Raw genomic sequence first — 72,089 nt, 5'->3', positions numbered from 1 at the left:
GAACTAACTATCATGGTAAAGACTTATTTTGACAAGTCTTCCTAAACTTGTCATAATAACTTTTAAACATAATTTCAATTTTTCCATTATGTCCATCTTACTATCACAAGTAGATTTCACTTGTCATAATAAGTTTTTCCTTTTCACTTACTACGATAGTTCATATTTTATCTGTTATAATAAGTGATAGTTTTATTATGAAAATGTCACAGTTCACCTTATTATGACATGTCTCCTTTTACTAGTCATAATAATGGTTATTTTTATTACGAAAATATCACTAATTAACTTACTATGACACGTGAATTTCATCTGTCATGATAAGTCATTAAAGAATCCAATTTTTTCACTAATGTTTTTAAGAATCTTATAAATGATAAAATAATTTTTCAAAAATATTTTGGTAATGTAATGGATTTTTGTCACAAGTATTTTCGTGAGGATATTTTTGTTTAAGAAAAATATTTTTGCTAAAAAATATATAAATAAATCAAATATTTTTTTTCAAGAGAGATTTTTCATGTGATACACATCTTGTTCAAAAGAAATGATGTCATAAATTGAGTTTGGTTTCAACTTAATTTTCATTTAAACACAACATTTCTTGAGTCAAGTTAGGTTCCTTCGCTCTCAAGTAAGAAAATAACATAAATTTACTTCTTTTTTTTATCTTAATGTTTTTTCTCATTTAGACCATCTAGCTCAAATGACAATTTAACATGTTGATCTAAATGTTTTTCTCATTTTTCAATTTAATGATTTTATGAATTTGATTGTTCGTGGTTATGTTGTAATGGACGAACCTCACATCTAATAAAAAGAGGCCACCATGTATTTCATTTTTCTCCATATCTTTTTAACCCTTGTTACTTAAATTTTATTCCATATTCACAAGTAAAATATCAAGAGTCATAGAAAAATAGTATGAAAAATTGAAGTGCGTGAATGAATGAATTTAGTTCTTGCCCAATAAACATAGTTTTCGGTCTAAAAGTAAAGAAAATTTGCTTGAAAATAAACATGTTCAAATTAAAAAAATGAATAAAAGTGAAAAGAAATAGAAACACTTTCCACTTCTTCTTACGATGGAGAAAGAATCAATAGAAAGAAACAGAAAACAAAATGTATTATTATATTAATTGATGTTATAAACATAACTGATTACCAATAATTTGTTGGATTTACAATGATAAATTTTCTTGACAGGTAAATCGATTATGACTTCGGCACTGAAACAAATAAATGATTATCAATTAAGTTTAATCATAATTAATTTATTAGGTTTTATTGCAATAGATCATAAGCTATTTAATTTTCACGTTACAACAAAAGCATAATCGTTTAACTTCTAATCATTATCTATCTAATCACACGAAGCTATCCTTGCATACAGAGCATAGCAGATCCTTTTAGTGCAAATTAATGAAAGGTTTAATAGGACCTCCAATTTTATTTGTAGGTTGCAAAGTTTTATTTGAAGGATACTTCAACATACCACATGTTTAAAACGTTAATGCCGTCCATTGCATTTAACGGAAAGGGTATTATTGACTCAATTTTGTTAAATTAGGGACCAAATTGATCACTTTCAAAATTGGAGGACCCAATTGAAACGAACCCACAAATATAGGGACCTCCGAACCTATTAAACCTTAATGAAATTAGGTTTTCTGTCATGGCGATTATATTCCATGCACCACTTCATTCATGTAAGAACGTTGGTCCACTCCCAAAAAGGAAAAAGAGTTAACATAAAATTTCAGAAAAAAGAAAAGAAATTGAGAACTATTTATTCAATAATTAAGAATTATTGAAACACGTTATTGTATTTATTTATTTGATTTATTATTTACTACATTTTACGTGGCAAATTCAAACACGTTATTGTTGACAATCTAAATCATATTAAAAACAATCTTATAATTAAAATTTTTCACATGGCAGATATAACTATTAAGAAAAATAAACCTTTCACATTTTAACGTTTGTGAAATGGTCAAAAATATATTAGGATAAAGAAAAAAATATATAAAAGAAAATAAAAAGGAAGTGTAATGATTAACGACAGGCGGCGCCATTTGTCGTCTGTGCATTACTCTGCATGTTTGTTGGAGGGTCCAAAACGACTGCGTTGCTGTCTCGTTTTGGTTTCAGCACGCACGCAATACACCCTTAACTTGCAGCCATGTCCTTTTCAGTGTCGCCCAAACCCCAGACATGCTACACTCTTTTGTCTTTTCTTTTTTAAACAACAACAACCAAAAATATAAATTCCACTCTCAAATATTTCAAAGGGAGTGGTGGAAAACTTCTAAATCACTGTGGATTCAAACATTCACCACCCAAAATCATTTTTTTTATCAGAATTAACTTCCACCATCTGATAATCATCTTCGTAATAATATTATTAAGGAAAAAGGTAAGAATATTATTGATTGCCTTTAAAATGGAATGGAATACATGAGAATGTCAGAAGATATTTCTAGCTTCTCTTTTGATTATGTTATTGTTTGTAATGATAACTAATTAATAATACAGTAGGATTAACTTTTTATTATTGTTTTAATTGTTTAAAATATTTTTATTGTTCAATAAAACAAAAGTTTATAATAAAAATGGATTGAGATTATGCTGTACTTAAAGACTAATTATAAAGTTTATTGTAAAAAAGTAAAATAAATATTTTTGTTGTATTGATAAATCTTGAATTTAACACTTTGTTCAAGGATAATTTAAAGTGAAAATAATAATTATTAATTGACGCATGAGTGTGACGTATTAGGGTTATGGGTAGAAGCAACGAAGCATTGGTTGATGGTAGTAAAGTAACAGATAATGGAATAGATTTGTTTATTTTCGATTAAAGCCGAAATTTAAGGCATTCTGAGATTTTGTCTGAAACGTTGGTTCATTGCGGAATGTGAAAGCAATATACGTATGAACGAACAAGGCCACAGAGGTTTTGCTTTTTGTTGTGTTGGGTCCTTGTCCACTGCAAATTCTACAATGCCATTGCTCAAATTCTATTGCTAATACGACTTTAATAACTTCCTTCATTCCACGTTTCGGTCATCAAATTTATTTATGTCAAAAGAATCACAGTTATAAAAACAAAAAATATGTTAGAAATCATTTGTTTAGTTTATAATTGATAAGAAAACTAATTAACTAAAATTAATAAATGAATATAATAATATGTATACAAATAAAAGAGACAATAATAGAAAAAGTGAAAATGAAAAAAAATGTCAAATCCCAAAAATATAGCTTAAAACCATATCATACAATATTCACACTTAACAATAATATAGTTCAGTTATGAGAGAAAAGGGTATATTTATGGCCGAACGGCCTTACAACAATACTTCAGAATTTAAACTTTACAAAACGAAGAACTAGACCGAACAGTTCCAAAACTATGCTTACACCGAACGGTTATACAAAAAAAAACTAGTTCTAACGATCGAACGGTCTTAAGGTTCAGCTTTAACTTCCACTTCTTCCAAAGCCTCTTCCAGCAAACACTCGTCCCCTTCTGCTCACATCCACAGGATGATCATTACAACAGGAAGAATAACCGGACGAACAACATGACAAGACAGGAAAGTAGGGTAAACTTATGTAATTTAATTAATTTAGTAAAACATATAATTCACATAAATCTGATATAAATCAATAGGTCAATCATGCAATAACCAATCATACATTTCCAACCATAACCATACAGCAATGCATGCAATGACCGACCACTTTACTTTGACTGTCCGGACTGTATGAATTATGTGTAGCTACGACGTTTTCGCACCCGCGTGATGTAGTAGCTGGGATGCCCTCAACAACTGCCACCCGAGGTTAGTCCGTTATACCTCGCCCAAGTTCACCTTATGGACTAGGACCTCCTGCCATTCTCACACATGATTTACTCCTCTCTACTTGAGAATGAGTAATCACAGAATATCAGGATAAACGCCAGCTAAGCATAACCACATTCATATTTTACCATTCATTAACCAATCCTGAGATATTTCTCCCTGGAATACTCCTTCATATCCATACTATTCCATTCATATCACATTTTAAATACCATCATACTTCATCATCAATACAGTAAAACCAAACTAATAAAAACCAAATCTCATTGTAGAACAAAACTGAAAGAGATATCATCATTCTTAAAAGAAAGACCGAACGAGAGGATACTTTTTAGACTAATATAACCGAACGTTCTACCCATGTTACACACTTTAGTGAACCGAATACTTATTGTAATACTGAACGTTTGCTCGCTACTCAACTGCTATGACCGAACACTATTGAACTGGGCCGAACACTCTTAGTTTCAAATATAAGTACATAATTGAGTATTGTGACGAGACCCAGCGCTTGGTTCAAGATCGAGCACTACTGAGACCGAACGCTTGGTTCAAGACCGAGTACTACTGAGACCGAATGCTTGGTTCAAGACCGAGTACTATTGAGATCGAACACTTGGTTCAAGACCGAGTACTACTGAGACTGAGCGCTTGGTTCAAGACCGAGCACTACTGAGCTTATACAAAATGAATAAATATATTCTAAATACAATTACCTAACACTTATTTTCAACAGAGGATAAATATAATATCTAAGACTTTAAGTATTATTGAATACCTTAACTAGACTGACTATGAAGTATAAATAGGGAACTATATGTAAACAAAACGCTTATTTACAAGTATACTAATAGAAAACCGATCGGTCATTAACTGAAATTCTCTACAAAGAAGAATTCAGTCCAGACCGAATGCCCAATGTAAAACCGAACGGTCAAGAAGGACTATCAGCGACAATTACATAATTTCGCAGAATACTGCAGATTTAGAATCAAAGCATATTCCTACCCAGTTCATACCATTTGTAAATCATCAACACATACAGTCGAACATGCAATAACACAAATATTTCATATCCATCAAAAATCAAACAAAGTATCATTCAAACATACAACCATTCAAAACAGATAATCATAATTAAATTATACAAGCTTCCCTTACCTCTAAACTCAGCCAAACGCTCACGGTTGCAGTATCTGGTTCACCACTACTAATCTTATACACTTAGAGTTTCCCGATTTATGAAACTAAACCAAATAAAAGACCAGAATTGCTATCAGAATTTCATAGAAGAAGATGATAATCTCATGCAACCAGAATCTTGGTTTGCATGTGACAGAAAACAATCGTGCTAAGAGAATAATGAACTTACCAGTTCAAACCAACAACTTGATCGATGCAAAGTGAAACCCTTAACACCAGGAAGACTCAGGCGATGCATGAATGATGATCCGAAGAAGAAAATGGTAAGATTTTGTAGAGAGAAGAAGAAGATTGTAGAAAGAATGAGGAGAAAATGAAAAACTCAGAAGGTTGAAGATGAAGGGTGCATACAGAAAAGTGGCACGAAAATTTGAAAACTTGACTTATTTACTACTGTCAAAACCGACCGTCCACTCTGCAGTCCACACATGTCTTCGACTTTCTGAATTTCAGAAACCCTTGCACCTACACCTGTCTTCCACTAACATGGGATTTTAAGGATCCTGACAAAAAAGAGTCTGTTGATATAATATTTTCTCCCTTTCACAATTCATATATTTTTTCCCTTTCACAAATAACATTTGGGTCATATGTAGAAAGAACAAATCAAAGAGAAAAAAAATGTATCAATGGTGGTCTATTTTAAAAACTCACTAGGTAAGGAAAACTAATCATTTAAGTTGATTTTTTTTATTAATGTTGAATTGCAAAAAATGAAAATGTAGGGGAAGAACAATTGTAATATATTTTTAAGGTTTTATACACGGTTAAAATTTTAGGTGCAGAAGAATTTTGTTTGTTGAGGTGCCATATGTTAAATAAAATTTTAAAATTTGTTAGTTTGTGTAATTATGTTTACAAGAGTTTCAACAGAGATTGTGTTTTATAAACTATTTTATGAATCATAAATAACAAATCAATGTAGAATAAATATGATGTTGAGAGGATTAGAACTTTCATACATTAACAAACATAACTTAAAACAATCACCATCTTAAATTGTGGAATGTAAAAAAAACTATATAGTAATTTATAAAGCATTTTTAGAAAGAAATTTTTTCACAGAATTACCGCCTGACACCAAATAGTTCAGTGTCACAAAGTCAAAAGCTCATGATCATGTTGATGTTACTTAAACACCACCCAACATTATTTAAGATGTTTTTATCTAACTTTTTAGATATTTATTATTCTCATATAACAATTAACAACAATTTACATAAGTTATAGAACAATATCTTTAAGTAAATTCTCCTAGTGTGAAATTCAAGTCTTACCTGTTGATAACATTCAACATAATAACTATTAAAATAATACCATGTTTCCATAACTTATATATTCAATCAAACTACACGTACATTCAACATTCTATTATTCATAAACTATGTCACATTCATTATTACATCATCCAATTGATTCTTCCATCTTTATTCTTACATACCAGACTTAATAGTTCAACCAGGTCCCTAAATAACATCAATCTAACATGTTTCAAATCATAAATTCGAATCTTATAATCCATACCAAAATGGTACCAAGATTTTAGCCCAAAATGTCAACCCCGTACCATATCTGTTCTACATTAACTTGTTGTTTATGGTTCATAAAACACAATCTCTATTAAAACTCTTCAAAACAAAATTATATAAACTAACAAATTTTAAAATTTTATTTACCACGCAACACCTCAACAAATAAAATTCTTCTACACCTAAAATTTTAACACAGTGTATAAAACCTCAAAATACATTGCAAGTGCTCTTTCCCTACATTTTCCATTTTCTTCAATTTAACATTAATACCAAAAAAAGAACTTAAATGATAAGCTTCTTTTATCTTAATGTGGGTTCATAAAACATGTCACCATCTACACAATTTTTCCTATTTTTGCTCTTTCTACATATAATAGGACCCAAACAAAATCTTAATATGATTCTAAGATTGCAAGTTACAATCTTAATATTTTTGCTCTTTCTACATATAATTAGTCTTTTATAACACGTTACAATAATTATAAAAATATAAACTAGTAGATGAGTCATATTGAAAGTTACCGTTTATGTTGAATGCAATGTAGATTTATGTTCAAGACTTCATTTGAGAAATCAATATGTGACTAGTATGCCGAGATAAGTAATTGGATAAGGAAACATAAAGCAAGGTTGAATTGTTTATTCAATCATAATTTTTAGTATTCTTTCAATGAATATACATTTCATTTAAATCATGTATTTGTTCTTCAATATTTACATTATTTTCCATTCGTATTCAAAAATAAGCTTTCAATAATAAATTTTCAATTAGACTTGCATAAAAATGTAAAATTCTCCATAACGGTTTCATCATTAAATATTATTAGATAACTTTTTAAATTACACTCTTTGATGTGATGTAACATAATGAATTATACTATATTATATATATATATATATATATATATATATATATATATATATATATATTTCTTTACTTTTTTTAAAAAATATTATGAGAATTGATATTTTAATTTTAAAATTAATTGTTTTAATTAATTATTTAATTTTAATTTTAAAAAAATTCTTCAAATTTTTATAAAAGTTTAAGAAAATCGATTTCTAACCTGCTTTCTGCCGTGGAAAAGAAGAGGTCTAAGATTCAGATTTTTGAAAACCAAAATTTGATCTTAAACAACAAATAAATCATGTTAGGCTGGTAAATAGTTTTTATTGACATGTCTTCCAACAGTAAAAAAGAGTATCTAAAATAAATGTTTGAGAAATTATAAATGTTTGCGTCCACCTTTTCATTGCTTATCTAGAAGATTTCATCTTTATCTGGACCTTTAATCGGTATACTGTACATTTTTAATTTTATTTTAAATCTATACATTTTAATGTATATTTCTTTTCATTTTTATCTTTTAAATAATTATTTTTTAAAACTAAAATAAATATTTTATTTTTCAAATGACTTTTTAAAATTTATATTTTTTTATTTAGATTTTTATATTTAATTATTTTTAAAATTAAAATAATTATGTATAATAAAATTATAAAAATTATTTAAATTTACTTCTATAATTATAATAATAAATAATTTTATTATTTTTTGTTATCACAACAAAAATTCACTGCTAATATTAAAAGCTTTATTTTGTCCTAATGTGCTGGGAAAATTTATTAGTCTGTGCCTAAGGCATAAATAAGTTTAATAAATGTAAATCAAAATACAGCAAAGATTGGAAAGTGATTATTATAATGTTTGTCTCCTATCTAGATAAGTACAAGTTCTAAGTTCTTGAATGTTTAGTTTCCTTTTGCAATAATCTGACAACTTTCTCATAGCCAAGCTAACCAAGTCATTGATCCAAACTTCCTTCCTCTAAGCACCTGCAAGTCTTTCTTTTTCCATGGCTATGCATAAGATCCTGCAAAGGGGTCGTCCATTCTTCAATTCTCCTCTTAAACTTGCCTCTTCACCTTCTTCAGCTTCTCACACATTTCCCTCTTCTTTTGATGAATCTCTTCATGTTCGGTAATTTTCCTGGTAACCCATTTGCTTATATTCTCTATTATGTATGCGGAAATTGTTTCACGAATGATCCTCTCACATTAAGGTTCAAATTTTGGGTCTTGATATAATTGCTCGGATTTCGGGTTTTCTTGAATAGGAGTGAGTTTGCTCTTTCTGGGTTTATTGTGTTAGTGTTGAAAAGGAAACCATTGTTTGATTATTGCTTTCTGTTTAATTGAATTCTTATTGAGTTCGACTTGAATATTGTTTGGATGGTGAATGCAAGCAAGTTCAGAAGCCCCTCAGGAAATTTTAGTCCATCTCAGTCTATAGAAACTCATATGTTGTAATTTGAAGACATTTTGGCTAGAATTAGGATAGGTTGGTTGTTTTGTGCCTTTTCGCTTGGATTGGAGCATTATGAACTTGATAAAAACTGGACCATAAACTCTATATTTCTTTCAATTGAACCAAATTTCACAATACATTCACTGACACTTCGAGGGTCCAGCAACCTCCCACAACAAAACTATTTCTATCCCCTTTCCCCATTCCGAAAACACCTATTTATACATAACCTCCCATCAACCCACAACTATAACTACTAAAAGATTTTTACAGCTGTTTTAATTTATACAAACAGCTGTATTTTCCTTTTTTCTTGTTTCTTCTTTAATAGACCTTTGTAATAAGAGGTGATCTCCTAACAGTACCCGGTCCATCAAGATTCACCTTGTCCTCAAGGTGGAATTGGGAAAAGTTCATCAATTACAGAAACTTCATCCATTTCTGTGCTCTTCTTCTTCCTCATGCCCTTCTATTAACATCATGGCGTGGAGTTGTTTGTTCTTGCAAACATGATTCACACTATATTTTTCTTCACAGAGAAAACATTCTCCTTTTCTGATCCTTTCTTGAAGTTGTGATTGTGTCAACCTTTTAAAGGTGTCTCTGCTGTGGCCATTGTTATTAGCCTTTTCCTCGTTACTGTCCTTGCTGGTAACAAATTGAGAAAAAGTATTTGCTTCCACCGATGATCCGGGTAGTGCTGCATCAGCTGCTGCCATTGATCTTGGAGGTGCCGTTGTCAATTCCTTTGTTCCTCTTTGAACAGCGTGAGCTTTTTTCATTATTTCCGAAAGATTTATTGTTTTATACAATTTCAATTGTGCTCTAATCTCCTCCCGCAACCCCTTCTAAAAAATCTTCATCAAATACTGTTCATCCAATCCCTTAATAACTCCAGCAAATCTTTCAAATTGAGTGATGAATTCACTCACTGATTTCTCCTGCTTAAGAGCCAGTAACGACTCAAAAAAGGATCTCCCATCAAGACTCGTTGAAACCTCTGGATAAGTGTGTTCTTGAAACGAACCCAAGACTGGTTTGGGTTGCACGTTTCCCACCACTGAAACTAAGATAGCGCATTACTTTCCTTTGCCACCTTAACAACTTCCATCTTTTCCTATTCTTGTACCCCTCTCTGCCGAAAATAGCGCTAAACTTTTCCTATCCAACCCATAGCATCCTCTCCCTCAAAAAAAGGAATACCCAGCTGCATCCATTTATCAGAATTCTTGTTTCCCAAGAATGCTGTCTCCTCGTAGTCTTCTTGGGCACCTTATCAATTGCTCTCTAATTCCCAGAATTTGCTGCACTTGCATTCTTCCCACCTCCCTCTTGAACAAATCTTTCCACAAGCCTCTCCAACCGAGCTATGCAAGAATCTTGTTGTAAGAATCTGGCTTCTAAATCAGCATACCTTTGGGATAATCTTGCATGCAATCTTTCTTCAAAACCTTCCAGTAGCTGAAATGCCGTGACTAAGGTTTTCTCCAAAGCCTCCATTCTTGATTCCATCATTCTTGTAGTCACCATATGTAATAACCCACAGAGCCCGAATCAAGCTCTGATACTAGTTGATAGAAACTGGATCAGAAACTCTTACAAAAGGAATTCTCAAATGGAAAAAAATGAAAGTTCTGTTTATTTCTTTCAATTGCACCAAATGGTCACAGTACATCCACTGGCACTTCAGGGTCCAGCAACCTCCCACAACAAAACTATTTCTATCCCCCTTTTCCCAGACCAAAAACACCTATTTATACATAACCTTCCTTCAACCCACGACTATAACTACTAACAGATTTTACAGCTGTTTTAATTAAAACAAATAGCTGTATTTTCCTTTTTCCTTGTTTCTTATTTAATAGACTTCTGTAATAAGAGATCGTGTCCTAACAGAACTGTATGTGTGAGTTGTGATCATCATGTTCTTCTGCATGTTTGTGGATTGTGAGTATTATGAATATTGATATATGTGTCTTGTTTGGTCACTGGGTAACGGAAATTGATGGTTAGATGATGACAAGTTGTAGCTTTATTCATGAATCATGTTTGGGGATGATAAAGGTCTAATAAAATATATACTGCAGAAGGAAGTGTTAATGTTGATAAATTATTAATGTTCGGGACAAATGTAAAATATGTGTGGACACACTGCAGAAAGTCTATAGTATTATTATGTATTGTTTGGTTTTATTCCTTGCTAATTTAATCATGTTAATTTATTAATTTTTTAAGGAAATAATGGTCATTACATTAGACAATGTTCTTTACTTTCCCAATTTTGAATGCACTAGGGAAATCACAAACACAAGAGAAGTTAGGAATGAATTTGGCAAATACCATATAAAAGATTCATCTCAATGCCTCAACTGGACTTCAAGGCCATATTACTGTAGTCATGGCTATGTGGTAAATCGTCATTTTGCATCTGATCACAACGATATATGTACAAAGGGGTTCTCAAGTAAGGTGCAGTTGATCTTGTATACTATTTTTCCTGTTTGTTATGTATTTTAACTTAAATATGTTAAACAAGGAAGATAGCACATACTTACCTTAATGCATAATTATAGCTGTCATGTTGAACCTATATTTTCTTTTTCATGAAAAGTGCAAGTCCGTTATTTGAAATTTTGATTTCATACATTCAACTTTGAGTAATATGATGTTTTGGTAGTTATATCTAATTAAGCATTTCCTTTGTTCTTAAACGTTTTTTTTTTGTTATGATTGTCTTGTTGTTGGAGAGTATATGACTGACACTACAATGCTTCAGCTTCTTAAAACTATTCCATACCATGTAAAGATAGTGGAGGTTGGTGCAAGGGATGGATTGCAAAACGAGAAGGCTATTATTCCTACTAATATAAAAGTTGAGTTAATACAACTACTGGTTTCTTCTGGGTTGTCTGTTGTTGAAGCAACAAGTTTTGTCTCACCAAAATGGGTACCCCAGGTGAGAGAATCTATTATAGAAACAATCATTTGTAGCCCCTTAATATTGTCATAATCTTTAATATTACTCATCTTTACTTTTTTTTTTTGTTTTGGGGACTTTTTTTAACCATATTTACATTATATTTATTACATCGATCTGTTGTTTGTCAATTTAATATATCCAGAGGTCTCTGATTAATCTTTCTGCATTTCTCTGATAATTTTTGTTTCTGGGGTATAATGAATAATGGTTCAGCCTTTTCTTTGCTTGATATATGACCTGGTGTTATTATTCTTTGTATAGATGTACCTCATCTTTAAAATTGTTCTGAAACCATACAACCATTTGTTTGAAATGGGTGATCACGATGGTCCTGAGTTTGTAGCTTATATCAAATTAGGGAGGGCAGTTTTATGTTTTTTAATATATGAATATAAAGTAGGGGAAAATGTGTCTCTCCTTTGTCAATCAGTGATGTCCATCTACTGGATATTTGTTAATGAATGATATTGCAATTAAAATGTGTTTTTTTTTAGTTTCTGTCAGCTAAAAGTTCATTTTTGAGCACTATTTTTTCAACGTCTCTAAGCACGTGAGTAATAATGACCTTTTAGATACAATAAGCTATTGATTTGCTGGTTCATTAATAAGGAAAATGGACACTTGTAGATAGTGAGACATGATTTGGACAATATGGCTTGCTTGCCTTATTTTGAAAAAAAAAAAAAACCATAATTGGTGCTTGATGTTGGCATGAACTCTCTCTCTCTCTCTCTCTCTCTCTCTCTCTCTCTCTCTCCATGTGTTTATCTGGAAGAGTAGACCATCTAGCTGGGTAGATGGTTTGGTGGCAAATAATAATCTATTATTGTTGTTTTTTAGTTAGGTTTTTATTTTCAGTTCTAACTAACTATATACCCTTAAGCCTTACTTGTATAGGGGTGACCTGTATACAGTAGAGGGTGACGGTGACATAATGATCATATTGATTGTATCACTAGAATGTGTGTCTGTTTTTTTGTTTTTCTTTCTTTCTCTTTGCTTCATTGTTGGTTTCAATCAATTGCATAACAATTGGGTATCGGTGTCAATTTTATAAATATATGCATCTGTAGGACATGTGTGTGTAACATGTATGTTCATGTTTGAACTGCTAGCAAATATTATTGTTTGTTGAAAGCTCGGAGAAATCATCATTTTTTCTTCAAAAAATATTTACTAACTGCATATTCATTCAAATAATGATTAACTTGACTAAGTTTATGACAAGGAAAAACGTTTTGTCTTCAAGCCTTTTTTTCATTCATATAGTTGACCATTCAATTTGCACAAAAATTGACAAGCTAGCATTTCTTATCAGTATCATGTTTGATTTAGGGGGTACATGCATGAATTGGTACAATTTAATATCACCATTATGAATTGCATGATTTAGTAATCTGTCTTTTTCTTTCTTGCTTTTCTTTCACCAGTTCTCATAAGAAATGGACACCTTTAGATAAGTTTACATGGTTAAAATGGAAAGGAACTAAAGGAGCACTAAACCACACTATTTATTCATTACATAGCTCTGTTTTTTCATTCTTCTGAAATAGGGATTCACTTAGTCACTCTCATGACTCTGCAACCTTTTTGGTTGTTCCATTGCTTTATTTTCATTCTTTTTGAAAAAGAGGCTTCTCATGATCACACACTTACTCTATCTGCACCTCACTTGGAAGACACATTGCTTTGTGACTAATGATTTCATTTGGCTATGTGATATGGTATTTTTATCTCTTAGCTTCCGGACAAATTGTGACTTAGTTGTGAATTATTATTTGTTTTGAGATGTATTGTTCTATTGAGATTTTCCAGACAAATTGTGTATTGGCTCATTGTGTTTTTTAGTGTCTTGGTCCTAATATCTGTGGTTCACAATTCATTGTGTTTATGCAATTTTTCATTGTGTTTTTTATTGCCTTGGTTCTATAAAATTTATGATTTTCAATTAAAAAATTAGTGTGGCAAATTGATGATTTGAATTGCATTTTGATAACTTATTCCTCATTTCAATTCTTCACATGGTCTGTGGCTGAAGGTTGGAGTGTAAGTTATGATATTTGTCGTGCTTTCAATTTTTTTTATTAATAAACATCTTTTTTTTAAAATATTTAATGAATAATGGGATCTCCTGAACAACTAATTTCTCAAATTTTTAATTGAATTCAGTTGGCAGATGCAAAGGATGTGTTGGCAGCAATTCAAAATGTTGAAGGTGCCAGGTTTCCTGTCTTGACTCCAAACATTAAAGTAAGAGTTATATTGAATGGTAAAATATAAAACTTAAAGAAGTCGTGGATGGACATGGTTATCTGAACCCCTCTCATCCAGGGTTTTGAGGCAGCTGTTGCTGCTGGAGCTAAAGAAGTGGCTGTTTTTCCTGCAGCTTCTGAGTCATTCTCAAAAGCAAATCTAAATTGTGGCATTGAAGATAATCTTGCCCGTTGCCGTGATATTGCTTCAGCTGCTGGAAGTCTCTCGATCCCAGTCCGCGGGTATACTTTTCAATTGATACTTGTCAATCTCTACTGTAAACAATGGACAAGTTTTTCCATTTTCTGAAACTTCACGTGTATACATTTTCTTATAGTTTAAGCAGAAAGGATCTTTTGAAATATACGGTCAATTTCTTTTATTTCAAATGTTTCCACTTTGACCATGGTTCCCTAATGGTTTGGTAATTTACATCTGTTAGTGGGAAAAATAATTCTTGGGCTGAAAAACTACTGCCATGTTGACAGATTCATTTAGCTGTAGGATTTAATTGATTTAGTGGCATCAGATAAAATAATAGGTTTTGATTTCTATTATATTTGAAATTGAAATACATGCTGATTTGTTTTGTTGATGACACTATTTGGTGGTATTCTCTATCAGATTGTTGTCCCATAATATCTCCATATTGAACTTGACATAGGATTTAGATTATACAGAAATGGTTTTTGCTGTTAGTAGAATGTGTCCTGGTCTCCTACTTGGCCTTATAATCTACTATTTTTTCCTTTAAATGATTTGAATAATCTTGAAGCAGTCTAATCTTAATCTTCAAGTTAAAATTAACATTCGTCATATTAAATTTTATCACCAGTCATGCGACCCAATGTGTATTTCAGATATATATCATGTGTTGTGGGATGTCCCCTGGAAGGAAGTATTGCTCCAGAGAAAGTAGCATATGTGGCAAAATCACTGTATGAGATGGGTTGCGCAGAGATTTCACTGGGTGATACAATTGGTGTTGGCACACCTGGTAATGTCTCTTTCATTGCTGTCTCTTATGTTGTGTAGCAAGTTTAGCTTCGGTTTCAGTGCTGGCTGGTGTATGTATCTGACTTGTTAAAAAACCATGGATCTTTTTTATCTGACTTGACTCTTATATTGTTATGTTGTCTCAACTGTTTAGATGATGGATTGCACATAGATGATCCTCATAATTAAAAATTTTTATAGTTCCATGAAGTCGCTGTAGATATTTTCTGGAAATAGTTTCGTTTTTTCTTATTAGTCTCGAGGAGGAATTTATTGAAATGCGGTATTTTTGAATTGATATAATTAGATATCTAGGGAGATTGAGATCTTTGATGTGAGAAAAAGGACATCTCTCTCTTCAAAGGCCAATTATCCTAGTTAAATCTCTAGAAAAGCCATTATCTCTAGAAGTTAATGGTACAGGGAAGTTTCCTATTTGCTATAGTTATAAATAAACAACGCATCAAGAAGATTAACTGATTGTCTTTTGTCAAAACATTGTTGGGAATCCAAGTGTGAGTCCAAGTCCCACATTGGATAGAAATGAGAAAGTAGAACAGTATATAAAGGTGAAAGACCCATTAACCCATTGCCTTAAGGTTTTGGGTAAAGAGTGGTGTCAATTCCTTATATAGTTGGCTCCAATGTTAGTGGTGTTTGTATGACCCCGAGGGAACGTCCTCCTCGATAGACCCAACAATTATAGATGTTTTAGTTATAGAAATATGGAGTTGATCCTGTATAACCAGAAATATCTAGATTATATGTGATTATTAGGAACATTTTTATTTATTGCCGTATCATTTTTGTTATTATAGGATATTAAATCTCTTATATCTATTCTATTGATTCCTTTCTCTCAATATACATAAAGCACCTATGTTGTTTAGAAAACACACGGTTTTAGCATAATGTTTTTCTCTTTCTAGAGTTTAACAATACACACCAAAGCAGTCTTGAATTAGTTCTTGCGTATTATAATATTTTTTGAATTTGACTTAGTTTTACTCTTCCTTACAGGTACTGTAATTCCGATGCTTGAAGCTGTACTTGACGTTGTTCCAACTGACATGCTTGCTGTCCATTTTCACGATACTTACGGTCAGGCACTTTCAAATATTTTAATTTCACTTCAGGTAAGCTACATGTTGGGATGCTGGCATGTTAGTGGAACAGTCTGTAGGATTTTGTATGTCTTTACATTTGACCCTCCCCAATCACCGCAGCAAAATCAACAATTTGGACAATTTTTGGTTTAGCTCCTCTAAAAAGATGGTTAACCTGAACTGCACGCATGTCCCTTGTTATAAAAATTTGTCACGTTCACTCAGTTTAATAAATTGGATTAACAACCATGATTAAACCCTGGTCCTTTCTTCAGCCAAGCAAGATACTATTTGTTTCTGCAGCCTAAGAAATAACTGTTCATGCTTAAACATGGAGATGCATACACGTACAAGTATCTTATTACAGCCTGGCAGAAAGAAGCATAACGTTAGATTCACAACTTCTGTTTATCTTCCAAACCAACACCTAATTGGTTAAATCTGGTCTGGTCATTTATTTTACAGATGGGTATCAGCACAGTGGATTCATCTGTTGCTGGTCTTGGAGGTTGTCCATATGCCAAGGGTGCAACTGGGAATGTAGCCACTGAGGATGTCGTTTACATGCTGAATGGACTTGGAGTGAAAACAAATGTGGACCTTGGAAGGCTTATGCTAGCTGGGGATTTCATTTGCAAGCATTTAGGACGTGCATCTGGTTCCAAAGCAGCTACTGCTTTGAGTAAAGTTACTAGTCATGCCTCCAAACTATGAGTAACTAAAGCTAGTCATGCACCTGCATGATAGGTACATTGTTTGCCCACTGTTGCGTATGCATTATGTTGGAGTTTCCTGTCCAGTGGGCCCTGCCATTAGAAAGAGAGAGCCAGCAAAACACAAATGTAAATGAAATGCTGTTCACTTCTGCTTGTGTTCTGAGCCCGTTGAGTCGCTTTGATTGTTGAGAGAGACATCACATGTTGAGCATAGCAAATAATAAAAAGCATAGAATATCCAAGTTCAGCCATTGTCATCTTTCACACATTTTTCCCAATAAAGTAGTTGAAATCAGTATTTCTTCTGGTTGGACATTTTTTTTCTTGCAATTCTTTTTGGAATTCATTCCAAGGTCTGTCATCCTAATTTTGTTTTCATGCATCCTTGATTTGGAAGCTTCTAATGAAGCTTAGGTGGCACTTATCACTGTCTGTGATGCCCAGATACAATGCACAGTGATAAGATTGTGATCAAAATATATTGAACATGATACATGCAGATACATGTTTGTATTAAAAATACAATGCATAGTGACAAGGTTGTGATCAAAATATATTGAACATGATACATGCAGATACATGTCTGTATAACGTGTAATTTTGTAAATCCAAATTAAGAAAGAACGTTCTTTTTGGACATTACTAAAACAAAAATCATAAAATGATGTAATAAAAAATTACTTTTTTATCACTTATAAATAGGGATTATACTGTCTATCTCATGTCTCTTTTGAAATTATCTTTAGTTCATGCATGAATAGACAGTGCTTCCATGCTTCTGCACTATACACGTTGATGTGTTTAGCTACATTGATTTTTCACGATCTTTTTCATAAGTTTTGGATATTAATCCTATACTTATCCAAAAATATTGGTATGGATTTCATATTTGGTGCAGATATGCAAAGCATATTGAAATGTTTGATATGTTATAATGAGTTTGAAGTGAACTTCATACTATCACCACATGAGATCACATCAAGTGCATGTTCCAAATTTTGGTAGTTGGTGATGGCACGTGGAAGCAAAGAATTATCAGTATCCTGTGTTACTGTGAGACTAAGTAAAATTTTTCTTCTTTTCTGTGCATCTGCTTTTACTATTGTGTATATTGTGTTTTTGCAAAAGATATATTGATGTCATCTGTACACCTTACTTCTGGTGCACATAAAGAATCTCATTAACAGGAGTAGCTACTCTCACAAGTAAAGTACTAAATTAGTAAGTAACAAACTAGAAAGCTGAATATCCCATATCCCATGTCTGTCCCAAAAAATCTTAGCCCTCACCCTGCTTTTAAGCAATCCTTTTACAACTGACACAGTAATATCCATTTAAGAGAGATGTTCTGTGTTGTCTGCTTCCTCCCTTGATTTTCTCCCAAACAAAGGATCTCTGTACTGTGACAGCTGAAAAATTATTAGTAGTTGAGAGTTGTTGATGACATAAGTCAGGCACTTATTATTGCACTTTTTCATTAACTTCAATTCAATCTATGCTCTTTCATTAAAACCACCTTTAATGCACTGAGGACTTTGTCTCCTTAGTATGTTTGACTAGCTTACACCTCACCCTCACTAACACAGATATAGTACATGGTGAAAATTTATCTGCTGAACCAAATACCCAATCCAACTACAAAAAGAGAATTGCTATGGTACTACATCTTTTTTTGGTACAATAGTTCAATGACTTTGAACAAGGAAAGAAAGAGAGAATGAAGGAAACAAATTTCTCAACAACTGTACCAAATTTCTTTAATTTTTTTAGGGTTTCATAGAATTAAAACAAAAAGCTCACAGGAAAAGTAAAAGAACTTTGCCTAAAATACATATTTCTTCCCTTTTCAATTTCTGATATTTGATTTCATTCCCCTATTCTTTTATGATTTTACTTGTTACGTGTTAAAAAAATTGTAATTCTAGAAAAAAATTCAATTTTACATATATCTATGTTTTGTTTTAATTAATGGAATATTTTTTACGGTACCTTAAATAAATATATTAAATATAGGTTTAACTGAACCATATACATATATATATATATATATATATATATATATATATATATAAAATATTGATGCTCAGATTAAAATTATGTTTTTTTTAAGTATGAAAACTAAAACATGAAGTAAAAAAAAATCATCAAAATAATAAAAAAATTAAGAAAAACCAAAAGTACAATTAATCAACATCATTAATGTTACTTTTTCTGTTATGCCTTAGTATTTGGTTTATATTACATGTCAAAAGCTGTTCTAAGAGAATGGGAGGATTAAATTCCAGATAATTTGATAGAGTGAACTCTAATAGCATTTCATGAATCAATAATCTGAAATATATATATATATATATATATATATATATATATATATATATATTTATACATGTGTGTGCATTGATAGACAGATATGTTATATCATTCAATACACATTTAAAAATCAAACTAAATCGGGTAAAATTGTTTTATTTAAAATTAATTAATAGCTAACAAATGTACATAACTACATTTTTTCATGTTATTTTATGGTTTATTGCATTTTATTATTATATATTTATATTTATTAGAATAAGATAACCATCTATATGGTAATTTTTTACTATAAAATCATACAGTTTGTTTATTAATGAAAAAAAACAGGTTGAATTTATGTCGTAATAATCTTGCAAAAATACTTTACACCAAGTCTTCAAAATTTTATATTGAATTTAAATTGAATTAAACGAAACCATGTTTAACTTTAATCAGAATGAGAAAACTAGAAAAAAGTTTTAAAAGGTTGAACGCAGTGTATAAACACTGTTAATATTTTTACCAAAACACAAGAGGTTAACTCTTATATTGCAATTCCAATTCACAAGTAGGCAATCCTTTCGTTTGAAAAATTTATCCGAAACTCACATAGACAGCACTCACATGATTAAAATTATTCTCTGTTTTGGACAAAATACCATTATTCTAATGTAATAGCGAATGAGCAGCATGTCAGCATCAAACTGTTTGTACTATTTCTTTTTAAATGGTCAGAACTGAGGGATCCAATCTTAGGAAAAATAGACCCTTATCTGAATGAAATTCTTTTTTTGTTAACTTTAATTTCACCAACAGGTGAATACCATTCAATTCATTAAACCATGATATCAGAAATTAAGTAGCTGCAGATTTTGTTGAATGCAGCTTGTAAGGAATAAATTTCTTCTGCATAATGTGCATCAAAGTACTTTCCTGTCCCCAGTTACAAATCCATCATGCAAATGCTATAAGGAGAAATTTAAGATCTCATTACCATTTTTGTGATATAGAGCTGGACCCTTCTCTCTTTTCCTCTGGGGCACTGCATTGGGTAAAAGGGTAGTCCAATTTCCCCATCCAAGTTCCACTGCTACAACCATTGCAAAAATCTTTGTTCTTGTATGTCCTACTTCTCCTAAAACATGAGCTACTTTACCCAACTAGTCCTTGAAAATGAGAGTGAAATTCAACTCTAGATTCAAATGAAATGGAAAATCTCTTTTCTGCTTCATTTCATTAAAGATACTCAAATGAGTTCCTCTTAACGTGAAACCTTACTTTAAATGCCAGCCTTGTCGTGTGCATTTATGCTTACTGTGACATTCTGTTGCCCGGAAAATGACTTGACATGCTCGTGAGCTGCTCTTATGATATTGCTTTCCTCACATTTCTTTTTCTTTTCTCTTTCTTTTTCAACCACACCACTCATTAGCAACGGTTAACCAAATTCTTATCTTTTCTCAACATTTCAAATCTTTCTCTTGTCCCATGCATCTTCATATGCAGGTCCTATGTAACTTATATATATATATATATATAAATATATATTATCATCTAAAATACATTTAAAATTTTGAAAAAATGTTCACTGTTTTTTTAGAAAGAATGATTAGGAAAGGGACAGTAAATGAGGGGGTGATGGAGTAGATTAAAATAATTACTGTCCCAACAGCTGGTGCTAGAAATTGACCATGATTTCATTAAATGTCGAATTTGGCTGTTTGTGGATTCTCCATAATTCTGATGCAATTGCAGCCAAACAGAAATTGTTCACACTGCACAAAACCAGTTTGAATGATGAAGGACAAAATATCTGCTCTCAAAATAATTGCATGCTCTGTACCCAATAAAATTATTGTATCTTCTGCAATATGGCTGGAAGGGTGTCCTTAAAATGTAAACCTATCACTATTACACTATATTTCCTTCCAATTCCAAACGGTATAAACTGCAATTAATTCTTGCCCCTCCTTTGGCTACTGGTTTATGTTAGATTCTAAAAATGTTTTAAACATTACTGAAATTTGTTAGATTAGTGATGAAATTTGGTTCAACTGAAGATCATATGAACATGTAACCAACTAAAAATTAAGGACTGGCAGAGCAGTAAACATTGACATAGCTGAGTTCTTTATTTATGTTTTTTTCTTTCTTTCAGTAAGTGGATATAAGGCTGGCATAGGCAGAATAAAAAAACGAAACTAAGGTGGGACCTGAATCATAATCACCAAAGAGAAATTAAGATGACTGGACGGCTATGGACATTTGATTCTTGCTCAGCTTCATGATTAAAAGTGTTATTGTAGGTTGAAAAATTTTATGCAGATCCATGGCTCAGAATTCATCTCATCACACGGTCCATCTCACAAGAATCACTGTTACAGACACACCTTTAATTTTTTAACTTTATCGATGAAATTATATGTTGACTAATTTTTGGGCCCCAATAATACATATCTACATTGAAATAAACCTGAGAGCATTTGTGAAATTAAGGTTTAATTTCTATCTGCAGATGAACTTTATGGTGGTGTGCTACGTACCAAACCAGCTCTAGAACTATACACATTCTGGTAATGCAGAATTAAGAGAAATGCCCTTTAAATTAATTTTAAGGAAATGGGCATTTTAGCAAAGAGGGTCAAGTTTAAAATAGTTGAACACATGAACAATGGTTAAAAGAAGGTTGCATTTTTCACATAAGATGAACATATAAACTGATGAATGGTTGTAAAACAGAAATGTTTTTTAGCAAAAAACAAAAAAGGGGTTTCATTACAATGTAATAAATGTACGTCCATAAAGCTATATCACAATATTCATTACTGAATAATGTATTATTGTGGTGATTTTACATGCGGGCTAGCCATACACACTTTCTTCTGTGAGCCAGCAAGAACTTAGCTAAATAGAGAAAACCTGATGATGTCTGTGAGAATCCTGGAAGCATGCAAACAAACACATCCATCATCATGGCATTACCTTACCTTACCTAACCAATATTCGCTCCATCGCACCAACAACAAGCACAACAAAAATAATAATAATAGTTTTCATATATCTGAAAACATTCATCATCATCATCATCAACATCATCACCATCATCTTCATCATCATATATACCATTTCTCTTCAAAAATAGTTTTAACTATATGTTCTCTTATCATGAACAATATAATCTCAAACCTAAGAATTTTCATATACATCTGTGAACTTACCGAGGGGAAAAGGAAAACACTTATAAAGCACAAAAAATGCTTTGAAAATGTAGTAATAATATTAAGAAAGAAAAAAGGAGGAAGACAAAATTAAGAAATAGGATTTGACGACTCGAAACATTGAGGATGTCTCTTCAGGTAACTTATCTGTTGTGTAGAGGATTAGGACCTGTGTACACTTTCCTTTTGTCTGCACCAAAAACTTGGTCTCCCTCTTTGTGTGCACCGTTTCCTTGAAGGTCTGCTGCACCACGGAAGTTAAAGGGTTTGAACTCAGAAGCAGAAGAAGCAGCTTTGAATCTCTCAAATCTGGCTTTCCCTGCTGCTGCGTGACATGGGGTGGTGCTGAAGAGTAAGAGCAGAAGAAGAAGAAGCAGAAAGAGGATAACAAAGCTCATCTTTTGGTTCTTGCTCTTGACACAAATCATTGCATAGGGAAATATGGCACTACCCTGGTTGTTTTTGGTCTCCTATTTTTTATGTGGGTGTGTGGTTGAGAGATGAAAAACCCTTTTGGTTTTGGTTATGTTATCAAGAAAAGAAGGCTTTTGGTGGGGATTTATCTTTTGTATAGGAGCCTAGAAGTTTGAAGAGTAGGAAAGTCAATGCAAGGAGAGAGCCAACATGCATAGAACTTGCTGCCAAGTCTCTTAGTATATAGAAAATGTCTGGTACAAATTTCAGAGCCAAGTTTTTTCTGTTTTTGTTTTTGTTTTTGCTGAGAAAGAAAGAAACACTAAACTCTGCTCTCTAGGCAAAGACAAACACCACACAGCTCAGTGAGAGAAATTGCTTCAAAAGCAAAGAGAGAAAGAGAGAGAAATTGAGTTGGTGTTTGAGTGGGAGAAAGTGGGAATGAATAAGCAACAGAAGAAGGACGGAGAGAGAGAGATGAGGTTTTCAGTTTCTTAAACTCAATCTCTTGTGAGATGAATCATTTTCTTAATCTACTTTTTCAACAAAATTAAACATCTTTTTAACATATTCTTTCATGCACATTTTCTACTGTTATTATCAAACTATGCCGCTCATTTTGTTTTTATAATTAACACTCAATATAATTTTCATTAGTCTGATTATAACTCTCTTGCATTAATTATTATTTTTTACAAAAATATCTTTAATCCTGTCTTTTTTAAATGTAACCAATAATAAGTGAAATACATTAACATCTTAGACTTTTTTTGGAATCTAATTTTAATTTTATTTGGAGAATATTTTGAAATATCACTCTAGATATTCACATGTATAGCCAATATAATTAAAATGATAAACTTGTAATTTTTTTAAAGAAAATGACACTTGAACAACCATTTTTGACAACATTTAGACACGCGCACACGTGTCAAAATCTGAGTGGTCCAGTTGGAAAAATTAAATGAAAATGGACCACTCAGATTTTGACACGTGTGCGCGTGTCTAAATGTTGTCAAAAATGGTTGTTCAAGTATCATTTTCCTTTTTTTAATGAATTTTAATCAACGGGTTGAAAAAGAGGGTGTTATAGAGTAGAGTGTAATCCTAACATTTTCCCTACTTACACTCCTGAAAGAAGATATTCCCAGAAAGGAAAAAGATAAGAGGTCTTCATTCTGTAGCATGCGAAATCCTGATTCAAAATTGAAGTGTGTCATTTTCTCTTTTTGTTTTTTCAGAAGATAATAATAAGCCCTTACTTTACTTAATTCAAGTGTTTAATTAATCATGTTATGTCTTTAATAATATTTTTTCTAAAAACTTTAAATTAATATTCAAACATTTTATACCAAATGAATCATTAACTAATCTAGCTGTCACTGATGATGAAAAGCTTTCAGATTCAATGATTTAATTCGTTTAACCAAATGCAGCTATATGATAACACAAACATGCTAATATATAGCCACCATATTTAACTAATTTTTCAACACCACTTTCCTCTACTTATTTTTCTTAATTATATATAAAGCATGATGCTAAACTTAGAAATCTTATGTTTATATACAATATTCTTTGCGGCATTAATTGTAGGTATTTGACTATTTTTCAGTCAATATTTCCTGCTTTTGACATAGATATCATGAAGGATTATTAATTATGCGCAAATCTGTATAACTAAGTTAACGTACGACACTGTTTGACTAGAATTCTTTGAGGTTAGTCAACAGAATACTAAGAAACAATTCAACATATTAAATTATAATGTATATAAATTAACTTACTAAATTTTTCTACTCTTTTGTTATAGCGAAACGAGTTTTATTTCTAAAGAAAATATTTGTTATAAGATCAAGTTCTAGATAGAGGCTAGCTATTATATATATTTATATATAATCTGTAATCACGGAGTAACTTATGAATTAAATCTGGTACTTGTGTATCAGTAAATCTTAACCTTTTTTTAAGAATAACTTGTGCAGAAAAACTTTCAATTTGGTTTCTTAGAACATGATTTAGGGGTCATACTAATCCCAAAAGCTAGCTTATATCATGAGAAACCCCCATTAATATACATAATTATTGAAGCATTATTTTTAATTAGCGTGATTCTCTGTTTTTTATACTTATTGAATGCATAATATATAGTAAATGACATAATAAAACTTTAGGTTAAACTTAAATACTATGTGGCTTAGAAGGTGGTATTCATCTCCGAAAGCTTACTCATAACATATAAGGAAGGTTTCCTTCATTAATTATATACTTTTTCTGTTTCCACTTTATTTATTGATAATTGGGATTAAGTCAAAATTACATTTTTCTCTCAGTTAACCAAAATTCTTTCATTTATTACTCTAATATGTTCCCGGGTGGTTCTTTCTCGATAGGAAGAAGTAATAATAAATGTGAAACTAAAATTTTGAATGGTGATATAAATAAAAGCAAAAGGTTTCCGAAGACAAAAAAGAAAAAGAAACAAAGAGTAAGTGTTTGCAATGATAGAAAAGTAACTTTTGTGATGAATGTTATTTATGAGTCACATTAAAGAATGACACGTAAATCTTACGATGGCATGATTTAAGCCCCTTAATTCCAATCTTAGGAAAGATTTTAATTTCACTTTGTTCTGGGGTTCCAATTTGGGGGCGTTGTTTTGTTGCTGACAGAAAAGGCACTGATATATATATATATATATATATATATATATATATATATATATATATATATATATAAACAGATAAAAAGGATGTTGGAAACATAGAATTAGAGTTTCGTATGTTTGATTATGTAGGGGAGAAAAGCTGTGATGTTGTATTCAATCTAATCCTGGAAGAAAATTGAGCAGACAAAGGTGTGTCAGCAATGGTGGAAAAGATAATTTGTTTGACTTCTTTGACACTTGATTCACCTTGCATCATTATACATTTAGTGACTGAGTTATATGCCTCTCTATGTTCATGAAAGAAACTTGTATATCTTTTTCTACATTGGTTAAAAAAGTTTTTTATATTGGTTATTAAATCTTATATAAAAAGTATTCAATTGATTATGAAATCCATATAAATTTGTTAGGAAAATAACTTTTAATATATGATCCAGATCTTTTATATTGGTTGAAGCATTAATCAAATTTCACTTTTTATATTAGTTAAAACATTATTTAGTATAAAAATATTTACTTTTTATTTTGGTTGGAGCACTAATAGGTATAAAAAAGTCGCTTTCTATACTAATTTAAATTTTAACCATATAAAAAGTTTTATTTCTTTTCGATCACAGATTTATATGTGCTACCTATCACATACAAATTTACATAAAATACAGTCTACAACAATGCAGTATACATATAATAATCTAATAAATAATGACTAAGCATCTATAATTTACACAAAAAGTTATAAAATATTTAACATCATTTTCTATACAAACTTAAAAGGAATAAGGCCTACTACACATCTTCTATACAAACTTAAAAGGAATAAGGCCTACTACACATGAACTTTCTTTAGGATTTCTTACTCCATTGGAGATGCATCACTAAAAATGTACACAATGAAGAGTTTGAGCCAACTTATAGAAATAAATACTTAAAATTGTTAGTTATAAAGTGTTAACAAAAATGATTTTCTACATGTGTCTCGTAACATAATATATGCACATTTTCTACATGTGTCTCGTAACATAATATCTGCACTTAAAGCTCTTTGGTTGAATCGAGCACTAAAAGTTAAATTCATAAAATATCATAAACTTTATAATTATATTTCAATAGTCTAAAAGATTAACTACTAATAGTTGATGCAATGAACTGCAAGTTCTTTCTAGACGTGATAAGTGTTCCTTCAACCTTGAATAAGCCTCAACCACTTTGTAAATATTAAATGTACATTGAAATTTGTGCCTAGTATGGAACTTAATAAAATTAAATTATTTGTACACAACAAATAAATTATTAAAAAACTTGTTTTTAGTGTACTTTTAATTGCCAAAGTATTAGGTTTCTTGTATAACGTACATAAGAGAATCACAAGAGACTTTGATGAAGAACTACTAGCAACTCCCTGACCCCTACAAATTCTAACAATATTAGTGTCAAATAAGTTTTATATAAATATAATATAATTTATAAAAAACATACTATTGTAAATAAGTTGTTAAGTAGACTTATTTTTTTATAATTTTATCATCGTGTCACTTTCTATACTAGTTTAAGCTAGAATCAGTAAAAGAAGTCTTACAATATTTATAATTATGTCATCGTATCATTTTTTTTATACTGAATGAATTATAACTCGTATAAAAAGTCGCTATAAAAAGTGTTTTTTATAGTAATGATACATCTCTAATTTATTTATAAGTTTGAACGAAGAAAAGATATATAGATAAATTATACTAGTAGAAGTTATAACAAATGTTAAATCATCTAATATCTTTTAAATAATTTTCACAAAAACTATTTAGGTCGAGAGTTCAAATTACATTGATTATATATTTAAAATTATAAAATAAAAATCAAAATAAGGTATACTGTAACATCCCAAAAATACAACAATATACTATATGATAAAATAACTATAATTAATAATATCTTAGTTCAGTCTTACACTAAAAGAACGTATGCGCATGACCGAACGGCCTTACAGAAAGAGTTTCTATAATTAAACAATACATAAGTACGAGTTTGACCGAACGGTTTACCAAAAACCAAATACCGAATGGTCATACATGCAAAGATGAGAAAGTGGCGAAAGACCGCCTCATTACTGCTACTCTAATGACCGAACGTCCTAAGGTTCGGTCTTAACTTCAACTTCGACCAAATTCTCTTCTTCCAGTGTATCTTCCAACAGCGCGTCCCCTTCTGCTCACATCCACACGGATGATCATTGCAACGACAAGACGGATGTACAAGACGAGACAACACAAGAAAAACACAGGGTAAGCTTATGTAATTTAATTCATACATACACATCCATTTCAAACAATCCAACACTCAAGATAAATTTCATCATACGAATCATACAAAGCCTATCACTAGACTGACTGTCCGGACTGTATGAAATCTGTGTAGCTACAGGCGTTTGTGCACTCGGGTGATTAGTAACTGGGATGCCCTCAACAGCTGCCACCCGAGGTTAGCCCTATCTGTCCAAAGTACCCCTAAGGACTAGGACCTCTTGCCGTTCCCACACTCGACCTACCCTCCTCTACGTGAAGACGAGTACTCACGGAACATCAGGATGAATCGCCAGCTTAGCATACCCACAGTCATACTTTACCAATTCCAATATTCATACATGAGTCGTTCCTCCCCGGAACGCTCGTCCATAAATCATAACATTTCCATATCACATTTTCTTCATCTTTCACTAATACATATCTCATTTAACCACCTCGTACAAAGATTCATGAGGATTACAAATAGCGAACGTTCAACCCGAACTTAAAACTAGGCCGAACATAGAGAATGAGACCGAGAGATCTTCAAATTTGAGAGTAGATTAAGACCAAGGATTGACATCGGGTTTTAAGAAAGATAGCGAGCACAATAATATATATTCCAAGAAACGAATGGAACGAACGTCAAATTTCAATGCTGAGCCAATTAGATGAACCGACTCTTGAGAACTCTATCTGAACATCAAAAGACTAGACCAAGAACGAGGACTCTAGAGTGAAACCAATGAAAGAATATTTCAAGGCACGCAAAATAATACTTAGAATTGTCTCATATGAAAAAAACCGAGCGCTCATATAAGAAAATTTAACTTAAGGAGGTAGGACAAGTGCCAGGTGTGAGACCAAACACTTACTTAGGACGAACACTTATTATAAGACCAGGTGCTACTAACGAATAAAAGAAACTGGATAATTATGTCAAGATACGATTGAAGTAGTATTTAAGAATAACTAAAAATATTTCAAAGCAGGATATCAAGACAGAACTATGCTTGGACGAACGTTCAAGCACAGAAGTTCGAAGTGTAGACGCTCGTCCTCAACTAGAATTCTTCCCAAATGAAAGAATCCACTACAAATCTAAATTCACTAGAAAACCGAACGGTCAAGGACCGTTCAGTAACGTACGTACACTTTCTTAGGGAAATTTCTTACCAGAATCATTATTATTCAAATTCAATTCTTAACATATAGTTTCACACCTTTATACGTTCATACAAATAATCAATTTTTTTTCAAATCTCATACCATCCAAACATAGAAATTTCATACATTTCATGCATCATAACATAGCACAATCATTTTTCATATCCAATCAAGTCAACGAACGTTCATGCAACACATAATCATATAAATTAAATTAATAAGCTTCCCTTACCTCTAGCGTGAACGAGCGTACAAGATATAGGACGCGGTTTGTCTGACTAGAATTCTTCTACCCTCAACGTTCAATCAACTCTTCAAACCAAAACAAACGACAGACAAATTGGTTCAAAAGAATACTATGAACTCATGCAACCAGGAGTTGGTTTGCATGTGCCAGGGAACGAACGACTAAAGGAGAAAAAGACTTACCAGATCAGAACTCGAAACTGTTCGGTTCAGAATGAAGCTTAGGACGCCGGAAACGCTTCTACGGTGCCTGAATAGTGATCGGAGAAGAGAAAGGATAATGTTTCTTAGCGAGAAGGGAGAACTTTTAGTGAGAAGGAGGAGAAGATGAGAAGTTCAGAGTTTTGGGAAGAAGGGTGCATGCAGAAGAGAGTGAGACGGAAGTTTCAGAAAAATCATTTTCTTCCCACGTCAAAACGAGCGTCCGCTCTTCTGATGACACCTGCATTCCACTATCTGATTTCTGACCCTCGTTGCTTGACATCTGGCGTCCGTTCAGAGGGGTTTTGGGTGCGTTTTAATGATTCTGACAGAAGAGGTTTTGGGTGCGTTTATTGAGGTCTGACATATACTTTTTAAAATCGACTAGAACATGAACTATTTATAATATTATTATGGTTTAAATAATTATGAGGATATAAAATTAGAATTTAATAATTGTATTGAAAAAGATTCCTTTTTGTACATCATTATTAACAATGTGATTTTTACTAAATATTATATTCATCTTACATGTACCATATATACAAAAAAGTATGTTAATTCAAACATATTTAATATTTCATTTTATAAATAAAATATGCCTAAATAAAAAATAAATTAACTATTATTGTTATTAAATTTTAATAAAATTTAGCACACATAATCACAATTTATAATTTAACGATTGGACAACAAAATTTATCTTTATATAAAATTATTAATAATATGGTACTTAGTAAAAATTATACCAATGTAATTTTATCATCCATGAAAATAGAATCTATTTATAGCATGTCAAGCAAAATCAATGGTTGATTTTATAGTTTTACTCTTTTAATTATAAGGACAATTTTTTTTTCATTCATTGGGTTTTATATACAAAACTTCATACGACTTATAATTTTGTTTAAAATTTTGTATATGGATTAATTCGAATGAATATGTAATATTTAAAAAGGAAAACATTAAATTATTGGATGATATTTTATCAAAAAAAATGTGTAGAATTCCATATACATAATCATTATATAATAAATTTCAACGATTAACATTTAATTTTTATATATATATATATATATATATATATATATAATTTACAAGCTTAAAAGATTAGTCGAATACATAAAAGAAGGAGATAAGGCACCTGATGTATATATCCTTGGGTTATCACTTTTTCTAAAGTTTCTGAATAGTAATATTTTAGCATGCTAATTTTCTGAAAGAGCTCAATTATTATTCCTAATAGTTGTAATCATCACATTTAGCTTTTGGATGATATTCCAACATATTTTTATAAATTTTAATCTATTAAACTAAATTAAAAAATTAGTATTTAGAATAAACACGCCCTTTTAAAAATGTACCATGCAGTAACTAAACATAGAATTTTATTTTATACAAATTCTGCATGTGGTTTCAGTTGAGTCTTATTAATTTTAGAATTTAATAACAATATATTATTAATATAAAAAATTATAACGACTCAATTAGAAATCATATTATATAAATTTTAAAATATTTTTATAAAATGAATATACGATTAAACAGTATGAAAAATTGTTTTATATTTTATATAATACTTTGTCTTAATTTTATTAAGTTCTTGTTCTTGAAGATGAATGTTTTTGGAGGAAAAGGTTGTGAATGGGTCCACAATAGCCTCGGGGAGAGAGAAAGTAGAAAGATGGCATATTTAAACTTTAACTTCGTGCTCTGAATAAATCAACGAATTACTGCAACAATCAAACGAAGTCAAAGACTTGATTAAAGTTTAAACATTGATTATTGTGTATACTTCATTATCAGAATGTGTACTTATGTAACTCAAACAATTGAGTAAGTGGAATATGGGGAATGCTATTTTCCTTTATTTAAGCAAGAAGAAAATACAAAATTAAAATAAATAAAGAAAGAAAATCATGGAAAACATATATGATTTAGTCAAAAAGGATGAATACAAACTTTTGTATAATGTATAGATTAGTCAATAACATAATAAGTACTCTTAAGATTAATTAATTGCTGTCTGTTACTTAAGTGCAGACGTGGTATAAAGACATAATCCAGTTTGTTAAACTAATTATTGTATATATTATTATTTTTCTACGATATTTAATAGTTTTACTTTTAGGTATAATGTGAAATACATACATATATTTTGTGAAATAAAAAGAGGAAATAAGTGAAATTGAATATAAGAAGAAGAAAAAGAGGAGGAGGTTGGAGTGTGGGGGCAGGAAATAAAGAGGTGTGGGGTGAATTTCAGAATAGATGTAATGGTTACTTTCTTTGTGAACATGATTATGTTTTTGGATGAAAGATCAGAACATGAAAGTCATGCAACACTTTCTTCCTCCTCAACCAAAATATAACACACAACACTCACCAATTCAAACTCCACCAAATTATAAATATCCACCTATATAAAACAAAATATAAACACTCAACTCTCTCCTTGACCACTTTTCAACAATTATTCCTCGTTACATTTTTATTTAATACTTATTTTACAAAATATTAACACAATTCCTTCACAGATATACCATCATTCTTTTATAAATAACCATATCAAACTTCAATTTTTTATATTTTAATTAAATTTCAACTTTACCATTTTATAATTATTAGTTTTTTAAAGACAATTTGTTTATGATTAAAAGTTTATCAAAATATAAACCACGGATAAAATTAATTAAATAATAAGGAAGGCTTGCAAGAATTGTATCTTTCAAAAATATTCAATTACTAGTAAAGAATGTGTTTAAAAACGCGGTACAGAACATGTTAATTGAGTTTCTCCTGTAATAATAACTTGTTTTTTAACTATTATATATTTTTGATTAAAAATTAGTTAAATATAGCTTTTAAAATAACAACGGTAAAAACTAATGATATTATTGTATGAAGTATTTTATGATTTGGCGATAATGTGAAAAACATTTAAGATATTTTAATTCTAAATTCATACAAAATAAACCTAAAAGATGAAGAAATTCGAAAGAACTTTTCCCTTTCGTTTGATTTATGCCTTTTACTCTTATACAGACTTGACAGTTGAAATACCTCAATTTTAAACAAACTAATAAATAATTAATATTAAAACTAAATAAACAGTTGAAATACCTCAATTTTAAAAAAGGAGTCATACGAAAAGTCATCATTAAATATAAAACTAGCTAAGATGAAATTAAAATTTAAATATGTCATGATTTCGCAAATATAGATATTATAATTACAAATGAAACGTTTTTTCTTGACAAACTTATTTTGAAGATTTTTTTAAAAAAAATATTAAAAAGATGGAATTAATTCCATTTGAAAATTACAAAAAAATGAAATTATGTTAAAGATTTTTTATAATTAATTTATACGTAAAGTATTTTTAACTTATAAAAAGTAAAATTATTTTTTTATATTTATTTTATTAAAACACTTTATGGAAAAAATTCATCGTGTGTTTATCGTCCCAAATTACAGGAAATCTTAGCAGCTATAGAGATTTATTTATCCTAACATGATAGTTATACAATTTTTACAAGGGATTATTTCTTTTGCGTTAAACGTGTTCGTAATATGATAAAATTAATTTATGATTTTTCTTTTGAAGTGTGTTTATGCCTATTCAAAAGAATTGGAAAAATGTATGATTTCTTTAAATATGTAAAGTTAAAATATTTATTACATTGCTTTCGTACTTAATATAATTAATTATTTTTATTTAAATATATAAATATTAATTATGAAATGAGACATTTCATACTGTCTTTAATCATAAATCATCATAAATTTATAAATTTGTTGATGGTAACAATACAGTTTTTATAAGTATATAAAGAAAGTCTTTCCATTTATATATCAAATCATATTATTAAGACAAAAAATGAAGATTTTTATTTAGGATAGTCACCCATTAACAATTTGTTTCTCAAACCAATGAATTTTAAGACTCATACAAAATATCTCTTAAATATTCATGTTTATATTATATTGGTTCTTTTGTTTTTTTTTTCAACATGTGTTACTCTCTCAACTCTTGCATTCTTCTCTATATAAAAGGTAAAACCACAAAAACACAAAATAATGATAAACTAGAGTTATTAAAAATTTACTAACAGTTCTATATTATGTTCACAATAAAAGATTTTACATATATTTTTATAAATTTACATTAATGATTCTACATTATAGTCATAATGAAAGAATTTTGCATAAATGTCTTCATACTTTATTTCATAAAAACAAGTAACATTACAAATAATGTCTCACATGACACTTTAAGAGTCTTTAATAGTCATCACACATTAACATAACCTCCAAAGCATCAATGTATTAACTAAGATATAAGATCATATACATGTTATACTCACCCTTATCTTTCTAGGGTTTTCGTCTCACCATCCCATGACCATATCCTATACCAATCTAGGTAGATTTAACCATAAAGGTCAAATCTACATATGAAGACCTCTTTCAACTCTCCCTTTAAGTATCTTCTTTGTGTGAGTCCAATACTTAGTTGAGTCAGGATAGTCTTACTTCAAACTCTTGCATCAATAGACTTCACACATTATTGAAGTATTAACATCTCCACCATTGAAAATCATTAACTCTTAATCAACCAACCAAAAGAGAGATTTCACCACATAGTTATTTCATCATGCATAATATTCATACCTATTTTATTTTTCATCTATGATTTGGTCATTATTAAGATACAATTAATATTAAAACAATAAAACTAAAGTATACAAGCAAAACATGGTAGCGCCCAACAGTAGCTTTGCAGCACTAATAGATCTTGGAGCCATTAGCTTTATAATCATAAGCAACGCTTGATGATGTCCTAAGCACTCATTGATGTTCTTTGTCAAAATAGCACCCAATGCCAAAGACAACTGAAGCTCATTGTCTAGAAAGCGTCTAACGAAATTAGGGTGGCTCCCGGTGCTACCCCCACTATAGCTCTTTGACTCAAGTTTTAAATCCAACACCCAACAGTACTGGTATGATGCTTGTTGCTGCATCAACAAATTCACAAACCTTGATTTTTCTATACTAAGCTACCCAAATTGAATTGTCTAAAGGATCTCCACTCTTTTTATAATAGTTTCCTAGGTTATAATAATTTCTTAGTATAAAGAAATCAAAGTACACAAAAGTTCATCCAAGCAATTCAAGAATTTCATCTTCAACATTCATTCACAATTAATCTCATTCAATGCTAACATATATCAATCAACCTCAGTTAATCAAATTCTAAGACCAATACTGTAAAAAATTCAACTATATAGAGCAATTACTTTAATTCACACTAAAAGGACTATTTTACTAAAATGTTATCTTCCTTTATGTTGTTTTGGACTCTTGAAGCTCTTAAAGTTTTCCTTTTGCAGCATACTCGTATAGGTAACTCTATCTACACAAAAGAGTATCAAATCAATTATCTGAACATACCATTAGGATCACAGACACATAGAGAACCAATTTGAGTAAAATTTAACCGTATGCAATTCATCATCATGCAAGAGATAAAAACAATTTTGACTCTAGAAAAAGGTAGAAGAAGAACTTATTATTTGTGATTCTAATAAGATAGATTTATGGGGTTTTATGTATATAGAGATGTTCTTTGATTGAAGAACAACTAAAGAACAAGTTAGATTTCTTATAGAAAAGGAAAAGAAAGATTTTGAGAAAAGGGTTTTTAGAGAGATAGTAAGGTTTTATAAGTGAACTCAACAATTGAAAAAATCTATTTACAACTTTTATTAATAAGATATTTAAATATCATTTTATTAAAACCTTCTACCTCTTAGTTGCACATTTCCTATATCTTCACAATCTTCCCAACAACAAAAAATTGTCCCTAAAAATTTACTCACCAAGAAATAGGTAAGGATAAGATCCTCTCATATCATCTTTTATCTCCCATGTAGAATCACCTGATATCCTCTTCTACCTCCCATGTAGAATCACCTAATCCAGCATCTCATAAAAGTGGACACTAATCGTCAAACGGTCCACTATTACTTAGATGACATCATGTCCCCGCACTATTCATGCCAAATGAGTAGTAAAGTCCATTGTTATGTTATCTCACTTCCACTCAAGTATCTCCAGCTATTGCAACATGCCCACTAATCTCCGATGCTTTTACTTTATCCTTTTGACAAGTTGAACTACATGCTACATATATATTGGGCCATCTCCCTTTGTATACCCGACCACCATAATGATTCCTTCAAATCTTTATACGTCTTAGACATGTCATGGTGTATGCTAAGATGACTTTAATGGTCTTCATCCAAGATCATCTTCTTTATCCCTTGATAATTTGGCACACAAACCTTCCCTTTGAATATTAAATTTCCATTAGACCCTACCACAAACTCCTAGCCTGATCTGTCCCAATAAACTCTGTTGTGCTTTTTAAACTAGGATTAGTTAATTATTGCTCCTTGATCATCCCAAGAAAATCATTGGTAATAGTTAGTTGACTATAACTAATACTATTGGAATTCACCATAACACACAAAAATCATGTATCTAAACTCTCTACTTACTCTAATTCTTTTATAATCACAATTCACATGTGGATAATTTTTCTACTTAGTGCATCTACCACTACATTGCCTTTCCTTGGGTGATATTGCAATTGGAAGTCATAATCTTTTAAAAACTCAATCCATCTCCTTTTCCTCATATTCAAATCCTTTTGATTAAAAAAATGCATCATACTTTTATGATCACTAAACACCCAAAATTGCACACCATACAAGTAGTGCCTCCACATCTTCAAAACAAATACCATCGTGGCCAACTCAAGACCATGAGAAGGATAACTTTTCTAATGAACCTTTTTAATTGTCGTGAAGCATATGTTATCACTCTCTTATCCTTCATCAACACTCCACCTAGGCATGATAATAAACCTCAAAAGGTTTACTTTTTGTAAAAAATCACTAACACTTGAGTACTGTCAATCTCTTATTGAGCTCTAAAAAATCTATTCATAGTTATCTGTTCAAACAAAAGATTGGTCTTTACAAGTCAAAAAATTCAAAAGAGATACTATCTTTGAAACCATTTATGAACCTCCTATAGTAACATTTGTATTTCTCTAACAGTTGTAGAGTGTTCCCATTTAAGCATTGTAACCTCCATAGTCGCTTTTTTTACTAGAGTTGAATTTTTTTTAATGAAAATTAATAATGATTTTTTATCATCGATAATTACTAATAATTTTTTTTATATCCGTAATTATAAAAAAAACTTTATTTATCAGTAATAAACATTTTATTGATGGATTTTCTGTTGTTGAAATCGATAAGTTTTTGTGATGACTAAAAATTTTTGTTAATTAATAAATTTATTTTTTCTAGTAGTGTTTATATATAAATATAAAGGAAGAAGACTTGATTTAATAAGAATATAATTGTTAAATTTAGAAAATTTTGTATATATTGAAATATCTCTAATACCTATTATATATATATATATATATATATATATATATATATATAATTTGTTGTTAATAAATAAATAAGAAAGAAAATAATATTATATCATATTAATCATTTTTACATTAGTTGGCATGTAGAAATTTTAGGGTTTGGAATTTTACCACACTTTTTACATCAATCATATTTACATTATTTATATAATATAAAATATCATTTATCTAATAGTAACAACGCTTTCAAATTTTTCTTTCAAGCTCGAGAATAAAAGAAATCATTGATTTAATTTTTCATTGAAAAATTAACCTATATATCTTTCATGTTATTAGCTTTTCGGTGGGTGAGTTAAGAAACACTAAGTAACAACGTCAACGTTTAATGTATCGAGTTAACCTTCTACTTGTTTTTCATCACGTGTAACAATAGAAGCATAGATAAACTTGATTAAGAATTTTCTTAATTTTTAAATATATTTTAATTTCACGCAATGACTTTCTATTCTTCTTCCTTTTATTCTTTATTACTCATTTTTTTATTTTTTTTATTTTCTTTTCCCTTGATTTTTCATCTTCTTTTTCTACTACATTCTTCGTCTTCCTCCTCATTTAGCTCCTTCATCTTCAATTTTCTTTCTTTTTTATAGTTAAACATTAAAAAGTCTTCTTGTTCTTTATCTTTTTGAAGAGATATTAAATCGCCTATACTTTTAACTCATGAGAATAAATGTTTGGCAAATTTTAGTTTTACTTCTAATAATGTGTTTCACGAAGATATTAATTAGGAAGATAAAAAAATATGGAAAGTTGGATGTGACACATAAGAATTCTCTTTTGTGACAAAAAATAGTAATTTTGTTCTTCATACATTTCTTTCCTTGTATTTGTATAAAACAAACCTGACTCGTCTTATTTTGACCGTGGCTTTCCATGTAACCAAAAAAAGAACTAATGTCAGAGATGAATAAATGCAAACTTGCCTTTTAAATTTAATAATTATAATTGCATAAAATATCGAAAACCAGCTCACATGTAAAAGTTATACAATATAAAAGTATACAAATCTAGAACCAACTAAAAATGTTTCTACTATTTTACTTTTCAAAACAAAATCACTTAAACAACATTTTCTAAATATTATTTTCAGAAACTATACTTTTCCCTAAAAAGTAACCAATACATAATTTTTGTGGTGGAAAAGTTACACCGTTCACCCGTGCACAAGGTGTTTAATTCTTGCGCAGAGGTCCATCATACATACTGGAAAAACTGTGAGGAATTATATGAAAGATAATGTAAAATAATGGAAAAGAATGAATGATAAACTTCTGAGAAAATTAACACATAAAGATCCACACTTTAGTTCAAAAACCTTCAATTTCCTATGCTGCGAGGCCTGGTTTTTTATTTAAGAATTTGTAACATAAGCCAATTGAATTTCAACATAATTTAAAAAAAAAATACTTCGATAAACTTTTAGGAGATTTAAACATCCTTAAACATTAGGAGATTTTTTCCTTAATACATAAAATACTGCATATTTCTTTCTTCCCTTTCACGATGACCTTATACAAGCTTCCATTAGAAGCTGATATGAGGTCCGTGATGTTAATTATGTGTGTGCGTGTACGTGGAAGATATCAGATAAAGAGAGACAGAAAAATATATGAGTGATTTGGTGTGTAGGAAGTGGAGAAAAGGAGGTAGGAAAAGGTATATATAGAATGAGGTTTTGCAACTTCGTGTGTGAAAATGAAAGGTAAAATGTGATGATATGCTCCCTACATTGTGTGGAAGAGTGGAATCATAATGCATGGATTAAAGAAAGAAAAAAAAGCTTGTTGTTGCATGCTGCTAGTTGTTATTTTTTCAAGGGCTAGTTAATTATGTTCCTGACTTGAGTTTTCATGCTCTCTGAAATATTGAAAACACGCATTGAGTTTTTGGGTTTGTTTTTATTAGGGTTATAGCTAAGAGGGAGGGATTGATGAGCTAAAAAGATGGGGATTGAGAAATGTTATCGAGTGGGATCTGCTTTGGGTTGAAAGAAGCAAAGATGAAATGCAAAGATGGGGAATGTCGTTATGAGTACAAACGATATGATTATAGAAAAGAATTCTTTGCTCCGCAAGCAACTAGAATTTCCTACTTTTTGGTCTTACATTTTACTTTTTAGCTCTGTTGCACCTTGCTCTTCAGTCAAACCCATGGCCCTTTGCCTCTCATACCATCATTGGCACATAACTGCTACATCAAAACCCTTCTTTCTTCGTTAATTATTAATCAAGATTGTATTTTATGATAAGAAAAATTTTACAAGATTGTGGTTTACTACTGTTTAGTGTTCTTGCATAACGCAGCAAGCACTGAGATATGGAACAACATGATTGAGGGCAAGATAGTATGATCGATGAGAATCGTCATAAAACTTATATTAATGAAAACCAGTTAGGTTTAAGGTGGTCAAATCAAATATCATTATGGCCAACCTGTCTTTCATTTATTCCACTTCTACTTTTCTCCGGGTTTCTTTTTCGTCCTTTCATTTCTCTTTCTGAATCATTATTCACATTTTTAAACACGGTTTCCTCTCATCAATTATTATATATATATATATATATATATATATATATATATATATATATATATATATATATATATATATATATATATATATATATATATATATATATATATATATCAGACAATTTTATTCACAGAAAATGAAATTGGTTCATATATATATATATAGGAAAATGTTATTTGGACAACAAAAGTTTGACACAATTTTGACAACGGCGACGTGGCAGCTGTGCATTGGCTCAGTGAACCGGGGTGAGGGGTATTTTGGGTTTTTTCTGGTTTGTTTTCAATTCACTGAGCCAATGCACAGCTGCCACGTCGCCGTTGTCAAAATTGTGTCAAACTTTTGTTGTCCAAATAACATTTTCCATATATATATATATATACAGGAAAATCTAGCTTTGGAAACCTCATGTTCCTTCATTAGTTTTTTTTGTTTGTTTGGAGTATATTTGGAGACTTTTTTTCATAAATACTTTTAATGAAAATCATATAACTTCTTTTATAAATTAAAATGAGTTCATGCATAGGTTGTTAAAAAAAATAAAAGTACACACACACATATATAATTATGAAAAATTCTGTAAATTAAATTTCATTTATGATAAAACTTATTTTATTTTTTTCTTCTCAAAGAAAACTAAGTTAAAAACATTTTTGTGTCAAAGTGTAGAAATTTAGTAACTTCATTTTTATAAGAGAAAAAAAAGCAATAAGAAAGGTAACTTTTCGAAGAAGTTGGATATATAGTTTGTTTTTTTAAAAGGTATTTTTTCTTTTTTTTTTCTTTTTTTTTTCTTTCCCCTCTCCATTTCTCTTGCTTCCTTAGAGTTGGATGTATAGATTGGAGTTTGCTGAGGCTATTGATTCAGGAATTCCAACATTTTTCAACATTCAGAGATAAAGGTATAAATATTTTGTCAATATTTTAGACATGTATATATTTCATTTTTCAACATTATTATTTTCTTTTAGTGATAATGTTTTTTTTTCTGGTTAGAAAATGGTAAACAGACATTGAGTTCTCAATGGTGATGTTATCATATTCAAGGGAGAAGGGCCCAAAAGAAGAATGGGTTGGTTTAGAATGTTAGACTTAGCCTGCTATTCTCACCTCCTTTTTCTTTTGTGTAGGAGCAGTAACGAGAAGAAAATAGCTGATGTGGTGTTGTTAATGAAAAATAAGAATATCAAAGCTTCTTCTGTTCTCCTATCATCGTATCATTATACTAGTCCTAAAGTAGCATGTTATAATGTACTTGGGTTATACAATTTTATCTGTTTATCAAAATTTCACATCAAATAACGTGAAAAATTATAACAACAAAAATTGTTATAAATCAAAGAGTTACTTTTAGATCCTTCAACAACTCATTAAGTGTCGTAATGTATATATTGCTTGGATAGCTGTGTAGTTGGATTTTCAATTTTGTTTCAGAAAAATTGAAGAGAAAAGTTTCAATTTCGTTTCAAACAATTATACGAGAGTTTATAATTTTGTTAAAAAACTAAAATTGTATGAAAAGATTTTACAATTTTGTCCACAAATGTATAAAAAAAAACTGTTTACAATTTTAATTTGAAAAACTATACGGGTTTATAATTTTATCCATAAATTTCAAGAGAAGATTTGTAATTTTTTCCAAAAATGATGATAACATAAGTATATATTTTTGTAAGATATACTTTGGCTTGACTTAATTAAACAAATAATATATATATATATATATATATATATATATATATATATATATATATATATATATATATATATATATATATATATATATATATATATATATATATATATGGGTTTGCTAACGCGCGTACGCCTGTTTTTCAGTTGGTACATTTTAGCAATGTGTACCGGATTTTAGTAGACAAAAATATCCTTGTATACCATGGATTCTAAGTTTTAAGGTTAAGGGTATTTTAATAATTTTCATTCTCAAAACTAAAAAAAAAAAGAAACCCCCCAAACCCTTACTCACCTCTCTCATTCCTCTCAACCCTTTCTCTTTCATCTTTCTCACTCCAATCTTTTCTCTGCCATCGCTACTGTAGTCCCAATTGAAAAAATCAGAAACACCCTACTGTAACTCCAATTGAAAAAATCAGAAACACTTACCGTTAAACAATCTTACAAAAAAATGATTTTATAATGAGTTTTGATCTTATAATTTTTGTCTTGTCTAATTTTATCCAATTTTCACAAGCATAAAGGAATTGGTAATTGACCTGGAAAAAATCAGAAATACTTGTTGTTAAACAATTTCTTACAAAAAATGATTTTACAATGAGTTTTTATTTTATAATTTTTGTCTTATCTAATTTTATCTAATTTTCACAAACATAATGACATCAAAGGAATTGGTAATTGGCCTGGAAAAAATCAGAAACACTCGTTGTTAAACAATTTCTTACAAAAACAATGACTTTATAATGAATTTTCTTTTTATAATTTTTGTCTTATATAATTTTGGTTTAATACCTCTTTTGGTCCCTCGAAAGGGGGCAAATATTCAATTGAGTCCTACCTTTTTTTAGAAGTTCAATGTGGTCCCAAATTTTGTAAAAAGTGTGCAATCAAGTCCTTTTTGGAAACGGCGTTGATTTTTTAACGGAGCAGCTGACAGGGTGGACTGAAGTTAGCTACGTGGCTGTGAGAGGGTAATACGTGGCTGTGTGAGGGTGATACGTGGCTGTGTGAGGGTGATACGTGACATTCATCTTGTTCTTGTCACCCAAAATGATCACGACATTCAGGAATCATGTTATTTAGAAGGAATAGAATCTGCTAGCCGAATTCCATACGCAAACATACAGAGATGAATCTATTGTTAGCAAACATAGTATACTTGAATTTTTTTTTGCTTGAGTTCCCCTCATTCCAAGACCAAAGACCGCCGCTGAAGGAATAAACCAGAAGCTCCGTCCTTCGCCGCCGACGAACCAGGTCGAAGAAGTCGAACCATACCGCGAGGCTAGCCCTCCACCTGCAGAAAACCATAACCAAAAACAAAAACCAAAACCCAGAGATCCCGCGGCCAACCTCAGCGAAGTTTCGTTGATCTCCGCAAACCTGTCGCTCGAGACCCACCGCGCGAACCACCATCGAAACCCCAAGGGTCGCGCCTCTGCCGCTGTGTCGCTCACAAGCTCCGCCGCCGCGGACCACCCCAAAGCTGTCGCGAGTTGTCCCAACGTGAGAGAAAGGAAGCTGCCATATGGTTGCAGAGCAACGCCGAAGGAGAAGAAGAGAAGGGAAAACTATATCTTTCCCTCACATGAGCGTGACGAAGCAGACATAAGAAGAAGAGGGTAGAATGAAATTGGGATTTCCAATTTAGGGTTCATAATCCTTTCAGATTGGGAGTTTTCCCTCTTAATTCTAATTTTAATTAGGTTCCTAATTTTCAAATTTAGGATTTTTCGAATTAGGAAAACCACGTATTACCCTCTCACAGCCACGTAGCTAACTTCAGTCCACTCTGTCAGCTGCTCCGTTAAAAAATCAACGCTGTTTCCAAAAAGGACTTGATTGCACACTTTTTACAAAATTTGGGACCACATTGAACTTCTAAAAAAAGGTAGGACCCAATTGAACATTTGCCCCCTTTCGAGGGACCGAAAGAGGTATTAAACCTATAATTTTTATCTAATTTTCATAAGCATAATGACATCCGAAAGAATTGGTAATTGGCCTGGAGGTTTTTTTAGAGATGATGATTCAAGCAGATGATGAAATTAGAGAAATTAGGGAAGATGGTGAAATTGAAGAGATCTTGAATGAACCTTTACCTGAAGGTGAATATGTCAATGACTCAACTCTTTACAAAGGCAAATTGTTTAAAGGCAAGTGTTTCTGATTTTTTCAATTGGGACTAGAGTAGTGATGACAGAGAAAAGGTTGGAGTGAGAGAGATGAAAGAGAAAGGATTGAGAGGAATGAGAGAGGTGAGTAAGGGTTTGGGGGTTTCTTTCTTTTTTTTTTTAAGTTTTGAGAATCAAAATTATTAAAATACCCTTAACCTTAAAACTTAGAATCCATGGTATATAAGGGTATTTTTGTCTACTAAAACCCGATACACATTGCTAAAATGTACCAACTGAAAAACAGGCGTACGCGCGTTAGCAAACCCCATATATATATATATATATATAAAGATGGGGTTTGCTAATGTTTTTCAGTTGGTACATTTTAGCAATGTGTTCCGGATTTTAGTAGACAAAATACCCTTATATATTATGGATTCCAAATTTTAAGGTTAAGGGTATTTTAATAATTTTCATTCTCAAAACTTAAAAAAAAAAAAAGAAACCTCCCAAACCCTTACTCACCTCTCTCATTCCTCTCAATCCTTTCTCTTTCATCTCTCTCACTCCAACCTTTTCTCTGTCATCCCTACTGTAGCCCCAATTGAAAAAAATCAGAAACACATGCCTTTAAAAAATTTTCCTTTGTAAAGAGTTGAGTCATTGACATATTCACCTTCAAGGCAAAGGTTCATTCAAGATCTCTTCAATTTCACCATCTTCACTAACCTCTCTAATTTCATCATCTGTATTTGTTGAATCATCATCTCTAAAAAAACCCTCCAGGCCAATTACCAATTCTTTAGGATGTCATTATGCTTGTGAAAATTAGATAAAATTATATACGATAAAAATTATAAAATGAAAACTCATTATAAAGTCTTTTTTGTAAGAAATTGTTTAACAACTGAGTGTTTCTGATTTTTTTCCAGGCCAATTACCAATTCCTTTGATGTCATTATGCTTGTGAAAATTAGATAAAATTAGATAAGACAAAAATTTTAACAGCGAGTATTTCTGATTTTTTCCAGGTCAATTACCAATTCCTTTATGCTTGTGAAAATTGGATAAAATTAGATAAGACAAAAATTATAAGATGAAAACTCATTATAAAATCATTTTTTTTAAGATTGTTTAACAGCAAGTGTTTCTGATTTTTTCAATTGGGGCTACAGTAGGGATGACAGAGAAAAGATTGGAGTGAGAAAGAGGAAAGAGAAAGGGTTGAGAGGAATGAGAGAGGTCAGTAAGGGTTTGGGGGTTTCTTTTTTATGAAAATTATTAAAATACCCTTGACCTTAAAACTTAGAATCTACCAACTGAAAAATAGGCGTACGCGCGTTAGCAAACCCATATAAAGATAGTCAAAATTGTTTAAATATAATTAATGTATTGTTTTTAATTGAGTAATCAAGATAATTACATATAATTATTATTAATATTTTTTAAATTTAAATTGAATTTTTAAAGTAGTCATAACTGATAAAAGATAAATGATATGACTTTTATTTACTTTTTACCGTAATACTTAAAAATTAAGTTGTTCACATTTAAGTATGATATTTTACCCATTAAAAAAAATTGTTAGTTGTCATATTTTTTTTCTTTTTTATTTGTATTGGGTAAGTTTTATATGGATAGATTTTTTAGTTTAATTTGCAAAAAATAAAACAAATAACGGAGAACTTTCCTTGTTCATTCCACCAAAATCACATTTCAAAAACCTTTATTTATTTAAATTTCTTTCCTTTATTTCTTTGTACATGGCTTTAAATCCCAAACCTTCTCAATAGTCAACCTCAGTTCTCTCTTTACAAGCCTTCTCGTTAAACATTTCAGTCGTTGTGCATCCATAGTGTTTTTCTTTCATTCAGAGAGGGTTTTCATCTCTACCATTTGTGATGACAACAACCTCTCCTTGGATATGCATCTCCATAATATGCTGAAATGTGACTACAATGTTAAAACTAAAAAGGGGTTACGCTAAGGTTAGACATAGATAAGTGAAAACATTCAATATCATGCACAAAGAAAACCTCCACAACACCGAGAAAGAAAACCCACTGGGAGAGAAAACCTAGAAGGCATCACCGGGGAAGAACACGTCCACAAGCACCGGCGAAGACCTCGAAAACGATTATGGAGAATATGTAAACAAGAACCACTGGGAGAGAGGACGAAAACAAGCCCCAACGTCACTAGACTTCTAAAACGATTAGAGAACCACCGGTAGAGAACATGCACAACAACTTTACCTAGACCCTCCAAATTAACGAGGACAAAATATCCCAAATCAAATTTCATTTGAAACCAAATGCAACTTTCCAATTTTACCCTAAGCTCTGACCTACCACTTTTTAGAAAGGTGATGTGGCACAATGTCAAATGAATGCATATGTGTCAACCAACCGAGACTTCAAAAAAAAATATGTTGCACCCATTACAAATAATGTGAAATGACTTTGCATGAGATGTACAGTGATTCCCATACTCAACTTCTTCTCTTAACAAACACATCATTTCCTTTACCATGTTTTAAACAATAAAAAACAATTGTTGTACCACAAACATCAGAGATGTAAAGACCAAACAAAATTTGCAACAATCAAATCAACACCAACATGAAACATGTAACAACCACACCAACTCTTGCTTAAAACTCTAAAGTAGCTACCTCTTCACGTTCAGAACTGGTCCAACAAAGAAAACACTCAATTGTTTGCTCCAAAGACTACCTAAAGGTCATGTTGCAGCCTCCAAAACATCAAGAAATGAAAATACTACAACACTTAAATGTTAGACAACACCTAGTCTAAACTGAGTTTCTCCTAGAGACATTTATGTTCTCTAACTCACGATTTAGTTCAAGAAACTTGAACTTTATCATGTTTTAACTCTTCTAAAGAACTAGAGTGCTTAACATCTAGTTTTAAGCCTTAAGAGAAATTATGGGTATAAAGTACCTCATCAACTTTACAAGAGCTTAGTAGTTAAACTAGTTTTGTTTCACAAAATAGAGATAATTGTTTTTTGCCATCTAAAAATTTATAGTAGCTATTATGAATCCTGAAATGTAACCTTAGCAGCTTTAGTGGCTCTTATTTAGTCCATCTTAAGTGAGAAAAATGTTCAACAACAACAACTCACAATTTCTTCAAGCAGCAAACGAAAAATGTAATTAGATTCCTAACTTCGGTTAACATACATAATAATGGTTATCAAAACACTTTAATACTTCTTCACTTGATTTCATACTAAAGTAAAATAAAGATGAAGAAAAAAATGAGAACATGTCCATAATTACACTAAAGTGAGACATGGATAAGTGAAAACCTTCAAAACCATGCGCATAGAAAACATGCACAACACCGAGAGAGAAAACCCACCAGGAACTACCATGAGAAAAAAACTAGTTTGCACCACCGGAGGAGAACATGTCCACAACTACCGACGAAGACCTCGAAAACGATTACCGAGAGTGCTCATTTCTTGACGATGAATCTGAAGATGTCTATGGTGAAGCTTGCTCAGTTGTATGTTAGAGAGATAGTGAGACTGTATGGGATAGCGTCGCTCATAGTGTTAGATAGGGATCCACGATTTACACCGAGATTTTGAAAGTCTCTACAAGGTGAGCTGAACAACAAATTACAGATGAGTTATACATATCATTCACAAATAAATGGTCATTCAAAGAGAACGATCTAATCGTTAAAAGATCAATTGAGGACGTGTGTATTAAATCACCTATACACATGTCATTATACAAAACTGAAAATATTTAGTCTATGAAAACCAATTCATTCGGCATATGATTTAAAAGAAAAAAAATTTATCTTAACATTTAATTTAAAAACTTAACATACATCAAAAATATATTCAGCAAATTTACAAATTAATTCGAACTATTTTATCAAATTTTTTTCATAAATATAATATATTATTATTATATATATATATATATATATATATATTATTTTCTTATAATTTGATTATATTAATTTGTCTATTTTTTTGTAACTATGCTATTATTTATGGATATTACGGAAATTTACTAGTTAGTATAACTATTTTGATATATTTTATTTTATATTTGTATTTATTTTGAATATTATAAATCAAATGCAAAAAGAATATTTTTAGTATATAAAATTATGGTGTTATATTGATTTAATAATATTATTTACTAAAAGCTGTTTCGTCGAAGATAAATTATTTAACTATAATTTTAACCGGTTTAATAACTAATCCAATTTAAAAAATGTCGAAAAAATTGTTCTTTTTGATTTGTGTATCAGAGAACCATCAATTTTCTGATTTTCCGTTTATTTTGAAAATTCATTCAGCACAATATGAACTTTAGTGAAAACAATATAAATGTAAGAGAAGATTCTAGAACCACTTGTATTAAAAAATAATGTAAAATGAAAATTTAAAAAGGAATTTAAACCCTTTGTAAAACCCTAACAAGTGACCTCAAAGTTTTCCTCAAGGTACTCTCCGTGTTCCGTTCTTTCACTTCTCTTTGGTGTCGTGTGGTGTATTCCAAATGGCAAAGCGTTTGATTCCACTGTTCAATCGTGTTTTGGTGGAGAAAATCGTGCCTCCATCAAAGACCAATGCTGGCATTTTGTTACCAGAGAAATCCTCCAAGGTTAGCTTTGCCAATCTACTTCATTCATACCCTTTTCCATTTCTCTTTTTGGGTCTTCGCTTTTCATGTCAAAATTTCATCTTGCCTCGAGTTTTTCCTATTTTACTTATTCAATTTTAACTCTTTTTTTTTATACTTTAGAGGTATCGAAGTTGTCAGAGTTTTCTGTAGTTGCTACTGTGATATGATATTGTACCCTGATGGGTACTAATTAAGCTGATGCATGCTGTACATTTTTTTTCCGGGATTAGTCCTTGGGTTGTTTTCATGTTTGTTTGTTTTGTAGATAGTGCCTTAGTGTATTCCCAATAACCAATTAAAATTTGAAGATTTGGGGTTTTTTAAAATTCAGTGTTTTTTTCAAGCGAGTGTTTGAACTTATCTAGAGTGATATAAGTGTCCATTTATCTCTGAAAATCACTCTTTTCTGTTATATTCTTGATTTTGTTAAGTTGATGTATTTCTACATGTTTGCTTTAGCTGAATTCCGGGAAAGTTATTGCTGTTGGCCCTGGCATTCATAGTAAGGATGGGAAGCTAATTCCAGTGGCTGTAAATGAAGGTGACACTGTTCTTTTGCCTGAGTATGGGGGAACTGAGGTGAAGCTTGACAACAAAGAGTATGTATATTTTTCTTATGACCTGTTTTATTAGATTATTTTCTAGGCTCACGGCTCATACAATTCTTTCACTTGATCCTATAGTTTAATATGGTAGATACAAATGTTTGGACTAGGATTATTCTTGAGATCCTTTTATTTTTGTAAAGAAACTGATTATTTTGATGGTTACACATAAACTTTGGTAGTTTTGTGTACTAATACCTCAAAGACTTATTTTCTCATTGCAAAGATACGATACCTCCAGTTCCAAATACTATCGGGGACTGCCTGCGATGGTATAAATAACTTGAAACTCCGTGTGTTAATGAAAATGTATGATTTGAACCAGGCAGATGTTGAAAATAGATATTTTACTCGAAGTTATGGTAAAATGATCTACAAATGATATTGCCATGATTTATAACATAGTATCTGTTACCCTCCTCCCCTAAAATGAAAAAGAAAAAAACAAAAGCAGGAAGGTTATATTAGTTGGGAGTTAGTGATTTTCTATTTGTGCATCTTATTATTTACTTAACTGTACGTGAAGATGATACGTGTCTTGATTTTTATTTATTAACTTGTCATTCTCATACAATAAAACTGTGGGATTTGAGTGTGACTAGTTAACAAACAAAACATCAAGTTTTGGGGAATTTGCTAGTTCTTGGAATATTTCTCATTGCCACCAATTAATTCCTCTTTTCTTGTCCTAACTCTTATTTTGCCAGAGTATAGTATATGCTATACACACGAAGAACTATATTGGCTGGCTATGTGAATGAATTATTTGGGATGGATTAAGAATATTTTTGTTTATCCAAGTTCCAACTATTTCTCAAGTCTTAGCTAATTAGATGCTTTTTGTGTAGGTATCATCTTTATAGAGACGACGATATTCTCGGGACACTGCACGATTGATGTTAAACTCATTAGCAGACTGATGTTAAACTTGTTGGCAGATGTTGCTGTAGTAAAATTTATATGCCTGGTGTTCTATTACGTTTGGATTAAACAATTTCTTTCTGTCTAAGTTTTATTAGAAATTGTGGAGCCAAGCACATTTAATTTTCTTGACCGACATCGAATCAATAGCGTTATTTTCTGCTATAACAGGAAAATTACTTTGTTGCTCATAAAATGTATTGTCTTACATTTTTCTATGTTCTGTTTTGTGGTTTGGTTAAAAGAATTTATTGTTGTCACGTTTTCTGCTGCATACTCGTATAAGAGGGAAACATGTATTTTGTGAAAGTAACAATTTTTTTAAAATTCCTTTCACATTTGTTTCTGGGGACGTATCATGTAAGTTTAGCACAAATCGAGAAAAAAGTAGCTACTATATTTTTTGACAAGGTTAATAATTTAAACAACATTGTATGGTAAACTGAAAGTTATTTCTGTGCTGGATGGCGTCGAGAAATGAGAACAGCATCCATTTACTCGTTGAATGAAAATAAAATATAGAAGAAACTGAGATAGCAATGAAAAAGTGATCCAACAAAAATACCAAGTTTTCGTGAGGATTTTATTGTAGATCATGATATTTTAACAATTTTTTTAATAATTTTTTAAAAATAAATTAAGTGTATTATTTTATTGGTCCGACCAATCAAAAGCTATGTTAATTATAAAAAATTGCAAAAAAAATTTGTTGAAAAGACATTTTTCTTTTATTATCGTGGTAAAAGGAATTAGAAACACCTTTGTAATTAAATCTGTTCATAGTTTATTTAACAGCAGGAAGTGGCTTTCCTTCGAGAAATGCTTTAAGTAGCCTTAGTGATCTTTTTGGTTGAGAAAAGGGAGCTTCATGAGATGCTCCTCTTATGGTGGCATAAGATAAGATGTCTCCGTACACTTGTGTCCATCCTCCTACCTGAAATTTACAAAGCAAATCAAAGTTGAGTAAATTGTATTGCTTTCGAATCATCAGTATTCAACTTTGATAAAATAACACCTTTAATATTTGTTTACCATTCATTAAATCATCTATATATCAAATTTTAAATATTATACTATAATGTAATGAAATCTCAACTTAAATTATAGAAAAATTTGATTAGTTTTCAACAGTTGAGATAAAATGTTATGTATTATATGTAGAATGGTATGTACTAACCTGTCTTCCTTCAAACCAGGCTCTGTACGCTACTGTTGTATTGAGTCCAAGTTCCTTGGCCAATCCATTCACCAAAGATCGAGATCCAATTAATGGAATAACTGAGTCTTGATCTCCACTGCACAGAGATTAATGATTTTGGTTGTTTAAAAAATGAGGGTGGGTAGGTGGGTAATGTATGGTGTTAGGTGAGTAAATGCAGACGATCCAATAAATTGGCTTACCTATATACCAGAACTCTGATTTTGGAATTAACTAATGATCCTAAAATAGAAATTGTTGGTATCTCTAGATTTGTACGGTCATAGTGGAGAACCCTGTAACAAAAGGTAGATGGTTAGTTAATAGCAGGGATTGGTCTAAAAGTCTCAGTCAAACTATGAATACATATCTACAAGTTTAACATGTCTGCATCTTTAAGTCTAAATGCACTCATAAATGTCTCATCTTTGGAGCAATAAGTAAACCTTACTTGCTGCAAGTTGACCATTTGGATACTCCAACAAGCTTAGCATGGAGAGCCTCCTGCACATCTTTCCTGTTTAAGTAGTTGACTGCTTTATCATCCACACAAACATCTATCTTCTGTATCTTTTGCTACATTACCAAGCCATGGAAATCAAATTAATAGAACCACAAAGACAGTTATGATGGTTATTCATGTAACAAATGAAGCTTACCATTTGATTCAGCACATAGGCCTGTTCATTTACTGATGACAAACACACATCAAGAGTGACATCATATTGATCTATATAGTTGCTAACCTCAGTGAACACCAATGTATTTATGTTTTCACAAATTTCACTAAGATTCCTACTTATCATTTGTCTCCTAATGGTTGAATAGTTGCAGACTCTGGTGAAGAGATCATAAGTTGGATCTGAAATCAGTCCGTGGGACCAAAAGAATTCTGCTTTGGAGTTCAAATCAGTGTCAAATTCCATCAGAGGATTCCCAATCTGCAGATATTAACATATATATTTTGATCTCATTATTATACTTACTAAATATACCATATTACTCATTATGTTATAATTATCCAAAATTTCCCTTTTGCACTCACTGCTATTCCCTTGAGATTGATGTTGCTCTTGGTTTGAACAATAAGTTGGGCAAGTTGTGGAGCATAGTGACCTGCAAAACAAGCTCGTATTACCATATTGCAGTTTCAAAAGTGATACATTGTTAATTAATTTTAATTATTTCTTTATACCAGCATAGCTCTCCCCTGTAATGAAAAAGTTGTTGTTTGAGTACTCAGGGAATTCAATGAACCAGCGTTGTAGGAAAACAAGATTATCCCTAGCTGTAATTTCATCTGTCACCAAGGTATAGAAAGATTTATTGCTAGAGTAGGAAAATCCAACACCAGCCGGTGATTCCAAGTACAGCACATTTGCCACTGAAAACAACAAAAAATCAATCAGCAGTTTTGATTCTGAATAAAAAACATATTTGATATCATGACCCCTTTAAAACAAAGCATATAATTTACAAAGTTGTTGGTTCACCTTTGTTCCAACTATAATGATTCTTTTCAAGAACATTGTTGTCTCTCGGTTTGAAAGGGCCATGCTCAATTAGAGCTCCAACTCCAACAGATGAACAACCAGGACCTTCATACATCAAAAGCAAACACCTTAGTTGATTTCATTAGTTTAAGTAAATAAACAAACGAAATCATATATGTGGCACAAAAAATGTATATACATATACACCTCCATTCAACCAGAGAACTAATGGTTTGGAAGTAGGATCTTTTTGAGCTTCAACAAAGTAATAAAACAAAGCTCTCTGATGTTGGTCATCCACTGTAATGTAACCAGAATATTGCTGAAACTTAACATGTGGCTGTCCTGGCAAACTGCTAATTTTATCAGATGCAGGAAGTGAAGTCACCCCCACAAGTGTTTGTGCAAGAACAATGATTATTGTTGCAATCATAGTAAATGAATGAGATAACATGGTCACATTGATGTGTTGAATTGGAGGATGAAGATGAAATGCTAAGGATTATGAGAAACAAGGAACTAGGTAGTGTCCTATTAATATAACGTTTGTGTTTGTAGTCCACGACTGAAACAAATGGTGTTGGTTACACCAATGTACGATTAGTTGTTAACCTGCCTGCCTTCAGGATTTGGGTTATATGTATGCTTTGCTTCCCTTTTGTTGTTTTTTCATGTGTGGATGCACTCTATGTTTGACTTTAAAAATTAATAAATATGGGTTAGGCAAATCACTGCAATTTAAATTACAAAAAAACAATAATTTAAGTACACCAACCAAAGGAGTAATATAAGTGCCAGCCAATAATAGTATATATGAATACATAATTAACTTTTGTAGTAATTATTTTAAAAATATTTAGTGTTTTTTTTTATCAAATTGACTGTCAAATTGTTTATTTTAGGATAAAATGTCATTTGGGAAATCATAAAACATTGCCAAATTTCTGAAATTAAAAAAACAGAAATAAAATTCCAAGAAGCTTTTAAGTCTCATTTATTTTCTTCTTGAGTTAAAAAGTATTGAAAAAAATTTTAGGGCTAAGGGGAGAGAACCTTGTGCCATGACCCAAAACATAAACCCGTCACTAATGCAGATAATGAGCTAATTAATTTTCTTTTAGCCCAACAAACCTAACTAACACAAACATATTTTGTAAAGTCATTTTCAAAGCATATTATTAAATTTATAAATATTTGATAGGTTCTCATATGTGATTCAACGTTTCCAAAATAACAAACAGCGGCTAGCTATGAAACTTTGATAGGGACCCTCTTAGTAGGACACCAAAGAGACAGTTATATGGTATTTTGTATTTTTTTAATTTAAGACAATATACATTTTGAATTCGTCAACAAAAGTTTATAGAATATCTAATGTAACAAAAATAGTGACTAATAATTGATAGTTACGATAATCACTTATGGAGGTGTAGAAAGGAGATATGGAGGTGATAAAAGAAATAACCCTCCACTTATTGTGTAAAAAAGAAGGCCCGGTATTGATTAAATATGTTAATATTTTATCTAAAAATAAGGAATGCCTATTTTTTTTTGTTATATTATTATAAATGTCACATACTCAAGAATAACACTGAATGTCATAGGAATTCATAGAGCAAATCATAATTTTATTTTGATAAAAAATAATTCATGGTAAAAATACATTAGTAGCATTTATTGTTACTTTATGTTTTATACATTAATAAATCAGGATATTCTATATACGCCATTTTTTTTATTCTTTTATAATTTCATGACAATCCTATAGCACACAAGTCTATCTAATTATTGTGAATGAAATAGGAAATTTTGTCTGCATACCTAAAAAAATGGTGCATCTCATATATGCGTTTGGATACTCTCTTTTTTTCAACATAAAACCGTTTAATAACATTTTATGTAGCCATAAAAACACAATTAATTTATATACTAATTCATCTTAATTTTTTCTATAACGAAGTAGATGATGTCACTTCTAATAAACACCAGTATACCACGAGAATTCTATGTTAGTTTCCTTCTTAAAACTTTGTAAACTCTCGTTACATATAAACGAACCTAAATATTAATTATTCTTAAAAAATAAAATAATATACAATTAAGTTTTTCTTAAAATCTAATTATTTATATAATTTTATTTCGATTCCGAATCCGTTAGAATAAATTACTGCATATATCTAAGATGGTATTAGATTTGAAGCATGAAATTTGTCATAATTTTGTTTTTTAAAAATATAGAAAAAAATATTTAAATTATATTAAATCTCGATCTTAAAGGATATTAGACTATTGCATATAGTAAAAACAAATTTAATTAAAACTTTTCATAATAATGTCATAATATTTATTAATATTTTTATTTATGTATTTTAATGGAGTGTTACACCTTCGGCAAGCTTGTAAAAATCATCCTCCAAAGTCTGCAAAGTAAGCAAACTCAACTTAGTAAGCTAACATCAACCGTCACGAGTTCTTACATTTATAACTAATTTTATTTCTAATAAATTTTAGTCTTCAACGCATCCTCTTACTTTAAAAGTAATGGATGACATAAATTTGATATGATCTTAATGACTCTATATCATATTAATATAATAAAATTCATATCTAATTCAACCTCACTAAATTAATTCAGCAAAATTATATTTATCTTTACTTATTATATTAAATTATTTAAAAGTAATTGTCTAGGTCATGTTTACTTAATCCATAATTGCATATTAAGTAAGAGTATTATATCACCATTTAGCAATCATTAAACCTTAAAAGAGTATAAAATTTCAAATATGTTTTTTAAAATTATATATTTACTTAACTATGGTATTTTATTATTATCATTAAATTGGGTATATTAAATTGTAAAACACTCGTTGAATATAGATTTTGTATGTTCTATAAATCTAACCCAAATACCCACTTAGTTAAAACAACTCATTCTAGTACTATTTCACCACTTCTATACTTTCTTTTAACACTAAAAACATAATTATAAAAGAAACGATCCTACAATTTTGCAACCAATAATTGTTGTTTGAATTTTATTAAATAATCGACACCAAGTTTTTGCCGAACAATGCAATAGCAATAATGAGATCCTGATTGGATAATGGGACTTTCAAGTGAGAACGAAAGAGAAACACACAAATAAGATATGAGCATTGACATGAACTTAAACTTAAAATGATAAGATAATAAACTTACGTGTTATTCTTTTGTTACTAACTTTTTTATGTTTACCGTAGAACATTTCGCAATAATAGAAGGTAGTGTTAATTAAAGTTGTTCATATTTCATTTAACACTAGGCAGTTGCTTTCCTTCTAGAAATGTTTTGAGTAGCAGTAGTGATCTTTGAGGTTGAGTAAAGGGAGCTTCATGAGATGCTCCTCTTATGGTGGCATATGATAAGATGTCCCCATATGTTTGTGTCCATCCTGCTACCTGAAATATGTGTTCCAAATCAAGGTTAAGTGAATGCCAAATCCATACAGGAATTCAATTTTGTAAATATTGCCTTCCAAGTATTTGTTTTTATTAACCTGTTCTTCCTCAAACCAGGCTCTATAGGCCACTGTGGTCTCAAGTCCAATTTCCTTGGCTAATCCATTCACTAGATATCTCGAACTTGTTAATGGAATCACTGAGTCTTGATCACCACTGCAGACAGAAATGACTTTGATTGCTTCATAAATGCTATGTGGAGTTAGCTAAATGTCAGGGATTAAACAAATTCAATTACCTGTATACCAGAACCCTGATGCCAGACTTAACAAGTGACCCTAGGATAGGAATTGTTGGTATTTCTAGATTCCTGTAGTCATAATGCAGAACTCTGTGACACAAGGAAGATATTGTTAGCAGAGAGAAAAAAGGGTGACTAATTGTGCTTGAGAATGAAGAACAAGGAAATTCGATGAGAATTGGTGGCCAGAGGACCCTACTAAAATCAGATGGAAATTTTTTGTGGTCTATCACTTTTCCATTTTTTCTGATCATAAATATTTGCATCTCTAAAGCACTAATGGGATCTGTCATCTTTGAATCAACAGAACTTACGAACTGCAAGTTGACCATTTGGTGACTCCTACAAGTTTAGCATGTAGAGCTTCTTGGACTTCTTTCCTGTTCAAGTACGTGGTCGTTTTATCACCGACACAAACATCTATCTTTTGTGTCTCTTGCTGAACCAAAAACGAAAGTAATTGAATCAAGCAAACAAATCAGGAGAATAACAACTCTGGGGGGGAAAAATCAAAAGGATTAATAAGATGTGGGTATGCAGAAAGTAGAAGAAGCTCACCAGTTGATTCAGCACATAAGCCTGTTGATTTACTGATGACAAACAAACATCAAGAGTGACATCATACTCATCTACATAGTCGCTAACCTCATCATACAATTGCTTGCTTGCTTTTGCACAAACCTCTTCAAGATTCCCATTTTGACGCTGTCTCCTAATTGAGGAATAGTTGCAGACTTTGGTTAGGATTTCCAATGTTGAATCTGATATCAGCCCGTGAGACCAAAAATACTCAGATCTGGCGTTGAAATCAGTATTGAACTCCAGAAGAGGATTCCCTATCTGCAAATATCAACATATATATGAACTACATGTATCTTTCAAATAAACCAAATGATTTTTTATTATAAAATTATTCAAATGTTCCCTTCTGTACTCACTGCTATCCCCTTGAGATTGAAGTTGGTCTTGGTTTGAACAATAAGCTGTGCAAGTTGTGGTACATAGTGACCTGAAAACAAGTGTGAACTGTGAAGGGTGCATGATTTCAGTACAGTTTTCAAAGTGGATGTGTTATTCATTTATATCTGTTTCTAACCTCCATAGCTCTCCCCAGTAATGAAGAAGTCGTTATTTGAGTACTCAGGAAATTTAGTGAACCAACGCTGTAGGAACACAAGATTATCCCTAGCTGCACAACAACAAGACTAATACTGTCACACCTTCCTGAGAAATATCATGAAGGTAAGAAGTGAAAAAGACTAGAAGCCTTAATCAAACTATTGTTCTTATTGTGCACGAAATGAAGTGAAAAAAAACCTGTAATTTCATCTGTCACTAAAACATAGAACGATTTATTGCTAGAGTAAGAGAATCCAACACCAGCTGGCGACTCCAAGTATAGCACATTTGCCACTGTGATAAGGATGAAATAAGTAATCAATTTTGGTTTCTTCATTAAGAGCGTATTGATATTTGGTTCAACGATGTTGGGTTGAAGGTTCACCTTTGTTCCAACTATAATAATTTTTCTCAAGAACATTGTTTTCACTCGGTCTGAAAGGGCCATGCTCAGCAAAAGCTCCAACTCCAATCGATGAACAACCAGGCCCTTCAAGAATAAAAACCAAGAAAACATCTTAATTACATTGATCAGTTGATCGGTTTCAAAGGCTTAAGCCAGATTCTGAACAAATAAAATAAACAAAATCATGATTGTTAGGCATAACAATGTGTACCTCCATTCAACCACAGGACTAATGGCTTGGAAGCAGGGTCTTCTTCTGCTTCAACAAAGTAGTAAAACAAAGCTCTCTGGTGCTGATCATCCACAGTAATGTGGCCAGAAAATTGCTGAAAATTGGCCTGAGGTTGCCCCGGCAAATTGCTTATTTTATCAGATTCAGGAAATGAACTCACACCCACAAATGTTTGTATTAGAACAAAAACTATGGTTGCAATCATAGTAAATGACTGAGGTAGCATGGTCAAGTGTGGGAAAAGTCTGGTTTAGTTTGAATGTTGAATCCTTTGCACTGGTGTTTGTGCGACAAGGATTATGATATAAGCATAATTCACTAGTGCGTGTAGCATAGTGGATCTTATCTCACTGTCACCTCAGCTTTTACATTTAAACAACTTCCACAAAATCTAATATTTTCATTCAGTTCCTTCTTTTGTCTCCTTTTCTAATCCCTTTTACCAGTTACTTTAACACTCGTAAATTTCATCTTGCAAATGCTTCTTTCATCTTTTTACTTTTCTCAGTGACTTTTATAGTTTGCTACAAGATTATGACGTTTATAGCACTAAACAATCCAAGGAAAGCTAAAAACAATCACAATAAAAAATTTCCACTTCCCCACTGGAAAATCTTGTTATTTTCTTACATTAGTATTATAGTTAATTAACAAAAAAGTAATAAAGTTCTTGATTAAGTAAAACAATGACGTTATTATGTGTGAATGTGATAATAATACAATAGCAATCCCAGTTATGATGTTATATTTACACTTCATTCAATTGCTACTTTGTTTTAAAAAGACTCATTAATAATTGATTTTTTCTTTTATATTTATGGTACCATATAATGCACGAGTTTAATCATTATTTGTATAATTATAATGTGTGTATGTGAAAGTGGAAATTTGGTGTTGATGTGTGTGGAAACTAATGTAGCTTTTCACACCTCTTTTTGAATTTTGAGGATTTCTGTTTTCAAATCGTGCTGGATTTTGGTGTTTTCTTTGTTCTTAATCGTTTTAAATTGAGGTGGTCCTTCAATATGTCTTACTATGATACATTTAGTCATCAAACTTTTAGTTGATAAATTCAATGAACATAAAAAAAAAATATTAAAATAAATTCTGCAGAATAATAGTGATCTTAGACCCCATTTCACGGTGTTGAATTGGAATGTTTAAATAAAAGCAGGGGACAAAATCAACCTTAGAATATTCATTTCATCTAGAGAGAGAATCATACAGAAATAATTATCTCAAATCAAATCAGTGTATTAAAAGTACTTATTAACAACATTGACTTCTTATATAAATCTGGTAACTAAAAAATTTGTCCATTCTCAAAAGAATATTGCATCTTTTTTAGTTAATTTAGTTTATTAAACAATAAAACTCGGATTTAATTCATAAATGGATAAAGGAATGCCTTGGTATTAAGTTTCATAAAATTATTTTATTATTAAATTAGTATTTGAAAACTAATCTAACACTGAATTATATTTTTCGAGAAAAAATTTCAAATTAAAATGCAAAATTTAGGAATTAACCTGTCATCAAATTACACAAGAAAAATGTAATTATAGAAAATGTTTTATATTTTGAAAGATAAAATTGAAATTCATCCATTTACAGTTAAGAACTAAAATGAGACTTAAGAAAATGCGACGTTGGTTGACTGAATATTCGGTTGTGATAAGGTTCCGATCCGATTTTTGTTTTGAAGTGAATTAGTGTTTGTGTCAGCTTGTGGGAATGGATGATCACGATGTGATTCGAAGTTGAAAATGATGTAAAAAAATTCCACAAAAAGGAAACCACAAATTCAAAATAGAGTTGTCTGACTTGACTTCAGAATAACGTCATCGAGACGTTGCATCCAAAATTAATGATTAATTAAGTCGTTTAATATTAGACATTGGGTTAATATAATTATTTTCTTAACTAATTAAATTATGTATACTAGGTCCAATAATTTTACATATTTAAGTGATGAAGTTAATAAGAATTTAAATAGATTTTTTTTTTCATTGATTCTTTAAGAAAATTATGCTGGAGTTTCGAATTTTAATAAAACCTTAATAATATTATTAGAAGAATTTAAATGTGATTTATTATAAGAATTTACAAAGAAGAGTTTTGCTGGTAGATTTGTAAATGCGTAGAAGAAACATATTAATAAAATATAGTTTTATATTTTTTAATTGAATAATTAAGATATAATTCTATAATTTGTAAAAAGTATAGTTTTAACTAAATAGATAAAGTATTTATCAACACATTATTAGTCTAAATGAAGCTGAATTTAGTTTTTTAATGTTATTAAGTTGAAAAATATAATTAATTAAGTAGATCTAAAAATAGTTAATCAATTTCTTAAAATGAATTATTAATAAAATAAATAAATAAATAACATTCAAAATCTAAAACTATTAAACACGAAAATTTCAAATATAGGGATTGCTTAAAATTAGGTTTTGAATGAGCCATGAATGGCGAGTGTAACATGATAAAGATGGCCCAATCAAAGCAAATTAATTATGAAGTGGTCTATTTCAAAGCCGGCATGTGGAGAACCACTAATTATGATTATCCAACTAAAATAATGGAGACAAAGGCTAGTTACCACTTTGATAAGTGCATTAAATCAGTACAAAAACTTAATACTTAATACTCATTCTACTCACCAAGTGATTTTGCTGTTGTAGTCCACCTGTCTGTTTAATATATCACCAGTTTTCTTTACAATATTCTACATTTATAGATTACCAAGTTTAATTTACATGTACTATTAATGAAGATATTTAAAACAGAAAATGCTGAACAAAAACAAATGGAAAATTGTTTTATCATCTCATCATATCAATAAATATAAAGTGACAAAATGGTCACATATTATTAAATACCTCTAAATATTTGATAATATATAAATTAATATTAGTAAAAATGAATATATAGAATTCTAATTTCATCTTCAAGTTTGAACATTTCCTTTCACTAGTCATGCAATTGACCTAATTAATGTCTCAGTTAAGTAAAATGGAACGTAGTTTTCCTATGGCTTTCGAACGTTAATTTATTTGTAAAAAATGGCCAAACTTTTAAGACATTAATTCATACATGAGACAGTCAACTAGAATGATATAATCTAATTCAGTGATACAGAAAAGTGCCCCGATGTAAAAAAGAAAAAGAAAAAAGGAGCTGACTTACCACGTTATGCTTGTTTTTTTTGTGAATCGTTCAAGGTTGCTCCAGAAAATGGAATGTCAAGATCTGTGCATGAATGGTGGTCACTCTTTTAGCCAAGTGAAAATTTAATCTCAAAGATAAACCTTCAAATGACGTTCTATTTGCAACGCATCACCCTTGTACTAAAACAATGACACTACCCCAATTCGATGAACAAGAAATTCAAGGAACGGATGAGGAACACACAAAAATGGATGGATCAAAGAACTTAAGCACACATATAAGAAAAATATCCATTTATTTATGGAAAAGAAGAAGGAGCCTCGGGAAGTGATGATGATAACGAGGGCTTCTCTTTTCTTAGTTCCTTGACAACAGCAGCAAGTGCTTCAGGATTGACTCCAAGATCACAAAGTGCAATTAGAACCGAAAGTGTGTGTCGGTCTAGACCTGTGTCAAGTATATTGGACATATGGAACGCCAGGTCTAGAGATTCTCGTGCAGCTCGAGCAGCCTCCGGATCCATACTTTTAAGCTGAGAAATGGGCAGAGTATGTCCAATTCATTAGTATCACAAAAATTAAATCACCTGAACTTAGGTCGCAGATCTAGATATAACAAAAGTCAATAGATTGTTAGGATCAAGCATTTGAAAAAGTTGTGATTAGAAAAAAACAAGGTTCTTCATTTTACAAATTTCTAGTATGAGAATAAGGAGAGAAATTAGAGCTCAACTGATTTGAACTTCAACAATGCAAATACGTGTGCACGCGAACACACATACTTACTAAAATCCTATGAAATGCACGGAGAAGTATTAGTAGAAGCCAAGAAATAATATTAATAATGATCTTCGAGATAGACATAATGTTAAATAAATTTTATGAGATTTTATTGGATAATAGATTTCAATCACGCACTTAGATATATTTTAATGAATTTTATGCCATTAAATAAAATCATTAAGATAATAAAAGTTTTAGTAATATTTTATTCTTGATTTATTTTTTAAAGGATTGATTGTACAAAAAAAAAAAGATATGAATTACTACTTTCTCAAAATATTGCATTATAAAAAGACTGTAAATGCATAATAAAATAACTATCCCTTAAATGTTAGTCCATTTTGGGACTGGTTTATTTTCTCCATCTGATTTATGACTTTGGACTCGTAGATTTTGGTTTATGAATACATGCCAAATGGAATACTAAAAGGATCATCTTTCTGATAAATCTTGTACCTTTATATCTAATCTGTTGCATTGTCTAATATGCCACCGAGACGTCAAGGTTTTGAACCATCCCTAGTGATTTTCATTATCATTGATTTGTCACCAATCTGCTAATATCTAGATTTAGTCACGTACATTATAGTAGTTCATAATATGCTCTATACTTGATCCTCTCAGCAATACTGTTCTCTAAAATGAGTTTGTTAGATAACACAGAAAATTACCATTCCATAGAATGTTACTCTAGTTTTCATATTTTTTCTTAACTGTGTAATGTATATTTGTTTCTAATTGAGAAGATGGAAAACAGATTTTACCTGTTTGATTTTTGCAGGCCACTATCGTCAACTTGTGATAGGTCTTTAAGGAGAGGACCCCATGAGAACTGCAATTGCAATATTGAATTCAAAACTAACAAAAACTGGTGGACATATAAATTCTATTCATTCTGATTACCACAAAATCTTCAAGGAGAAATCCAACTGTCTCCTAATGCCATGCCCAAACAAAAGGAAAATAGTTACTCTAAATCATGAATTTCTTGTACTTCTTCTGTTCTAAAATTATTTATAAACGATTCATCATTTGATTCATTTCCTAACTAACAAAAGAGAAATTCACTCTTAATCCAAGTAACAAGTAAAAACTGTTTTCAATCATCACAAATTGAAGACAGAGCCACCAACATAATGAGCTGTGAAGTTTGTATTTGCTCAAATCATGGGTTATTCATGTTTTTGCTCATGTCACACAACCCAATTCAGTAACACCTATAGGTCCTCCTTGCAACCAGAGAACAATTAGTCATGGCTTAGAGGGATCTTCCACTTATAAGGACTTCTGTAAAGCCACGCTTCTCTGATGACAATAACAACACAAGGCAAAACAATTTGCAACTATTAATTCAATATCACTCTAAACTCCTTTTCCACACTCTAAATAACAACAGCAACAACCCAAAAGTAGGTCCACTACATGTTACGTATCTGTACTCCTTTTACTCATCAAAGAAAGTCCTCAATTTTCCTTCCTTCCGTTCAACCTCTATCAGAAAACTAGAGGGTTAAAACTATGTACTTCACAGCAGCAAAATCCTCAAGATGTTCTTTCCAAAGCTAAACCTAGACTACAATGCAGTTCATTAAAATAGGCAAAAGGAGAACAGCTTTAATTTGAAGAAGTCAAGGGCAATAATAGAATCTACAAAAATAAATGAACACTTAAAGCCCAAAGTCCAGTTCAGTAGCCGCATTAGTTGACTGTGCAAACAGGAGTATAATGGTAATGCCTCATAATACAGTATAATACCTTATGTTGGAAGTGCTCCACACATGTTCATACTTCTCATTCCCTCTTCTAATCAACACAAAAACACCACCCTTTTAATCATAAAAGCCACCAATTAAAGAAGGTAATACTAATCAACATTTTACACCAAGTTATCCTCCACAAAATCACATTTGTTTGTACATAGAAAGGAAAAACTGCATATCCACATCAAAACTAAGACAGATACTGATCAATTTCTGAAGCAAGAGTGGAATATTCTATGCTGAATCAATATATGCTTTGCATGGTCCTACAAAACTACACATTTTCTTTCTTTTGTTATATAAGAAAAAGTAAGTATCTAATGTCAATTCATGGGATGAAGGGAAAAATGAAAACTAAGAGGTGAATTGAATAATACAAACATTAGATTTAAAATCAGTGAAATTCCACATCATTATTGACAGCCTGGCCAGCTGTACTCCTTCCCCAACCCTTATAAGAGCATCCAAAAGAAACCATTCTCCAAAACACACCCACTCTCTCTCTCAAACATCCTTTGTTCCTTCTTCTCCTCTGAGGCTTGGAATTTAACTTTCATTAGTGTCTCTCTCTAAACCATCAAGCACTCATCAATGCTCATGTCTCATTTCTTTCTTCCTCTAATGTCCTCCCACAGTGATTTGCAAACACACCACTCTCACGCTCATTTTTATTTTTTTTTGGAAATACGGCCATGGCCTTGTCCTTTCTGACAATCATTTCTTTCTCCTCATAATTTCTCTCAACTAGAGCTTTTCACAGTGTCACTATTTCAAGCAGACAACAAAGCGCAAGTAATTGATACTCAACAAAATACCCTTCTTTCTCTTCCACTCTACTTGACGTTTCCGTTCAATCGACGAACGGAGGAAATGGAAGAGAAGCAACTCACCTTTTACAGAGAAACCATGAGGGAGCAGAAACAAAGCAATTGTTTCAGAGAAGACAAAACTGAAGCTGAGAAACTCAACTCTCGCACGGCCAGGAAGGTGGAGAATTGGATGGAAAAGAGAACCTACCTTCCAAATTTTGTGGACACCGCAACCGGAAGGATAACAAAACACCCAAAAACGCTACAAACTTCACCACACGAAACACATTCGCAGCAAAAATACCAAAATCCAACCTATTTAACACAATTTTCACCAAAAACCATACCCCCAAACAGAAATTTCAACGCACCAAACACATTCAAGCAAAAATACCCAAATTCAACTAAATTAACATTAATATAAACACACAAAACCAACCTACACAATACACTTACGACAACGGAGGGAAAATCATACATGAAGAGATTACCAATGAAGAGGCTAGCCAACCGGAAGAAATGAAATCCTAATCCAAATCTTCAATAGCCACTAAATAAAACGCAGTCAGCACACAATGACCACAGTATCAAGATGGGAGCACGAGCGCCAGCAACAGAGCCGTCCAGAGCGCGATAGTCCCGAAAAAGAAACTCAAAGCTATCAACGGATGAACTTTCTACAAATAAATCCTAAATTTCAAAACGCTACCAATTTTACAAATTTACCCTCACTTCTCCATCAGCCATGACCCACCACTGATCAAAAGTTTTAAAAAATTTAGAAAACGCTGACGTGGAAACAAATATAAACGTGTGAACGTGATAAAAAAATATTTTGAAATTGACAATATTTTGATTAATTTTTCTAATTTATTATTTATATATTATTGTGCTAACGTATTTAATAAAAATAATAATATAATATGGATATTATGTTAAAATATTATAAAAAAATCTTTATTAATACATCATTATTTATCTTTATAAGCCTTTTAAACTGTGTATAAACTTGTTTTTTCTAATAGTACTTATGATCAAATTCATTGTTGTTTAAAATAATTTTTATAGTAGTATAATATGTTGGTTTAATGTCAATCAATGCTGCATCATGATATTCATTGTTGGTCAAATCTCATGATACAAAATTATCACATAATGATATTCATTTATACGACTATAATACGTTTATGACATTTGAGAGAATATAATGTATTTCTAATATCTTTCTCGTGCCACAACAAATTAGCTTTTCCAAAATTTTCAATTATATTTTGAATATCATATATAATAGTAACAATGACTTCTTGTGTTATCAAAGAAGGTGGAATAAGTGATTAATAACGAGAACTTTATGTTTTGTTGCACTATAAACTAATATATTTTAATTGTTATCAGTTTCTATATAAAATAATATAAACAAAATATAAATAAATATTATTTATAACAATATTAGAATATAATAATCTCAGAAGTAAAACACATATTACCTAAAGCAATTTACATACTAATATTAAAATATAAATATTTTGGTAATTGGAAGAAGATCATACGGTGATATCTTATTTCTTAATAATTCTATATCACCATTCCCATTATTATCAAGGAGAACAACTTTTTTTCCTTAATAATCTATATTTTCACTTTTTCATTTTGTTTGTTACTTTCTCCACTTTTTATTTTTTATATTATTTTTCACTTCTAGGAAAAAAAATATTTTTAGAAGTTCCTTAGAAATGGTATCCAAAACTATAAGCTTAATCATATATACTCTCACGAAAATCATATATCATCATATTCGGTAATTATTTTATTCTAAGAATGATAAATAATAATAATAATAATAATAATAATAATATTAGCTATTATAAAACAATAATATAATATAGAATCTTAATGAGAAATGAATACAAAAGTTTAGATGAAATAATGATAAAATGCAAGAAAATTGAAATTAAAATTACAGTAACAACAAAAATTTGAATTAAAAAAAAACGAACAACTGTTTATACCAATAACATATTATCAAATATGAACTAAAAGTATAAAATAAATTAAAACAATTTCTTACATATTTTTTTTTTCCAAATAAAACTTCCTATTTATAACTATAAATGTAATTATAACTAAAATAATATTATTACTAAAAAATTGCAACCCTTTACTTAAAACTAGAGCTATCAAAATGGGTCACAATCCGTGGGTTAATCCGACTCATCACGGGTTCGAGACGAATTGGATTTGAAAAAATTATATATTTTTTTATACGGGTTAGATTTCAACCAACTCATTTAAACTCAGCTCATGCCGGTTGAACCTGTGGTGGGCCGGATTGACTTACCTACCTAATTTTATTTTATTAAAATTTAATTTTACTTTTATAAAAAAATATTTATTATTATTTTTTTTGTTTGAAAAAATTATTTAAGTTTTTTATTTTCAAAATTAATTAAACACATTGGGAGTAAAATTTGTTTAAATTTGAATTATAGAAAGTTTGTATTTTTTTTATTTAGAAAAGTTATAATTAAGTGAGTCAGTGAATCAACTCATGGTGGATTTCACAGGATTCGAATTTTTCTGACTTACTAATAAATGAGTCGGGTTAGGTTGATTCACTAAGTACCAATCCATGATCAAATAGATTGAATCCAACGGATGGTCATTTTGACGGATTTACTTAAAACTAGTAAATAAATATATATAGAATATAAGAAACTAACAAACAACTACTATAATAATTACTCCCAACCAATAAAACTTACAAGGAAACAACAAAGTATAGTTTTTATAAATTGAAAATAAAAAAAGTATTTATACTTTTTCTTAGAATAATAGATGAATACGACAGTTCTTCTCATAAGGCATTTATTGAGCAAGCATTGAAATTTTCATGCTTTAGGCAGCGGTTTGCCATGGAGAAAAGCATCAAACAAAGCAAAAGATCTCTTTGGCTGGGTAGTTGGAGTGCCATGTGAAGCTCCTCTCACCATGGCATAGGTGAGGTGATTCCCAAAAACTTGTGCCCATCCTCCAACCTTAAAAACAATGTAAAATGTAAGCAAAAAGATTCATCATCATCACCACCATATCAAACAAATCCAACAAAACAATGCTAAGTATACCTGTTTGTCCACAAACCAGGCACTGTAAGGCACTGTGGTTTTAAGGCCAACTTTCTTTGCAAGTTTATCAACTAATCTTCTGGTGCCCATGAATGGAATCACAGAGTCTTGGTCCCCACTATCATATACGTTAAATATGGATTAACAACGAATGAGATCAAAACTTGCTTAATCAAATGTTCTTATTTATATATTAACCTGTAAACGATGACTCGAAGACCTGATTTTACAAGGAAGCCGACAACATTAATTGTCGGTATCTCTCTGTTGGATGGGTCATAATTTGTGAGTACAATCCTGACATTGGAAGAAGGTGTCAGCAGGAGAACCACACACCGTTCCTACATTACCCTTAACGATTACAATGAGGTTTTATTTGAAACATAATAGAATTAGAAGTAGTTTTACCTGCTGCACAAACGATAATTGCTAGTTCCCACCACCCGGGCATGAAGAGCCTTCTGCACATCTTTCCTGTTCAAGTACTTCTCTGAATATTTCATACTACACTCGTCAACTTGCTGCACCATTCAAATTCAAGGACCAAAATTCTAATTAACAAATTCCAAGTTTGAGGTGTTTTTGTTTGTCCATATTTATTCTTTTTTCATATTTTTAGAGCCATTTAGAATAATGAAAATAAAAATGCTGTACTTTTAAATGAAAACATATAAACAAAGAATGAATCAAAATAGTAGTATATAATATTTTAATAGAAACCTCACCTGGTCTGGTTTTTGGGTTTGAAGCACATCATGGGAGTTCCTAAACTGAAACAACCCTGAACTTAGCATCTCCTTAAGAAAAGCTGCCTGAGAAACATTGTAAGAAAGACATCTATCGCCGATGACGTAATATGGATCTATGAAGGATGTAAAAGAATATTCTTCTGAGACTTTTTGAGCTGCAAGAAGACAATCGTTGGAAAGTTGACGGCCACTGAAGTATTCTCTTAATAGTCTGGATGAGTTACACAGAGAGATCTTGATTTTGTATGCATGATCAGTTATGATTCCATGAGACCAGTAATATTCATCAACTGCATTCATATCAGTGTCAAAATCCAGAAGGGGATTTCCTATCTGCAATGCAAAGATAACTCAGAAAATGCCAAGCCACGAAAGTAACAAATAAAGAGACAAAAATAACAGTCAGCCTTTACTCACTGCTATGCCCTTTAGGTTGAAATTTAAATTACTCTTAATAATGAGTTCAGCCAGTTGAGGTACATAGTGACCTGCCACCAAAACCAACACTGTCAGTGTTTGCTACTCATGGATTAAGATTCCCTCTCCTTCAACTGTTCAAATTCTTTTATCATATTAATTACTTAGTCTATGCATGTATTATTTTATTTGTGTGTCCTTACCTCCATAACTCTCTCCCATTATATAAAAGTCCCTGTTTGTGTATTCTGGGAACTTGGCAAACCAGCGCTGCAGGAAAACTAGACTGTCTCGGGCTAAAGAAACAAATAATGTTAGCAGAGAAAATGTTAACTTTATGTTCAACATGTGAATGGAATCTAACATAAATAGAGGGAGCACCGACTCTGACAGGAGAGATAGACACTCGTGAACAGAATAAAGAAAAGAAGAAATCGATTAGGTTTGTTGCATTTGCATAGGGATAAGAGAGCGAACCAACCTGTTACTTCATCGTTCAGAGCTTTATAAAATGACAAATTGAGAGAGTAAGAGAATCCAACACCTGCTGGTGAGTCCAGGTACAAAATGTTTGCCTCTGAAAAAAAAAGGACTCAAAGGAGCTGAAAAGATGAGCTTAGTTAAGTTTGAGGCAAAAGAGAGATAAGGTTGTAAAAATTTGCAGGACCTTTGTTCCAACTATACTGATTTTTTTGAATAGCCTTTCCTTGATTTGTAACAAAAGGACCATGTTCGGTGAAGGCTCCAATTCCAACAGATGTGCAGCCAGGCCCTACAAAGGCAACATGGCAATCGAAGATCAAAACAAAAGAAACATAAACTCTGCAAACTGTCAAATTCTAAGAAACCTTCTCTACGAAACACATTTAGAGTCTAATGAGTGCATTAGCTTAACCCAAGTACAAAGAAAGGTGTTTGATAGACGAAGTTGAATGTGGATTAACCTCCATTGAGCCAGAGAACTAGAGGCTTCGAAGAAGGGTTCCTTTGTGCTTCAACAAAGTAGTAAAAAAGAGCTCTCTGATCATTGTCATCAACGGGTACATAGCCAGCAAATTGTTGGAAGGAAACAGGTGACTGTTCAGGCAAGTGTTTCACCTTATCAGCTTCTGGAAATGACTTTACCAGTGAGGACATGAGCAGTGAAGTTGCAATGATTGTGGCTAAGAAGAACCATGGCTGGGGAAACATGGCGTAGTGGGTGAAAAAATGTAGTGCAATGTGGAGTGAAAAATGTGTAGAGCAGGGAACGGAAAGCTTTTTCTTATCTAGATCAGTAGCTCTAGCAGGTTATTCTTGATCATGGAGGTCCTACATAACCTCACTTTCTGTTCTCTGTGTTGGAATTCAAATATAAATTTGAAATTTGAGACAACTTTATGAACAAATTGAGTAACTTATAGTTTGAAGTTGTAAATGATATTCCATTATCCAGTCTTGTCAATTGATAAAATTTTATGTGTTATTTTTGTCGAGAATGCTACTTGTGTCGGCATCAAAAGCATAGTAGAATGAAAATGATGTTTGATTAATTTATGTTTGGTCAATTTTCGTCATATCATAAAAAGAGGTGTAAGACGACACTTTTAAATTGAATTGATATATAGATTATTCTGAATTGTGAAGAAAGGTTATAAAGGGTCGACCAACGGATTATATATTGGGCTGGTCAAATGGCCCGTCAACAAGATATAAAAATGGGATAGTTGCTGTTGGCACTCCTATAGTTTCTTTATGCATTAATATGCAATCCTTTTTACGATTGATTCCAAAGTTGTTAATTCGAGTTGTAAGAGTTCATAACAAAATTCGAAATTTGGATGTGTCAAGATTTTAGTAATGATTTCAATATTTTTGCTGGTTAAAATCAAATTTCTCATTCTTCGTAAGAAAAGGTCAAAAAATATTCTGAGATTTTAAATCTTTATAAATAAAAGAGAGAATATGATAGAATTGTATGTTTATTTTTATAAATATTATTTGTATTTGTAGAGTTTATGAGCTCTATGAGGTTTGGTATAAATGTTGATAATATCATGATAATATCAAATCATATCAACAAATATAAAATTTTATTGTTTGTATGTTAAATTAGTAAAATAATAACAATAATGAAATATATATTTTACCTGATTAACTATATATTTGTTGATATATGAATTAAAGAATATTATAATATAATCAAACTACTTATATTTAATTATATATTCCATTAATATATGATAATTGTACTAATAAATATCTCTAAAAATATTATTTAACTATTTTAAGTTAATAATGTTAAATGAGTCTTGTTAGACCATGCTACTTAGTATATTCGTTGTATCGGTATATACATAAATTCCAAGCTTGGAAGTTAAATTAATAATATTAAATGAGCTTGTAAATCACGTTGTTACTTTTATTGTCATTTTTCTATTTTTTTTTCTTTCTCGTGAGCTTGTAAATCACGTTGTTATTTTTATTGTCACTTTTCTATTTTTTTTTCTTTCTCGTAATAACACGTGAAGGATATTGTTACATTATTTATTTATATGAATATCTTTTTTATCTTATTTGAATATATTTTTGATTAAAAAATTAAAACATAATTTTGAAAATAATCGATAAAATATATTTTATCTACACTAATGTCAGTTTTCATGAGAGAAATGACTTCCGAAAGAAAAAAGAGAAATACTTTATTATAGTAAAAGATAACATGGCTTACTAAAATAAGAAAATCAACTCTATAAAAATCGCTACAATCATAAAACGTCCAAATGAACTTTTTAAGTGTGAAATACCGCTTATTATATATCTTAGAATTCCCGTCGCTTTCAAATTGACTAGAAATATTTTTTAATTTTTTTTAATTATTTAATATAACGACATCTTAGTAAAACAGTCTAAGTAACATTAAAAATGATTTCTCCTTTAGTAATTTATGGGTAAAATTATGATAAATATTAAATAAATATCTTTAATGAATATTTACCGATAATAAATACTAGTATTTAATTATAGTATTTAATTATTTGTTTGATAATTAACAAGTAGATATTCGTTATTCACTAATAATTATTAATAAATTTTATTTTAGCATTTTTTTTCTAAATTCAAGTAATTAAAATAAAATTATTAATGAAAAAAATATTAATAATATAAAAATGATTATAAATTTGACTTCATATATATATATATATATATATATATATATATATATATATATATATATATATATATATATATATATATATTATTTAAACCTATAATACTGAAGTTATTTTATAAAAGATTAAACTTTTTAAAATGTATATTTTGAATCTAATAATTTAAATTTGATTTTTAAAAAGACCAAATTTATTTATATTAATATTTTATGGAATAATTTAATTTAAATTTTACTAAACAATTATTTTTTTTATCTAAAGCTAATATTTGTTTTTAAATAATTTTATTTAAAATTTTAAAAATAAAATATAAAAATACTTGCGAATATCTAGGGTACTACATATAAAAAAGAATTCACAAATATTTTTTCATGAATATCCAACAAATAACTAGATAAATTAAAGGATAAATTTTTTCAAACAGAACGAGT

General features: G+C 30.7%; 5 protein-coding genes and 1 pseudogene across 22 annotated transcripts; 2 read left to right on the top strand and 4 right to left on the bottom strand.

The window, feature by feature from the left end:
* The first annotated feature begins 8,343 nt into the window (after window positions 1-8,343).
* Window positions 8,344-17,281, top strand: LOC124823691 (uncharacterized). The gene is made up of 8 exons (XM_047295963.2): window positions 8,344-8,588; window positions 11,210-11,384; window positions 11,692-11,871; window positions 14,065-14,145; window positions 14,227-14,390; window positions 15,009-15,145; window positions 16,165-16,280; window positions 16,716-17,281. Exons 1-8 carry the CDS (start codon window positions 8,464-8,466, stop codon window positions 16,962-16,964), a joined length of 1,227 nt encoding a protein of 408 aa, XP_047151919.1. The 5' UTR covers window positions 8,344-8,463; the 3' UTR covers window positions 16,965-17,281.
* Window positions 17,282-47,763: 30,482 nt separating this feature from the next.
* LOC124823693 (10 kDa chaperonin, mitochondrial-like) lies at window positions 47,764-49,722 on the top strand. Its single transcript, XM_047295968.2, has 3 exons — window positions 47,764-47,957; window positions 48,438-48,577; window positions 49,432-49,722. The coding sequence occupies exons 1-3, from the start codon at window positions 47,853-47,855 to the stop codon at window positions 49,478-49,480; spliced, it is 294 nt and encodes a 97-aa protein (XP_047151924.1). The 5' UTR covers window positions 47,764-47,852; the 3' UTR covers window positions 49,481-49,722.
* Window positions 49,723-50,234: 512 nt separating this feature from the next.
* LOC124823692 (serine carboxypeptidase-like 45) lies at window positions 50,235-52,683 on the bottom strand. Its single transcript, XM_047295967.2, has 9 exons — window positions 52,403-52,683; window positions 52,196-52,300; window positions 51,898-52,086; window positions 51,748-51,818; window positions 51,362-51,643; window positions 51,154-51,278; window positions 50,906-50,998; window positions 50,682-50,799; window positions 50,235-50,438 (listed from the first exon to the last, which is right to left on the bottom strand). Exons 1-9 carry the CDS (start codon window positions 52,647-52,649, stop codon window positions 50,289-50,291), a joined length of 1,380 nt encoding a protein of 459 aa, XP_047151923.1. The 5' UTR covers window positions 52,650-52,683; the 3' UTR covers window positions 50,235-50,288.
* Window positions 52,684-55,330: 2,647 nt separating this feature from the next.
* LOC124823695 (serine carboxypeptidase-like 45) lies at window positions 55,331-58,055 on the bottom strand. The gene is made up of 10 exons (XM_047295969.2): window positions 57,673-58,055; window positions 57,441-57,545; window positions 57,254-57,349; window positions 57,033-57,125; window positions 56,875-56,945; window positions 56,495-56,776; window positions 56,251-56,375; window positions 55,934-56,026; window positions 55,734-55,851; window positions 55,331-55,635 (listed from the first exon to the last, which is right to left on the bottom strand). The coding sequence occupies exons 1-10, from the start codon at window positions 57,917-57,919 to the stop codon at window positions 55,486-55,488; spliced, it is 1,380 nt and encodes a 459-aa protein (XP_047151925.1). The 5' UTR covers window positions 57,920-58,055; the 3' UTR covers window positions 55,331-55,485.
* Window positions 58,056-60,762: 2,707 nt separating this feature from the next.
* LOC124823696 (mitotic-spindle organizing protein 1A pseudogene) lies at window positions 60,763-64,878 on the bottom strand (annotated as a pseudogene). 17 transcript variants are annotated; one of them, XR_015779936.1, is made up of 5 exons: window positions 64,697-64,878; window positions 63,405-63,475; window positions 62,414-62,481; window positions 62,106-62,203; window positions 60,763-61,399 (listed from the first exon to the last, which is right to left on the bottom strand). The product of XR_015779936.1 is annotated as a mitotic-spindle organizing protein 1A pseudogene, transcript variant X8 (transcript). The 17 variants fall into 17 exon arrangements; XR_015779940.1 differs by lacking the exon at window positions 62,106-62,203 and adding an exon at window positions 61,600-61,659; XR_015779938.1 differs by having other exon boundaries at window positions 63,405-63,452.
* Window positions 64,879-66,983: 2,105 nt separating this feature from the next.
* LOC124823698 (serine carboxypeptidase-like 45) lies at window positions 66,984-69,875 on the bottom strand. Its single transcript, XM_047295973.2, has 10 exons — window positions 69,451-69,875; window positions 69,174-69,278; window positions 68,988-69,083; window positions 68,710-68,802; window positions 68,507-68,577; window positions 68,066-68,422; window positions 67,749-67,861; window positions 67,539-67,637; window positions 67,341-67,458; window positions 66,984-67,253 (listed from the first exon to the last, which is right to left on the bottom strand). The coding sequence occupies exons 1-10, from the start codon at window positions 69,695-69,697 to the stop codon at window positions 67,107-67,109; spliced, it is 1,446 nt and encodes a 481-aa protein (XP_047151929.1). The 5' UTR covers window positions 69,698-69,875; the 3' UTR covers window positions 66,984-67,106.
* Window positions 69,876-72,089: the final 2,214 nt, after the last annotated feature.

The sequence above is a fragment of the Vigna umbellata genome, chromosome 5 (genome assembly GCF_029865625.1).
Source record: "Vigna umbellata cultivar VRB3 chromosome 5, Vumbellata_1.0, whole genome shotgun sequence".
Taxonomy (NCBI): domain Eukaryota; kingdom Viridiplantae; phylum Streptophyta; class Magnoliopsida; order Fabales; family Fabaceae; genus Vigna; species Vigna umbellata.
The sequence above is the reverse complement of the archived record's forward strand: the minus strand, read 5'-3'. Positions and strand labels throughout refer to the sequence as shown.

What these genes read in the sequence shown, in the direction of transcription:
- LOC124823695 (XM_047295969.2), bottom strand. Translation starts at nt 57,919, where the DNA reads ATGCTACCTCAGTCATTTACTATGATTGCAACCATAGTTTTTGTTCTA. An exon ending in AGTGACAGATGAAATTACAG is followed by an intron (nt 57,126 to 57,253) that starts GTTTTTTTTCAC and finishes GTTGTTGTGCAG; the next exon opens with CTAGGGATAATCTTGTGTTC. An exon ending in TCAATCTCAAGGGGATAGCA is followed by an intron (nt 56,777 to 56,874) that starts GTGAGTACAGAA and finishes TGATATTTGCAG; the next exon opens with ATAGGGAATCCTCTTCTGGA.
- LOC124823693 (XM_047295968.2), top strand. Translation starts at nt 47,853, where the DNA reads ATGGCAAAGCGTTTGATTCCACTGTTCAATCGTGTTTTGGTGGAGAAA. An exon ending in TACCAGAGAAATCCTCCAAG is followed by an intron (nt 47,958 to 48,437) that starts GTTAGCTTTGCC and finishes TGTTTGCTTTAG; the next exon opens with CTGAATTCCGGGAAAGTTAT. An exon ending in GTGAAGCTTGACAACAAAGA is followed by an intron (nt 48,578 to 49,431) that starts GTATGTATATTT and finishes CTTTTTGTGTAG; the next exon opens with GTATCATCTTTATAGAGACG.
- LOC124823692 (XM_047295967.2), bottom strand. Translation starts at nt 52,649, where the DNA reads ATGTTATCTCATTCATTTACTATGATTGCAACAATAATCATTGTTCTT. An exon ending in TCATTATAGTTGGAACAAAG is followed by an intron (nt 52,087 to 52,195) that starts GTGAACCAACAA and finishes TGTTGTTTTCAG; the next exon opens with TGGCAAATGTGCTGTACTTG. An exon ending in AAATGGTCAACTTGCAGCAA is followed by an intron (nt 50,999 to 51,153) that starts GTAAGGTTTACT and finishes CTTTTGTTACAG; the next exon opens with GGTTCTCCACTATGACCGTA.
- LOC124823698 (XM_047295973.2), bottom strand. Translation starts at nt 69,697, where the DNA reads ATGTTTCCCCAGCCATGGTTCTTCTTAGCCACAATCATTGCAACTTCA. An exon ending in AGTTCTCTGGCTCAATGGAG is followed by an intron (nt 69,279 to 69,450) that starts GTTAATCCACAT and finishes TTGCCTTTGTAG; the next exon opens with GGCCTGGCTGCACATCTGTT. An exon ending in AAACCCAAAAACCAGACCAG is followed by an intron (nt 67,862 to 68,065) that starts GTGAGGTTTCTA and finishes TGAATGGTGCAG; the next exon opens with CAAGTTGACGAGTGTAGTAT.
- LOC124823691 (XM_047295963.2), top strand. Translation starts at nt 8,464, where the DNA reads ATGGCTATGCATAAGATCCTGCAAAGGGGTCGTCCATTCTTCAATTCT. An exon ending in TCTTGACTCCAAACATTAAA is followed by an intron (nt 14,146 to 14,226) that starts GTAAGAGTTATA and finishes CCTCTCATCCAG; the next exon opens with GGTTTTGAGGCAGCTGTTGC. An exon ending in ATATTTTAATTTCACTTCAG is followed by an intron (nt 16,281 to 16,715) that starts GTAAGCTACATG and finishes TTTATTTTACAG; the next exon opens with ATGGGTATCAGCACAGTGGA.